Source organism: Lontra canadensis, unplaced genomic scaffold (assembly GCF_010015895.1).
Source record: "Lontra canadensis isolate GAN:19392208 unplaced genomic scaffold, GSC_riverotter_1.0 scaffold1, whole genome shotgun sequence".
NCBI lineage: Eukaryota > Metazoa > Chordata > Mammalia > Carnivora > Mustelidae > Lontra > Lontra canadensis.
This window is the reverse complement of record NW_022630995.1, coordinates 26,717,492-26,779,928: the sequence shown is the minus strand read 5'-3', so window position 1 is coordinate 26,779,928 and position 62,437 is coordinate 26,717,492. Positions and strand designations below refer to the sequence as shown.

The window sequence follows — 62,437 nt, the reverse complement described above, 5'->3', positions numbered from 1 at the left end:
CTAACTGTGGCAGTCAGTGCTCAGGGCAGCGGAGATTTTCTCCACAGATCAGGAATACAGCTTGGCTTTTGGTTTAGCTGTAGGTTAGTCCACGCATGAGCTGGGATTTGAATACAGATTGGGTTCTCTCTGAAGCCCCACTCTTTAGAGTTGTAATATGGTCCCCATTTTTCCGATTCAAAAAGAATGTAATGATCTTCCTGATAACCTTAGTTGAAGACTAAGAGTTACTTAGTAGAAGACTCTGGCAACTGAGGAGATGGGATCCCTGGCTGTACTGATTTCCCTAGAGAGCATTTATTGAGCAAATATTCATGAGGGGCAGCAAAATAACGCCCAGAGAATTAGTTCAAGCATCACACTCACGTTTTATAACCTGACTATTCCTTTTCGTCTCCTTCCTGTACCTAGAAGGGCACAGAATGAGTGCTCAATGGCATCCCCTTTAATTTTTATACCCCCTTAAGCTCCGGGGGAAAAGATGGGTAGGGCCATATTGGTTAGGGCAATCCTAGTTCTATAACGAATACACCCCAGCATTTCAGTGGCTTCATCACATTCACCAGTTCAAGGGCGGTGTTCCCAGTCAACAGGCTAGCTTTCCTCTTTGTAATGAGTCAAAGACCTTGGCTCTCTTCCCCTTGGTGGCTCAGCCTTTCCCTAGGGCCTCATCACCAGCAGAAGAGGAGAGAAGGAGAGAGGCAGCTCCAACCTCCTTAACTGGCAGTGACACGTCCCTTGCTCACACTCCTTTGCTGAGAACCAGCCACCTAAGAACCCACAAAGACACCAGAGAGCTGAGAAGTGCAGCCTCTGGCCGGCAGCTCCTCTCCAGCAACAGCTCTGTTCTCCAGCCAGCACAGGACAGACAGGAATGTTTGGGCAGATAGCTAACCTTCTCTGCCATAGGGAGCTTCCATTTTGTTTCCACTCAAGGAAAGAAACTTAGCTGCCCAGAGTGGAGAGAGGCAGGCGAGGAGCACTCCTCTGTTTCTTCGGAGCCACAAGCTGAAGCCTGCCGATCTCAAGCAAAATCCAGTGCCTTCAAGACTTTGGCTAAAACAAAGCCAACGTTCATCTGTTTCTTGGAGAGAAGGTCATCGCACTTTCATTTTGTTAGAGACATGTAACCTCTCTCTTTTGAACGAACTGTATGGGGGGAAAATGTTCGTGTTTTCTAGGTAGGGAGTCTGTTTATTGAATATTACCATAAACAAAGCAATCTACATGTCCATCAAAAGGGGAATGGTTAAGTAAATGATATATAACCATGCTATGAAATAACAGAAAGCCATTAAAAGTCACATTTCAGAAGATTGTTGATGGCCATGAGAAAAAATTCTTAATGTATTGGGCAAAAAAAAAGAAAATAATCAAAATAATTAAATACCTACGAATCAATTACTAATTAAAATGAAAAGGACTAACAACTATAAATTCTGTGTGTGTGTGTATATATAAGTGTGTATATATATATATATATATATATATATATATATCTCAGATGTAATGAATTGTAATAGATTGCATTATTGTTCAAAATACTTCTTGCTTCTCTTGTATAGCTTTGCCCCACTGAGGTCTGCTTGACCACTCTGTTGGCTGAGGGTGATGTAGTCTTCGATGACACACGCAGGTAGAGGCTGCTTCAGCCTGAGTCCCAGATTCATGATGATGAAAAGCAGCTGCAACCAACCCACCATGGAGATGTCATGTGAGTGAGGAATAAACATCCGCCATCGCAAAACACAAACTCAGCTTATACTAAAGTGGCCCGGATGTTTAAAAAAAAAAAATGGGCATAATTGAGAGCTTGAAGTGACACGAAGGAGTTTCTTCTTATTTTGCCTTTTCAGAGGAAATCATTTCTCTTTTTTGTTAGACCAGAGGATCTTTGTTATTCCCTAAAAAGTATTCTCTCCTTGTAGAAGAGATTCTTGTCTTCTGATAAAAATAGTCTCACTATGTTCTGACTGACCTTGATGTGTTCATGCTCCAAGAAATAGGGAAGGAAGAGAGAAAAGAAGCAGTGGGCACAGCCATAATGAGCTTCATTCATTTCCATGTAAAATAAGAATGCAAATGGCATTTGGAGGTCAGAGAAGAGACACTGACAAAAATGAAAAGACTGTGGCCTTTGAAATTAAATTAAAACCAGGCAGATTGTAAATACAAAAATTAAGGTAGCGGCAGTGAATTACATGTAATGGGCACGTTCACAGAAGAGATCAAACTGATGACACTGATATCATTTGTCTAGTAATTTATATTCTGTAGGAGATGAGTAAAACTTACACAGTAACAATAGTTAAATAGCAACGAAATTAAATGGAGAGCAACGTAATTAAAAGTTCATCTATTTGACTTAGGATATTTGGGAATGAAATTAAAAGCAACTTCCTAATTAGCCTGCTAGAGAAACAATAATTCAAGCTACACTGACAAGCTACATAGGAAGGAATCATGATAGATGTTCCCACGATGTGCCACGGAGGGACAACATGGTCAGTCAGAAAAATTACTGCCAACACAACCGAAATACTATTACTCCTTTGTAGACAGGGAGGGGGAAGAAAAACTCTAATGAAATTTTCCCTGGCATACTGATGCCATTCTTCTCTCTATAGTTGGAAGGAAGTCAGAATGAATTAGGAAATGCCCAGAGAAGGCAATTAAAATGTGCTCAGAATGGAGAGGTTATTGACGTAACGGCCAAGCAAGGACTTAACCTACAATATGCTTAGCATAATGTCAAGTATTATGAAGAGATATACAAATAATGATGCAAGTTACCATTTACTAAATGCTGTAAATACCATAGGCGACATGCTGAATGCCTTAGTACCCAATCTATTTAAACCTCAAAACAACTACGCATAAAGTAGGTGTTTATAGCAGAAACAGACAGCGGCTCACCCCAACTTGGTTTCTTTCCTTTCTGGGCTAGCAGCTAGACTGGATTTTTCCAGACTCCCCTGAAGGTAGTTGTGATCAAATGGTTAAAGAGAAAAAAAAAAAAATACTAAAACTAAAAACCAAGCTTTCAGGAAAAGAGAAAACACAATGCATCCTTAATAGAAGCAAATTTTGCCCTAGAACTTGGCTTGAAAGGGACAAACTTTACAGAGCGCCTACATGGCACTCACAGCACTAAATACGATGCTTTTCATATGGGAGCAAGAAAAATAAATGTATGTGTGAAATGACGAAGGAAAATGCAGGATCTGATGTTTTTATTCACTGAAGTCCTTCACATTTTGAAGGATGGCTGAGAGTAAATGATGAACAGAACCAAAACATTTTTACAAAATGTAACTAGAATGTATTGCATTTTTAAAAAAAAGATTTTATTTGGGGCGCCTGGGTGGCTCAGCGGGTTAAAGCCTCTGCCTTCGGCTCAGGTCATGATCCCAGAGTCCTGGGATCGAGCCCCGCGTCGGGCTCTCTGCTCAGCAGGGAGCCTGCTTCCTCCTCTCTCTCTCTCTCTCTCTCTCTCTCTCTCTCTGCCTGCCTCTCTGCCTACTTGTGATCTCTGCCTGTCAAATAAATAAATAAAATCTTTAAAAAAGAAAAAAAAAGATTTTATTTACTTATTTGACAAACATATATCACAAGTAGGCAGAAAGGCAAGCGGGGGGTGGGGTGGGGAAAGAGGCTCCCTGCTGAGCAGAGAGCCCCTGGAATCATGACCTGAGCCGAAGGCAGAGGCTTTAACCCACTGAGCCACCCAGGCGCCCCTGTATTGTATTTTTAAAACTGTCTTCTTGAGACATAACTCACACACCTATAATTCGTCTATTTACCATGTGTAATGCAATATTTTTAGTATATTCATAGTTGTACAACCATAGCCACAATCTAATTTTAGAATACTTCATTCCACCCCGCCTTGAAAGAAACTGTATACCCATTCATTCCCTTTCTTTTGCCACTTGCCCCCCAGCCCTAAGCAATTGATTCACTCTTGGTCACTATAAATTTGCCTATTTGGAAAGTTTCATTTAAATGGAATTGTACAATATTTGATTTATGTTGTGATTGGTTTCTTATGCTTAGAGTAATTTCTTTCTTTCTTTCTTTCCTTCTTTCTTTCTTTCTTTCTTTCTTTCTTTCTTTCTTTCTTTCTAAAGATTTTATTTATTCATTTGAGAGAGAGACACAGAGCACAGGCAGGGGGAGCGGCAGGCAGAGGGAGAAGCAGACTCTCCACTGAGCAGGGAGCCTGATGTGGGGCTCGATCCCAGGACCCTGAGATCATGACCTGAGCTGAATGAAGGCAGTTGCTTAACCATCTGAGCCAGCCAGGCGCCCCTAGCATTGTTTTCAAGCTTCATCCATGGTGTAGCATATATCAGACCTTCATTCCTTTTTGCTTGCTGAATAATATTCTAGCGTATGGCTATACCACTTCTTGTTTATCTATCCATCATTTTTGCACATTTGGGTTGTTCCCACGTTCTGCCTATTATAAATATTGTTGTATGAACACTTGTGTACAAATTCTGCATGTTTTCATTTCCCTTGGGTATATATACTTATACTTAACCCAGGAATATTGTTTGATCATATAGCAACTTAGTGTTTAATCATTTGAGGAATGACCAGACTATTTTCCAAAGTAGCTGCACCGTTTTACATTCCCACCAACAATGTAGAAGAGTTCTACTTTCTCCAAATCTTTGCCAACACTTGTGATTTTATGATTTTTTTTAATTATAACCATCTTAGTGAGTGTGAAGTGGTATCTCATTGTGCTTTTGATTTGCATTTCCCTAGTGAAATGATTTGAATTTTCCTTGCCTGTGCTTATTGGCTACTTGTATAGGTTCTGTGGAAAAAGGTCTATCAGATCTCTTGTTCATCTTTAAATTGGGTCATTTGTTATTGTTGACTCATATTTTTTAATGCATATTCTGGACAGCCACTCTTTACCAGACATACAATTTGAAAATACTGTCTCACAGTATGTGCATTGTTTTTTGGTTGGTTGGTTTTTGTTTTTTGTTTTTGTTTTTGTTTTTTTTTTTTACCTTCTTGATAGTGTTCTTTAAATCACAGAGCTTTTAATGTTGATGAGGCTCTCTTCTGTCTTTTCTCACTTGGGCTTTGGGTGTCATTTCTAAGAATTCACTGCCCAACCAAAGACCCTGAAGATTTACTCCTATGTTTTCTTCTCGGAGTTTTATAGTTTTATGTCTTACAGTTAGGTCTTTGGTCTATTTAGAATAGTTTTTGCATATTGTGTGAGATAGGGGTCCTACTTTATTCTTTTTCAGAGGGATATCCAATTGTTCTAGAACCATCTGTTGAAGACCATCCTTTAACCTCCAGGAAATTGTCTTGGCAAACTTGTTGAAAATCATCTGACCCCAAAGGAGTTTATTTCAGAACTCTTGGTTCTGTTTCATTGATCTATATGCTACCCTTGTGACAGAGTACTACTAATTAACTAAGTGGTTAGGATCTCTTTGCCCAAAACTGATACAGACTTACAACAACAATTGCTCTTAAAAGATTCTTACACTTTTAGGCGACTCATCATTATTTCCTTTCAGAACAAACTTTCCAAGAGTGATAAGTGATAAAGTCTTCGAAGGAACTAAAGCGAATTGAAATAAACTGCTTTGAGAAGGTTCAAAAAATTTTCCCAAGACATTCTGGGGTGTGGTATTATTTGAGCGAGAAACAACCGGCCTAGTCCTCAGGCTCCATCGTTAATTAGACCTTCTCTGCCTCTCTGCTTAGGGATGGGCGCTCGCAAACGGCGTTAATCATGACGTTGAGGAGGGCAGAGTTTCCGCGCACCACATCAGTTGTCTTCTCTCCCCTGTGCAAGGGTTGCGGCGTCTCTAAAAGCCACAGAAAATGCTGGAGCCTCTAGAATTTTTGGACCACCCTTCTAGAGCGCAATTTGTTCACCACCGGGCTGAGAGGGAGTAGCGCGCTCTGGGGAGCCGCCCGCCTCCCGAGCGTCGCCCAAGCCTTAAGATCGCCGAGGACCTGTCGGCACCTGTCGGCCCAGAGCGCGCGCGCCCGTCCTGCAGGTCCCCTCCCGTCCAGCCGTCCCCTCGTCAGCGCACATCCGTGCGCCTCGGTTTAAACCCGGCACCTCGGGCCCGCCGCTGCGCCGGCTCCCGCCCTCCCGGGGGTCTGCAGCGCTCCCTCCCCGGGCTGCTCCGCGGCCGGGCCGGGAGCCCTGGGTCTTGCCCGACGGCGGGGTACGAGGCCCACGCGAGCCCGCCGGGAGCCGTCGCGGGGCCGGGGGTTAGGGCGCCGGAGCGCGCAGGTGGCGCGGGCCCGGGCAGGCTGGGCTGGGTGTGGTGCGCGGAGGCGGACTCCCGGCGGCCCCACCCTCGCCCGGGCTCGGCTGGCCGCGCGGGCCGGTGCGGGGCGGCCGGCTAGGCGAGGGCGCGGGCGCGCGGACCCAGCTCCAGACCACGCGGCGGCTGGCGCGGGGCGCCGGGTGTGCGCGGGGGGCGGGCGCGTGCTGCTGCTGAGGAAGCGCGGCTCCACGTCGCGGCCATGCCCTGGCTGTGGCGCGAGATCCTCCTGGAGAGCCTGCTGGGTAAGCCGAGGCAGCCCCGGGCGCGCGGTCCGGGCGGCGCGCTCCCTACGCGCCCGGAGCCGCGGTGCTGGGACCCCCGGGGGCTGGGCTCCGGGAGGGGGGAGCGCGCCCCGCGCCCCGCGCCCCAAATAGAGACGTCCGCTGGGAACTCTTGCTACCAAAGTTAAAAAAAAAAAAAAAAAAAAAGACAAGACTCAGACTGCGGCTGGGAAGCCGAGGAGGATTCCTCGGGAATATGGTGCTTCCGAGCTCCCACGCCACCCTGGGATCGCGCCCAGTTCCCCACGTGGAGGCCTTGAACCGGCGCTGCTGGTACAGCCCCCCCCCCCCCCCCCCAACCTTTAATTTAAATGAATAAACTTCAGTACTGGATCTTAACTTTCTGAAGGAAAGGGGCCCCCCGTGTCCCCCGGCGGCGTGAGGTGAGCACAGCTCACGGCTGGGCATCGAACTCGAGTCCTGTGTGCGCGCTTAGCAGCTTTGCAAAAAGTCCCGAGAACAATTATTGGTGTAATTCTGTCCGACTTGTATGATTAAAATAAAAATTCCCAGCCTAACGTTTGGGAGAATGCTATAATCTCGCTGTTCACTATGAAACATTCTTTTGGCTTAGGAGGGGCACCTGCCTAAAAACTTGATTTTCTGGGAGCTGCTAATAATTCAGAAGCGCCCCCCGCCCCAACTTTTCCCTGGCTCCGAATGTATCTTAGTACAGCAATGTGAAATGAATTACATTTAGTTAGTACCTAGGGTGCTAGGTACTCTTAGTACTTGATCTCAGGTAATCCTCACAAGCCTGTGAGGTGGCTAACAGAGCTATTTTGCTGATGAAGAAAGGAAGGCTGGGACGTTCGTGGGGAGGTTAACCACTCCCGATGGTTAGATGGCTGCCTTTGGGACGGGTTTAGGTTCACTCTGCCATGTGCTACCGTTTTGATCTTGGCGATTACTTTCTGAATCTCAGACATTTTTGCTGTTTTTACATTTGTAAGAGGGGAGTAAAAAGAGTCCATTTCATAGGACAGGAGTTGGATGAGGACCTAAAGAGATGATCTCTGGAAATACTTAGCACAGACGCTGGCACATGGGAAGTTCCCATTAGTTAATTATCATTACGAAGATTATGCAGTCAGTAGTGGGCAGAGGTGAGCCTGAGTCAGATCTTGGTATTTCAGTTACCCTGCACTTTCTCCTAAGTTTAGGTTTAAAAAAGTCTACTTACAAGAATATGTTGCCTAACTAACCTGCTTTTGGGTGCACTCTGGAGTGGGAGGAAAGGAGGAGGTCATGCTTCTTTTTCTTTTGTTTGCTCCCCCCCCCCATAATCTCTACACCCAACATGGGGCTTGAAACCACACCCAGAGATCAAGAATGGCATGCTCCCCCAACTGAACCATCCAGGCACCCCTGTTTGTTCCTCTTTTTGATTTTCACGATATTGCTTTTTATAGAAGGGTTGACATAGGTAAAGACATTTTTTTCAACTAGGGTTCTAACAGAACATCCAGTTCAACCCAGATGGTCCAGATGAAGAGGTTTTAAGAAAGGGATGACCTCTGGGAGTGCGAACAAGGTTAAAGGAGTAAATAAGGGGTGTCACGGGACTCACAACATCAGAACCCATTCTTATCCTGGGACATTCTCTTTCTGATGGGGGAGGGGGAGGAATTCTGTAGTGGAACCAGGTTAAGGTCAGAATTGTGAGGGGGGGGGTAGGTCGGCCAGAGCAGTTATGGTGGAGGGGGTGGAGGGGCAGAGCTACTGTGGGAAACAAGAACGCCTTTGCACTTGTCCTTTAAAACATGTGTTTGTTTGTTTGTTTGTTTGCCCCTAGGGTATGTTTCTTGGTCTCTCTGCCATGGCTTGGGACCGATGATCTATTACTTTCCCCTGCAAACTCTGGAACTCACTGGTCTTGAAGGTTTTGGCATAGCGTTTCTTTCTCCAGTATTCCTAGTATTTCCTCCTTTCTGGAAATTGGTTAACAAGAAGTGGATGCTAATCCTGTTGCGGATCATTACTGTGGGTAAGATTTAAAAGCGCTTCTTTAAGATTTTTGTTGTTGTTGTTGTTGTTGTTGATGTCAAAAATCAAGTGAAAATATGTAGACTGTTCTTTGAATGCTAAATAATTAAATGAAACAAGATTCCTCTTTCTCTTACTACTACCTTAAAGAGTTTTAGTGGAATTGGAATGCTAGACCAAGGGTCCATGCCTCTTATATTTCTAACTTTTTCTGTCAGATTGGAAAAGCCTAAAAATCACTGAAATGAAGAGGGAGAACACTTCAGTTCTTGAAAATTTTGTGTTCTTTCTCCAACTACAACACAAAACTCAGAAACCATTACAGATTGTTGAATGCTCCTGCATGAAAATAGGAAAATTATGCATGATGAACACTGTAGTAAGTAAAGTCAAACAACAATTTAGGAAAGATATGTGCAATTCATTTAGTCAAGGGCTAATTTCACTAACATATAGAGTTTTTATAAATCAACAACAAAAAGGACTAGCAACTCAATAGATAACAAAGAATATGACCAGTTTACTGAAAAGGAAGTATAATTGGTTCTTAAAAAATACTAAAACATGTGGCATATGAAACACACACTCACATATGTACGTATTTGTATGTAGTTGCACATACTGGATTGTCAAAGAGGAAAGTTGAGGAACACTGTATTGTAAGGATGGGAAAGTAGGCACTTGGACATTGCTGGTGGGAATATAAATTGGCACAAGTTCTGCAGAGATAATTTAGCAGCATTTAGCCAAATTACAGATATATATGTGTGTGTGTGTATATATATATACATGAATATATATATATATATATATATATATATATATATATATATTCTTTTGCCCAGCAACTCCAATGCTAGGAATATATCCTGCAGATACACTCACATATATGTTAAAATCATAAAAATACAAGATTATTTGATCATTGCAGCAATATTTACAATCACAAGATTAGAAATAACCTAAACGTCATTAAATGGGATAGGTTAAGTAAATTATGGTTTTGAAACTTGGAATACTATAGAATACTGTGCATCTGTGTAAAAGAAGAAAACATCATTTTTGTAAGGAAATGGGATGTTCTTTAAAATATATTAAGTGGGGAAAAAAAGGAAGCACTAAACTGTGCAGAGTACTAACATCTGTGTAAGAAAGTTGAGATGGAAATATATTTAGTATCTAATTGAACATGCATTAAGAAGCTCTAGAAGGATTAATACTTCTAGAAAAAAAAAGCTGATAGCATGTTAGTTGTTTGAATATGGTATCTAGCTAGACATAGGCATGTAAGGGAAACTTTGCAATATATACCTTTTGTGTCTTCGGAATTCTGAATATGAGTATGTTACAGTGCCAAAAAATTAGCAATGAAAAATTGTGAGCTTTTTTAGCAATTAAAAATTTTAAAGATTATTTATTTATTTGAGAGAGAGAAAGTACAAGCAGAGGGGGAGGGGTAGAGGGAGAAGCAGACTCTCTGCTGAGCAGGGAGCCTGCTGTGGGGTTTGATCCCAGGACCCTGAGATCATGACCTGAGCTGAAAGCAGATGGCTAAGCAACTGAGCTACTCAGGTGCCCCCCCTTTTTTTCCTTAAAATTTTTTTTAAAAATTTATTTATTTGAGAGAAAGCCAGGCACACAGCATACATGGAGGGGGAGGGGCAGAGGAAGAGGGAGAAGCAGAACAATGAAAAATTTTAAATGTACACTTACTATCACAAAGACTTGAGAGTATTCATATTAAGGGATGTTGAGAGTCCTTGAAGAAGTACTGGTAGTAAAAATGAAAGAAGGAGGAGTCATGGGAGAGAAGGTTTAGAAAACAAAAACAGCAGACTCCAGTCCACTTGGCTCTGTGGCTGAGAATTCTGGATGTCTTGCGCCTCTGTTATGATGCAGTTGGTTTCTCTGACTTTTCCAAGTGGCATTTGTGCACGAACCATGCTGTATACTCCTTTTCTCCGGAAACAGTCATTTGACTCTTTTTTTACAGAAACAGTGGCAGGAATTACTAGGGAATTGCCTCTGCTTTTCTGTGGGCCATTCACTGAAGAAAGCAGAACAAGGTTAAGTGCAGTGAGTTTCTTTCTTTCTTTCTTTTTTTTTTTTTTAAAGATTTTATTTATTTATTTGACAGAGAGATCACAAGTAGGCAGAGAGGCAGGCAGAGAGATGGGGAAGCAGGCTCCCCGCAGAGCAGAGAGCCCAACGTGGGGCTCAATCCCAGGACCCTGGGATCATGACCAGAGTCGAAGGCAGAGGCTTTAACCCACTGAGCCACCCAGGTACCCCAAGTGCAGTGAGTTTCTATGGGTCCCTACGAGGCTGCAGATCTCTGGCTTTTCAGGATCCCAGGCTCAGAAAGAACAGTGGGTAAGACCACTGAAAGATGCACCCTTTATGAAGATAGTGTCCATAGGAATGGAAGGACCTGTCAAATGACTGTGCAAATTTCAGCTCCAGAAATAATAGAAATGAAATGTTCTACCCCGAATGGAGTGTCTAGTAACTGAGTTAAACTGCCTGGGGGTCACAGTCTCCTTTCATGAGTTACTGTGTTGCAACTTTCATTTTCTCATCACACTCCTCGGTTGGCTTTCTGGGGATGGTCTCCTCAGTGGGCCTTCCTCGGTTGCCTTGGCTCAGTGCTGCCTGTGCCAGCTTCACCCACAAAGCCCACCCCCTGAGAGTTATGGGGGGTCGTTTTTTATTATGTGAGTCCACTTCTGGCCCAGTAACTTCTGGTCGCTGTGAGGGATGTGATATTACTAAGCTTGTAGTAGGTATGGTGTCTGGGGTGCTTTTCCTCTGTGAAGACCCATCACCTTGAACAGAGCTCGAATTAAATTTGAGAAAACAGAGGAGGTAGGAGAGTGATGTAGAGTTGAGGGTAAAGAGACAGGTGCGGCTATGTCCTCTTCTGAGTTGCCCCTGAGCTTTGCCGAGGCTGAACAGAGGCTGCCGTAAGCCACGGTTTACTTTAAAACTCCCTTCACATGCTTCTTAAGGAAATGAAACAACTTTGTTTTTAAAGAGTCCCAAAGTATCTTTGTATAACTACAGAGATGGTACATGCTATCACCTCTGATGCCTCCAATTATTTTAAATGAATTATTGTGTACTTAACTATTAAGTTAGTTTATGCTCACACATGTTTATGGCAACATTATTCTTAGTAGCCAAAGAATGGAAACAATGCAAATGCCCATATCCGACGAATGGATGAACAAAATGCAGTATATCCATGCCGTGGAGTATTATTCAGCTGTGAAAAGGAACAAAACACTGATACACGCTACTGTATCGATAAGCCTTGAAAACCTTATGCTCAGGGAAAGATGCCCTCCACAGAAGGCTACACATTATATGATTCCGTTATCCGAAATGCTCAGAGTGGGAAAAATCCAGACAGACAGGAAGTAGATTAATGATTGCCAGGGGCTGGGACGGTAGGAAGGAGGAGAAAAGAGGGACTGCTAATGGGTATAGATTTCTTTCTGGGGTGGTGACAATATTCTGGAATTAGTGGTCATAGTTGTACAGCTTCGTGAATACATTAGAAACCACTGAATTGTCCACTTTAGCATAGTGGATTTTATGTTACGAATGACATCGCAAAGATTTTTTTTAAAGATGTATACACACAGTTGTTTATTAACTTGATCTTCCCGAGTATAAAGATGGTGCCAGACATGGCAGTTAGCAAATGCAGATCATGGAGTTCCAACGCGCATTTGCCAGAAAGGTTGATCTCCCCTTCGTTTGTCTGTAGGCAGCATCACCTCCTTCCAGGCTCCAAATGCCAGGGTTCGGCTGGTGGTCCTTGCACTTGGCGTGTCTTCCTCGCTGATTGTCCATGCTGTGACATGGTGGACAGGAAGTGGCTTGCAAAGGTATGGCATCTTCTATCTATGGACAGAGGTTCGTCTCTTATGCCTGTAGACAAACATGTGTGATCACTTACCAAGCGGGAAGTTGGGAGCCGGAGACCCAAGTAATAGTATTTACTTTGCATATGGCTTGTAGAAGTCTCTCTCTCTCTCTCTTTCTCTCTTTTTTTTTTTCCTTTTTCACAAAATCAGGATGGGAATGCTTGCTGTCAGTCTCCATCCTGTTTTGAGAATTAAGGAATTATAACAAGCTGCCTATAAAGACCAAGAGCATGTTCCTTACTGCAAATTACCAACTGGACTATTTCATATACTCATGCTCTGAATTATGATGTTCGCTATGAACATAGTACACTGAAACCACAGAAGAAGTTGTTAAATATATTTTTCTATCTACAGGTACCTCAGAATCTGGGGATTCATTTTAGGACAGATTCTTCTTCTTGTTCTCCGCATCTGGTACACTTCACTAAACCCAATCTGGAGTTATCAGATGTCCAACAGAGTGATACTGACATTAAGTACCATAGCCACACTTGACCGCATTTACACAGGTCAGTATACGTTCAGGTTTTTTGTTTTTTTTTTTAAGGAATTTGCTCTCTTGCATAGTTTACTTTTCTTATCTGAATGCAGCACATCTTGAAAAGATAAAAAGTCTTTCTGCACTATATCTCCATTTCAATGTTCTCTTCCTCTGAAACGGTAACCGGCAGGGCCAGTGGGGTGTTACCTAAGCAAAAGGCACCTTTTCCTTGCCGGAACAGAGGGTGAAAATTTCTGGCTCTTATGAGTGTGGAATGGGAGGGTAAACCAGGCCTCAGACTCCCAGCTGGCTTTCAGCTCTGTCTTTCTCCCTTTACTCCCTAGACAGGGCTTTCTAGGATGAGACCCTTCATCTCTCCTCTTCCGTACTGACCCCAGTATATCTCTAACACTATGAGAATTTGGTTGTGAGCAGGGGCTGGGAGAACTATCTGGGTTTTTTGTGTTTTGTGTCTTTTTTTTTTCTGGGAGTCTGAAGATACATATGTATTTTCAGATTTATTTATTTGAGAGAGAGAGAGAGTGCGCAAGCGAGCAGGGGGAGGGGCAGACAAGAGGGAGGGAAGAGGGAGATGAGCAGATTCCCTGCTGAGCAGGGAGCCCAACAAGGAGCTTGATCCCAGGATCCAGAGATCACGATCCAAAATTGAGAGCCAGGCATCCCGGGAGTCTGAAGACGTTTAAGCTCCAAGTCTGAAGTTTGAAAAGAAAAAGAAAGCTTGCTTATTTACACGGCCTTTCAAATCGCTTGTCTCTCTCTGGCACTGACTTTCTCAGACATACCCATAGCCGACTTGGATGTTTGCGGCATATGCTAACTTGAGATCCGCCTCAAGAGAACGGAGAAGTGTTACTAGATTCTGGTTAACCTTCCCCGGGGCTTTTTGGGTCCATCTCAGTGAGTCACTGTTCTTTTGTCAATACAAGGAGAAATCTCACAGATTAATGGAAGTTTAGAGGGTTTTGGCTCACCATGAACAAAGTGCTAGTATAATCCCTCTTTGGCCCCAGTTTGGGCATGAAACCAGGGGGGTATCAGGCAAGCAAATTGGTCAAGTGACATTAATATTAGTTAGAACGTTTAGAACATGGTCTGGCGCCTAATACAAGCTTTACGTTTTATAAAACACTAACATCTAAAGGTGGCAGCTCCAGCAAGCACATTTCACAGGTACAGCCTGATAAGGATCTGAACGCCCGGGTATCGCTTACATTTCCTGACTTGAGTTTTCTTCTTTCTCACCGGTTGTAAATTTATGTGACCCAGTTGTTGGTTTCTTCCTACTCATGTCCTGGGCCTCGTTTACAAAACTCCAAACTCCTCACCTCTTTTCCCCCAGGATCAGCTCAGACCAGGCATTTTTGTAGTTTTATCGAAGATTTGCTGGGTCCCGGGGGAGGAGTCCCGCACCAGAGGACACCGTGGTGACAGACATAGCAAATTGAGTTTAAGTCTCTCCTTTCCTAAAGACTGCTTAGTCTCTAGGTCCTGGCCTCCTGCATCTTCACTGCCCTCCCCATCATCCCTGAGGCTCCCTGCTCTCTTCCCCTTCCTCTGACTCTTTCCTTAGTAGAAGGGCTTGTCTCCTCCTTGTGAAATCCAGCTGCGAGCCCCACAGACAGACCCCGAGGCTTTCTTCTACCATGCGGAGAGCTTCACGGAATCATGAAGCATTTGTCCAACAGGCCGTCCATTCCTGCAGAGAAATTCTTCTGCTGGCATTTTGTCTAGGTCTTACGTTTTTGTACGTGAAGTCATTGGTGCGATGAAATGAGACCTCTTGGTCAAAGAGTCCCATGAAATCTGGTGCAGTTAGGCACAGAGGCCCAGGAACCAGTCTGCCTAAGCTCTCTTTACCAGCAGTACGAGCTCGGACAAGTTGCTTATTCTCTCTGGGCCTCAGTTTTCTAATCTGTAAAATGGGACTAGTAATGAAGCTTACCTCCGGCTGGAATGACTTCCTATCAAAGGCTGGGAACAGTTACTGCTTCGTCAGCAAACTGGCGTTCCTCTGGTCGCACAGCAGATTGGATGAGAGCCCTGTTCTGTGGCGGGACATTCCTGGTATTCCCTGAACATACCAGTCCCTTTTTCTCTTCATATTTTGGCTCATAACTGTTAACTTCGCAGTAAATAACTTGTTGCATTTCTTTCCTTTTTTTTTTTTTTTTTTTTTATTTTTTTTTCTGAGAGAGTGAGAGAGAGAGAGAGAGAGAGAGAGCACGAGTGGCAGGAAAGGGCAGAGGGAGAGGGAGAAGGAGCCTCCCCGCTAAGCAGGGAGTCTGACATGGGGCTCGATTCCAGGTCTCTGGGATCATGACCTGAGCCGAAGGCAGACCCTTCACCGAATGAGCCACCCAGGCCACCCCCGCCCCCGCCTTGTTCTCTCTAAACCATTCCTGATCTAGCCTGCCTGAAATCATCTCTCCCACCAACTAGCTTCTCAGCATGTTCTGCTTCGTATTGTAGTTTCATGTCTCACCCTCCCTTCTGAAATAAGATCCTTGAAGCCAGGTACCGTTTCTTAACTTGCTAAAAGTCTGTGAAAGGTGGAGGGTAAATTTACATGTAATTGACTACCCCCCCTCCCTTTTTTTAAATCCTAGATGGCGACTGCTGTAAACCAGAGGGAAAAAAGCCTGGAGAGGTAGCCAACGGCGTGGCCTCCCGGCCTGCCTGGTGGTTGGCAGGGGCTGCCTTTGGCAGTCTCGTGTTCCTCACCCACTGGATTTTTGGAGAGGTCTCGCTTGTTTCCAGATGGGCAGTGAGTGGGCACCCCCACCCAGGGCCAGATCCTAACCCGTTTGGGTGAGTCTCGGTTTGGCAGCGATCAAGAAATTGGCTATTATGGTTGAAGGAGGAACTACTTCTTCTGTGGAGCTGCTAGATCTGTGCCAGCCAGGTGGTCACATCCCACTCTCCCGACCCAGCAGAAACATTGCCTGACATTACTGCCTACTGCGGGGAAGGAGCCAGAAGGGTGTTTGCCCTGTGCTGAAAGATTGCTAGAAAGCAGAAGATAGAGGGCTGAGGGGTGTGCATGGCTGAGTAAGAGGTTCTGGAAGCTCTTGCTTGGGGAATCTGAGGAATCCCTGCATGGAGGAGCATATCAGGGGCAGGGGAGGTATGGCATTCCCTGCCTGTCTCCTCCATACCCCTCATTTGGCATTTGGTGGGATGAGACCACAGTGCCCTGATGAGAGAGAGCAGGCTGGCAGTCTGGGCACTGATCTGTGTTCTCTGGGAAGGGGGGAAGCCCAGGGGGATCTCTGCATCCTCTGGTTCCTGCTCCAACCATGGGGCACCTGGGGAGGCCTCAGATCTTGATTTAAAGTGTTGGTTCATGTACTTGGTCCTCATTAACCCTTTCTCTAATCTTTGGCATACCTGTTTTCTCCTGGGTTCAGGCCCAGCCTTTCTTGTAAAAAGATTGGAGGATCCTTTAAAACATCGGCCTCAGATAACTGTTTGGGCTTAGGTCATGGTCTCAGGGTCCTGGGTGCGAAAGTCTGCAGCGGGCTCCAAGCTCAGCACAGGGTCTGCGGGGCCCTCTCCCTCCTCCTCGTTCCTCCCTATCTCATGCTGCTCTCTCTCTCAAATAAATACATGAAATCTTTAAAAATACCATAAAATGTCACATGGCCAATATGGACTCGAATTTAACAGTCTGAGAAGACTCAGTTGCTGAGTTTCACCTTGACCATGAAAGATCAAAGATCCCATTTATCTCAAGTCTGGGCGCTATTACTTCTGTGTTCCACATGGATCTTATATTGGTTTGGGCTCTCATGACCTCAGTGATTTTTTTTTCACCCTCATGTTGTCTCTTGGATATACCTAGAAGTAGGAGATGTATTTCCCTTTTCTATTTGGCACAATGAAATGTTCACGAAGGCACGTGCCCCGTAACATGTCCTTTTCTTACAGAGGTGTGGTTCTGCTGGGCTTGGCGAGTGGACTGACGCTCTCAACGTGTCCGTGGTTTCCCAGCTCCGGTTTAATCTGGTGGGCCACAGGTACGTGGAGTTTGCCTGTAGATGTGTCAGGCATTTCGCTCTGGCTGATGATTTCCGTGCAGGCATGTGCGCCCGGAGTGGAAGCCGACGGCCAAGGCGGCCATACCATTCTGTGCTGTTGCCAAGCGGGGCTGCGGTCACCAGCTGAATGCTGTCCCTGTGACCCACATGTCACCAGGGGGCCCAGTGGCTGCTGGCCGCAGGTTCCTGCTTCCTCCTACTCCGTTGCCTCTGTCCTCCTGTAGCTCCCTACTGCTACCTGACGCCTCTATACCTTCCCCCATCTCCCAAACAAGCCACGGGTGTTGGTAACAGCATTCCCACGGGGCTGAGGAGATGGCGCTCAGACATCACCATGCTGCCAGCCCTCCTGTCCTCTCCAAGCGTCCCTGCTTCTCTGGTTTTCAGGAACGCCCTCCTTAGCTCTCACCCCTCTGCCCAGCTTCGGGGTCCACGTTTGCTCATTCGAAGGCTGGGACCCTCTCCTCCCCGTCACACCCAGTAGGATTACAGGATACTGATGGAGACCATCCTATCTGAGGAGCAACTACTTAATTTTTATGACTCTATTTTATTTCTGTGACTGAATCATGCCACCCTTCTCCCTTCCTGTTAAAAGGCAGGAGCGGTTAGAATCAGCTTTAGTGTTGAATAAACAGCTCCCCACTCTGTGACAGGGAAACCAGCATCTTTGGTTTCTGTGAGGAGAGCGGCCCCCATACGTGTTCATTAACCAGGCGATCCCGAGTGTTCCCGGATGCCGCGTGTGGGCTCGAGACTGTGTCGTGGGGACAGAAGGTGCGGGTTGGCTAGCCTTTCTTCACACCCCGAGGACCACTCTGGCATGGAGACATACGTGGAGTCCACACAGATGGCTCCATTCCCAAGCTTAGCTGGGTCCCCATCCTCCTGGAGCTGAAGGAGCAAAGCCTGGCAGGCAGGTTGAGCTGTTTCTACTCGCAGTAAATGCGTATTTTCTGGTAGACATTCTACATGGGGTCTGTGGACGGGTGTAGGAGTAGAACACAGAAGTCGCTTCCTTCTCATCAGAGAGATGCCTCATAAGATTCCTCAAGGAAAGGGCCGGAGACTTTCGTAAATGCGGAATCTGAAGGGAACATGTACAGCCTCTCCATCTACACGCCATCGTGGAAAGGGACGCGAGGCCCACTGGAAGTTTCTCCAGCACGGATCTCGTGCCTTTTCTTCACGGGATATAAGCAACATGCTTCCTGGCAGGGAATTGGCAGTTTCATTTAAAACATGGGAGAACGGAGGTCCCCAGAAATATATAAACTGTTCATAAAAGGACAGAAAAATCGTGACCCTCTCGTGATATGCTGATACTTATATCCCCGGAGAAGTAGAGTCAGACCTACTCTAGTTTTGCTGTCTCTCTGAAGTATTAAATAACAGTTTAAAAAGACCTCAGGGGCAAGCAGATTTGAGGCTTCTAATGGGCTCTTTGCAGTAAAGAGGAAAGCGGGGCCACAATGCACGGGCTTCAGCTCTGCCTCTGCTCACCTGAAATAAGTTGGAGCTCACACAATTATCTAGAAATGGTGCCCCCCTTTCACTGTGACCCACCTCTGGAAACCGTCTCATAAAGCAGTGTAGAAAAATAAATCTTATTGTTTTCATTGTACAGTTAAAATTTGCAATCCAGTGGGTCTCAGCATGAAATAAATGACGGCAGTGACCAATAGAATCTTACAAATGCAAAGATACGGGAGCTTTAAATCTTGGTGGCAAATAAATTATTAAAATCAAAGTCCTATTAAAATAAAAACAGGTGTACCAAATGCATGGAGAGGAGCCCAGTGTACTATATACAGTGGTCCTATGATTTTATTGTATGGAAAATTTGATCTATTGAAAACTAACACATTAGTTATTATAAATATTACTGGAATATTCAGTTACTCTTAATTCTGCTTCGTATCTTAGATATAAAGATTTGGAGGAGATTACTTGGAAGGACTCAGCCTCAAACACAAAACAGCTAAGATATAGAGTTAAATGAAAAAGGCAGAGTGATTAACAGTGTGTGTCAAATGCCACCACTGGTATGAAGAAGGGACGGAAATGCACACACATGCATATTTTTTTTTATCCATCAGCAGATCTCTGGAAATCCAGAGGCAGTGGAAATCCAGAGACAAAGACAGTGCTAACAATGGTTTCCTCCACTAGGGGGGTCTAGTGGGTGACGGGGCCAGAGAGACTCCTCGTCACCTTTTGGAATTTCGGATTTTGAATTTATAACCTATTTAAAAATACAAGTGTAGTGGATTTAAAAATAGATAGCCCATTTAAAAATAGAAATTAAAAATAAAAGCAGTGACAGTCAAGGGAATTTGAAAAGATGTTTTCTTCTCCTCCAGATAATTCTTTGTGGTAAGACAGAAACAACAGTCATTAGAATGTCTTTCGTTGAGGATATCAACTCAGGATTCATTCTTAAAAACAAAAAACAAAAAACAAAACAGCCCTCGTAAGCTGGTAAACAGGAAAAATTCGCTCACACTAATCATCAGAAAAGCGAAACTCACAATGTGATACTGTTTTCATCATTAATTTGGCAAAGATTTTTGGAAAGAAATAATTTTGGCAGTGTTCACAAGGTGAGACTTTTGGCAAGGTTTCTGGAGGAAAGATAGATAGAGGAGGAAAGAGGAGGAAAGAAAGAGCCTCTCATAAGCAGTTGACTATAAATAATGGCTCTTTAAAATGCTTTCATCTCTTGACATGGTACTTGTACTTTTAGTCTCTTTTTAAAAGAGTATTTTAAGGAGATGATAAAAAATGGAGTAAGAGATTAGCTGACAAAAAAAGATGTTCCTCACAGTGTTGGAAGCTTCGTAAATGGCCAACAGTAGGAAAATGGTGGCTTATTCTGTGGAGTATTTGCCCAGAGTATAGTATATATACAGTATATATACACAAAAAATGTTAAAAAAAAAACAATGTTATGAGAAAACGTAAAATATCATCCTCAACATGTGGTTTGATTCCATTATCATAAAAATACTTTTATATATACATAGAACAAGACTTAAGGGAAAAATACATAGGAGCATTGGCTGTGATTGGCTTGGTCTTAAGGCAATCCTTAACTGCTTTAAAGTTCTGTAGTCTAAAAAAATTTTTACAGTAAATCGTCATTACATTTGTTGATTTCAAAAGAAAATAATTTTTTGGTTACTAAAAGAACCATTGTCAGATCTAAGTATTACAAGGTCTTGCTGTGGAGTTAACTTCTGTGGGTTGGAGAGGGCTCTGGGATCTGGTTCTCGCATTCATCGGGGTGATGTTCTTTTTGAAGTGGGGACGGGGAGGGAAAGGCAGTCCCACAGCATTGCCCGGTCGTGTTACAAGTGGGACTCTTGGATGGATGAGCACGGGGTGGGGGTTGGGGGGGTGTCCTGGCGGGAGCCACTTCCTGCTCCCTACTCCTTTTCTGGAGTTTTTGCCCCAGCAGTGACTGGGACATCATGTTAGAGACATCCTGGAAGGATGGGTCACGGTTATACATCGACTGAACCATCTGTAGAATGTCACATTTGACGGAAAGGTGTTACCCTGAGGGATCCCCAGTGGGGTACTGTAAGACCCTGACCTGCTGTTTCAGAACTGATCTCATGGGAACTGGGAGAAATGTTATGCGGTCAGGTCGGGCTTAGCAAACTAGCAGACATTTATGAGTTACCCGCAGGGGACCCAGCAGATGGCATTGCCCTCAACACCGACTAGGCTGTCCGGTCGTGAATGAACCGATAGCAGAATTGCTAATGCCTTGACCCACTCATCCCATCTCGGTCACATCTTCTTTGGGGCACATGTGCTTGGGAAAGCCCACTTACCTATTGCAGGGCAAGCGGTGGCATTTGAGCGGATGGGAAGTCCGTTAGAAAGTTCCTTAACAAAAACATCCTACAAACCGCGCCGACTTGCCATGTTTCCTAATGTCCTGGATCTGGCTGGCTAAATTCAATGGACATATTTTTCGTATTACGGATTATTTCAGGGTGTTTGTTTGTTTTGCTATTAGGATCTTAGCACAACCTAAAAATGCCTTTTTCTCTCCTCCTATACCTCCTGAAGAAATAGCTCTGGACTGAGAATTACTAGACTCACCTTCTGCCTCCAGGTTTGCAAGGAACGAGCCGTGTGACCTTCAGGGAATCACGTAACTGTGTGAGACCGCTGTTGCTCCTCAGTCTGCCAGCTGGACCAGTATGCCCTCGAGGTCCCTTTGGGATCTGAACAGCTGTATATCAGTCATCCTATAACCTCTTTCTTTCTTTCTTTCTTTCTTTCTTTCTTTCTTTCTTTCCTTCTTTCTTTCTTTCTTTCTCTCTTTCTTTTTTTTAGAAAATGGAAGAGATTCTTCTGCCTTTTTGACTGATTCTTTTCCTCTCTCTGTCACCAACAGGAGCAGCGTCAGCTGCGGGCCTCCTGTACCTGCCCACGGGGGCAGCCGCTGTTTCTGGCTGTGTGCTGGCCGTCTTCACAGCGTCTGTATGGCCTCATGTGCTTGGACACCTTCTTAGCTCAGGGGCGAGCCCTGGGAAAGCCATGACCACTGCCATGATATTTTATCTTCTAGAGATATTTTTCTGTGCGTGGTGCACAGCTTTTAAATTTGTCCCAGGAGGTGTCTATGCTAGAGAGAGATCTGATGTGCTTTTGGGTGAGTATATTTGAAAGGTCTGGATTAGAGTAACTACTTGAAAATACCCTTCAGGCTGACTAGGATTTAGCATTTTATGTGCCTGGTGAGCTAACTAGGATGATCTTACCTTTTTTTTTAAATTCAAATAGAGTCTCTTGGTAAAAATAAAACAACTGGAAAAATGTCTAAATTGCTACTTAAAAGATTTAGTTCATCAGTGAGTTTCAGTAATACTTTTTTTTTTAAACTGAGTTTTTTTCTTTTTTTTTTTAAATTAACACATAAGGTATTGTTTGCTTCAGGGGTACAGGTCTGTGATTCATCAGTCTTACACAATTCACAGCACTCATGATAGCACATACCCTCCCCCATGTCCATCACCCAGCCACCCCCATCCCTCCCCCCACACCCCTCAGCAACCCTCAGTTTGTTTCCTGAGATTAAGAGTCTCTATGGTTTGTCTCTCTCCCCAGCCCCCTCTTGTTTTCAGTAATACTTATTATGGCAAAGGCCTTTTAACCAAATTTAATCCATGGTAGGATATAAAGAAATACTATGTAACAGTTGTATTACAAGCTATGTCAGGGAAAGGTACGATCATGGTGTGCTCCTTGCTCTTTTGGTGTTGGCTCATAAATATAAAAAGGAATTGTGACTCTTTTTTGTGATTCCCCCAAATCTTATCTATGATTTTTTTTTAAGGATTCTATTTATTTATTCGACAGAGAGAGAGCACAAGCAGGGGGAACAGCAGGCAGAGGGAGAAGCAGACTCCCTGCTGAGCAGGGAGTCCAATGTAGGACTCGATCCCAGGACTCTGGGATCATGACCTGAGCCGAAGGCAGAGGCTTAACCAACTGATCCACCCAGGTTTCCTATCTATGATTTTTATTTACCATATTTTTTTTGCCAATAAAATATAGCTTAAATGCATGAATCTTAGTATAAATGATAAATTCCCAAATCATAGAATAAATATTTTCCATTTCAGTGGTTAAAAACTGTGTACCAAAATGAAAATTTCATAAACTTAGCTCAGTTGAATATTTCAAAAATCGCCTTCCGTAAAAGATGAAAGTACTGATGAATACAGACATATACAAATCAAATGTCGCCTGTCATTTTAGTTTGAGTAAAACATGTCAAATGCTTCCAGGATAAAAATTGTGAAAAACTGAGGAGACAGAACATGTCCATAGGGGATTCAGTCCTTGTTTGTTAACAAATGCATTTTCCCATTTGTTCATTTATTCATTAAAAAAATTACTGGCTCCTGCATGTGCCAGGCACAGTGCCAGGCGCCAGGGATGGAAGGGACACAGAGTCTGTGCTGTCAGCATAGTGGGGACAACACCATACAGAAAAGTAGACAAATACGGAATTACAGTTGGGGTGAGTGCTACAATTCCACCCGTAGTTCCCCCTTGGGCCCTCGGTATTTTTCCAACAACTGTACATTTTCACGTAAACTTCTCTACATCCTGAGCTAGGCATCTGGCAGGAAAGGCTGACTTGGAAGCTTTTTTTTTTCTTTGAATTATATGAAATGTGTAAAAACAACTGAGAATTTGCTATTTCTGGTAAATACCCGTGCTCTCATCCACTTAGAGACATGCATTGCTGCATTTCCTCTGCAGTAATCTTGGCTTTGCAAACTGTGTATTTCTTCTGGTTTCTTTCAGGTGTGTGTACTCTGTCCTGCTCTGTCTTCTTGTCCAATGCCCTGCTTTTTTCTTACTCCAGCTTGCTTAGGGGTCTGCCATATGGAGAAAACGAACAACAGTAAGAGCCATCCTAAGCCTAAGTTCATTTCTTTGGAATGTTATGAATGACACGCTTTTTCAGTTTTCTTCTCGCTATTTATGGGACTGCAGAAATGGCTTTATTATAGCTGCATACAATGAAACTTTTTTTTTTTTTTTTTTTTTTTTTTTTTTTTTTTTTTAGTAAGAGTGACATATTGATAAAGCCACAAAAACTAAGGCAGGTTGGTAATGTTCAGCATAGCTTTTTTTTTTTTTAAAGATTATATTTTATTTATTTGACACAGAGAGCGAGAGATCACAAGTAGGCAGAGAGAGGAGAAGCAGGGTCCCTGCTGAGCAGAGAGCCCGATGTGGGGCTTGATCCCAGGACCCTGAGATCATGACCTGAGCCAAAGGTTGAGGCTTAACCCACTGAGCCACCCACGTGCCCCTAGCATAGCTTTTAATTGAATTAAAGAGAATCTGTATTAAATCAGAAACTAGTAATACATTTACTGTCAGGCTTACCCTGCCATTTCCTGCAAGTTGCATATAATTTTTTTTGGCCAGCCTTCCACCAAAGTTTAAATTCTATTTGACATTTCCTCATATAGATATTGTTTAGTCATACCTCTGTCTCCATTCTTATTGTATGACTTGAGAAGGATGTAAACTTTACATACAAGTTACATCGTAATGCATCCAAACGGAACTCCACTTCCTTGGCCTGCTCTAACGGGCTCAGCAGGGTTTCTCGGATGTCTGCTCCATGAGGACCAACACCCCAGGCCAGAATTACAGTCACAAACATGGCCGGATTCAGAATCTACCTGTCTTCCTCTTGTACTCCTCAGCCTGATGCATTCGAGGTCTTTTCAGTGCTGAAAACTCAGTCCCCCAAAGCAGTTCAAAAGGCTCCTTTCTCTTGTACTCCACCCTCCCCTGCAAAATCAGCAAAATCCCCAACCTAACAACGGGGAAACCCTCAGGGAGTGGAAAGACATTCCTCATCAAGAATGGGCTGGGGTCTTCTCATTTAAAGCAGGGTTCCTAGAGCCCTAGCTCATTTCTTAGGATCAATCCCAATGATCAAAAGCACTACTAGAATAATTGCTTAGGTACTGAGATAAATGAAGCCGGTTACTGAATTTTCAGGGTACGTCCACTGAAATGCAATCTAGGCTCCTCGAATTTACCACGGGGAGGATTTTTGGCTTAAAATGCAATATGTTCTTGCTTTCTCTTTTAACAGGGACAGTGATGCTAATTATTGGCCTGAATATGCTATTTGGTCCGAAGAAAAGCCTCGACTTTCTTCAAGCCAAAAATAGTCCTAAAGCACTTTTCAGAAAGAGTGAAAAATACATGAAACTCTGTAAGTTTTGCTTTCTTTCTTTTAAAGCACTCAATTATAACAACATTTTCAAACATATATGAAATTAAAGAATATAATGAACCCTCCAGTACCCTTCACCTGGTTCCAAAGATTACTGACATTTTGCCAGTGTTGTCAACAGCTGTCTTCTTACTGGTTTTGGCGACATACTTTGAAGCACATCTCAGACAGCCTCTCATCTCAACCACAAATGCACTGCTTTAGTTTTGTTTCACTTCTCATGTAGATAATATCATTTCACAGGTAGAATTTCCCAAATGCTTTGTTCTTACGAGAACTATTTCTATTTCAGACTATTTCTTTTCATTTCTTGTTCTCCTTTTTGAGGGAGCTTAAATATGGTGACATTCAGACTATTGATGAATTAGAAATTCAGAAGTGAAGTGAGTTTGTTATTTGGTCTAATTTCAAATGAGCTGGATTAAGTAAAAATGTTTATTGCAAGGACAACGTTTGCAGATAGTGTATTAGGATACAGCGCACTCCGTAACTACACAGCACTATGCAGGATACGAAGACGTGTAAAAACAGGTCTCCATCCTCCGTGACTTGATATTCTTATAAAGACGACAAAATATTATAGTGTAAAGAGAAAACAATAAAGCTAAATAAAATTGTAATATATTCCTAAAAGAGATGTCACAAAACAGCAAAACCATTATGTAAACACTTTACATATGTTCCATCATAACTTAAAAAGATTATATTACAACTTTGGGGATATTTTAAAAATTTATAGTTTTGTATTGTGTGTTCTTATGTTTTTGGTATGTCTTTTTTTTTTTTTTTAGTATGTCTCTTAAAACTAAGACTTGGTAGGTTTTGTTTGTTTTTAATCCTGACAGTCTTTGTCTTTATTGTTGCCATTGTTGTTATTAGTAGCAGTAGTAGAATTAAGAACCAGAACTCTCTAGGTCACTCATCAGATTGAAGCATTTGGAACCATTTATTTATGAAGTTGTTTAGACAGTTCTGTGTAATTTTTTTTAAAACAGACTTTATTTCTTAGAATCACTTTTGGTTTGACCAGAAAGTACAGTAATGCCCCAGATACCCTCTGGCCCCACATACAGAAGCTCTTTCTCACTATCAGTAACCCCCCGACCCGGGTTTATTATTACATTTTTAATTATTACTATTTTTTAAAGATTTGTTTATTTATTTATTTATTTAGAGTGGAAGGGACAGAGATAGAGAGAATCTCAAGCAGATTCCGCACTGAGCATAGAGCCTGATGCTGGGCTTGATCTCATGACCCTGAGATCATGACCTGAGCTGAAACCAAGAGTTGGATGCTTAACCGACTGAGCCACCCAGGCACTCCTATTTGTACATTTATTATAACTGAGGAATGTACATTGACATTATCATTATCATGCAGAGTCCGTGGTTTACTTTAGGGCTCGCTCTTACTGTCGTACATGCTGTGGGTTTGGACAGACGTGTAATGATCTGTAGCCATCATTATAGTGTCATACAGAGTAATTTTACTGCCTTAAAAAATCCTCAGTGCTCTGCCTGTCCAATCTTCCCTGCCTCTACCAATGGCAACCACTATCTTTGTCTCTTAGAAAAATGAATAGATTTTATTTTTCAGAGCAGTTTTAGACTTACAGATGTATTGAGCACAAAGTACAGAGTTCCCTCTCATACACCCCATCACACCCGCTCCTCCACAGGGACAGTTTTGCTGTCCCCACTTTCCATCATTATTGACATCTCGCATTAGTGTGGTATGTTTGTTATAACTGATGAGCCAGTCTTGATGCATTATTAAGTCAAGTCCATAGTTTAGAGTCGAGCTCACTCTTTTTGTTGTATGTTCTGTGGGTTTTGACAAACGTCTAATGGCATCTCTCCATCATTATGGTATCATCATACAGAATATTTCCGCTATGTTAAACATCCCCCATACTTTACCTGTTCATCCTTCTGTCCTTCCTCCAAACTCTGGCGACTACTGAATCTTTTCACAGTCTCCACTGTTTTGCCTGTTCTGGACCATCAGTCTCGTCTTTCAGCTTGAAAATGTAATCTAGGGGCACCTGGGTGGCTCAGTGGGTTAAAGCCTCTGCCTTCGGCTCAGGTCATGATCCCAGGGTCCTGGGATGGAGCTCCGCATTGGGCTCTCTGCTCAGCGGGGAGCCTGCTTCCTCCTCTCTCTCTCTCTGCCTGCCTCTCTGCCTACTTGTGATCTCTGTCTGTCAAATAAATAAAAAAAATCTTAAAAAAAAAAGAAAATGTAATCTAGTGTTGTTGTGATTTCTCATGCCTTATTATTTCCTTCTGTCATCTTACTTTGCTTTTGCTTTTTCTACTTTCTCTAGGTATATTTCTCCCTCTTCTTCTTCTTGCTTTCTTTTGCATTGACTTAGTTTTCTTTTTTCTTTTTTTTCTTATCCCCTCCTTCCTACTCCTCTTTCTAGTTTGGAAATTATACCTTCAAGTTCTATTGTTTTAGTAGTTGGTTTTTGTTGTTGTTGTTGTTGTTTTCATTTTTTTCTGTTTTGTTTTTCTTCTCTCAGCTCATTAAAGATACTGTTCTGTTATCTGGCTCCCGTTCTTGCCGCTGAGCTGTAAGCTGTCATGTGATCTCTGCTCCGTTGGAGATCATCTGCCTTTTTTCTCTGGCACCTCTTAGGATTTCTCTGTTTTGGTGTTCTGGAGTTTCACTGTGATATATTTGAATGTGATTTCCGCCTTGCCCATCCATCCCGCCCCCCCCCACACAAAACCACCATCTTGCTTGTTAGTGTTTGGGCTTTCTGAATCTGAAGAATCATGTCTTTTATCGCCTCTGGAAAATTCTCAGTTTTATTTCTGCAAATATTGCCACTTTCTCATTCTTTCCCTTCTTCCTTTTTGACTATAGTTGGATTGTATTGGATCTTTTTAGTATTGTCTCTGTGTCCCTTCACCTCTTTCATAGTTTCCACCTTTTTTTTTTTTAATTTTATCCACTTATTCAACAGAGAGAGATCGTAAGTAGGCAGAGAGGCAGGTAGAGAGAGAGAGGGGGGAAGCAGGCTCCCCGCTGAGCAGAGAGCCCAATGGGGGCTCGATCCCAGGACCCTGAGACCATGACCTGAGCTGAAGGCAGAGGCTTAACCCACTGAGCCACCCAGGTGCCCTACCTTTTTTTTTTTTTAAAGATTTTATTTATTTGACAGAGAGAGACAGTGAGAGAGGGAACACAAGCAGGAGTGGGAGAGGGAAAAGCAGGCTTCCCACTGAACAGGGAGCCTGATGTGGGGCTCGATCCCAGGACCCTGGGATCATGACCTGAGCTGAAAGCAGAGGCTTAACGACTGAGCCACCCAGGTGCCCCTCCACCTTTGTTTTTAAGCTGTCCCTTGCACTAATTCTCTATTCAGCTTTGTCTACAGCTACCTTTCTTGTCCACTGAGTTTCTAATTTCAATGATTCTATTTACTATATAATTTTATTTTTATAAGTCTCTTTTATTTCTTCACACAATTTCCTAATTGTTAATTTAATCTCCTGTTTCTTAGTTGAATACTCTGTTGAATACCCTCTTTTATTTTTTTGACACGTTAAGCATGTCTATTTTGTATTCTGATTCTAAAAGCTGCAATATCTGAAGTATTTGTGAGTTTGATTCTGCAGTTTTTTTTCCCCCTGCTGGTTTCTGCTCATGGAGACTTGTTTTCTTACATACTATTTATTGTATATATTTATGGTTCTTGGAGCATTTTCAGGGAAGATCCCTTAAAACCAGAGCTGCAGAGACGCCTGGGAGGCTCAGCTGGTTAAGCATCTGCCTTCGGCTCAGGTTATGATCTCAGAGTCCTGGGATCGAGTCCTGTATCGGGATCCCTGCTCAGCAGTGAGTCTGCTTCTCCCTCTTCCCCTCGTGCTGTGATCTCTCTTGCTCTCACTGTCTCTCAAATAAATAAAATTAAAAAAAAACCAAAAAAACAGAACAAATGTGATTTGCAAGTGTGGGTAATGCATACATATCACACATGAAAACTAACCCAGGAATTAGACATTTCTCCTTTGCATAAAATCCTTGACTAATAGACTTAATAATTTCATAAAATTATTATTTTTCACTCAAGTATAACATACAGTGTTGTATTGGTTTCGGGTTTACAGTATAAGGATTCAACAACTCTATCCATTATTCAGTGCTCAACACACGAGCATTCTTAATCCCCATCACCTGTTTCATTCACCGCCCCCCACCTCTGGTCTGTTCTTCTATAGTTAAGAGCCCGTTTTTTTGTTTCTCTCTTCTTTCTGTGTTGATTTGTTTTGTTAAATTGCACATATGAGTGAAATCATATAGCATTTGTCTTTCTCTTATTTCACTTAGCATTACTCCCTCTACATCCATCCATGTCATTGCAAATGGCGAGATTTCATTCTTTTTCGACTCAGTTATATTCCATTGTGAATAGACATACCACATCTCCTTTATTCATTCATCTATGCAAGCTGGTGCAGCCACTATGGAAAACAGTATGGGGATTCTTCAAAAAATTAAAAATAGGGGCGCCTGGGTGGTTTAGTCAGTTAAGTGGCTGCCTTTGGCTTGGGTCATGATCCCAGGGTCCTGGGATCGAGCCCGTCCTAGGGCTCCCTGTTCTGTGGGGAGCCTAGTTCTCTGTCTCCCACTCCCCCTACTTGTGTCCCTCTCTCGCTGTCTCTCTCTCTCTGTCAGATAAATAAAATCTTAAAAAAAAAATTAAAAACAGAACTACCAGTAATTCCTTCTCTGGGTATTTACTCAAAGAAAATGAAAACATGATTTTGAAAAGATCTATGCACCCTTATGTTTATTACAGCATTATTTACAAAATATTTTTAAAAAGACAAACCTCATTTCTTTTAAACAATGATTTCTTCTTTCTGTTTAGTTTTGTGGCTGCTTGTTGGTGTGGGGCTATTGGGATTAGGACTACGGCATAAAACCTACGAGAGGAAATTGGGCAAAGGGGTAAGTAATGAAAACTTTTGATACAGAACTTTATATGGTATGAATGCATATACATGCATATATTTGTACACTTTTCATTATGCCTGAACTGTAGATCTGCATCTCATGACTTCAGAGCCCTGTAAACCATCTCTCGAAGCCTTAGGTCATAGGCTGATAACATAATAGAATTATTTCATGAATTTGGGTTCTTGGGATAGACCCATTTATTAAAGGCAAGGTGCTAATAATTTTGTTGAATGAAATTATATTTTCCATATCCCATATATATCCCATATTTCCATATTCCATGATTTAACACATCTAAACTATGAAATAAAGAACTATTTTATAATGGGCTTTTTTGTACTGTTTGGCAGATACTGTTGAAGGCAACAATATGAGAGCCTGATTTAAAAACGATCTTATAGATAATTCTTGAATTTGAAGATTTGGGGTAGCTTGTATATTGATGGGCCATGGAAGTTTTCTGGTCTTCCTTTTCCCTCTTGCTGTCTACAGTTTTAAATGCTTTCTGGTCCCTTTCTCTTCTAGATAGGGGGGCAGAAGGAAGGCTAAGTTGCAGTGTTGTGGTTTCTGCTCTTGTGAAGTCTGATGTGTTTTGTAACAGAGTTACAGTTTTGACTAAAGCAGAATTTGAGGGTTAACTTTGAGTTTTAGTATTCTGTATTACCAGGCATATTTTTTTCATATAAATGAAAAGCTATACCGAGGACAGAGACCAGGCTTCTCTCATTTACCTTTGTGATTCCAGCACTTCACAAAGTGCTTGGCCTGCATTCAGAACTCAGTAGCTGTTTCTTTTTATCTTTCTTTCTTTCTTTTTTTGGTAACTATTTCTTAGTAAGTAAGTAATTCATTATATGGTCTCTCTCTTTTGTCCTTTAATTGTTAGTTGTTGTTATTGGAACATAATGTCAGTCAGAAGAAGACCCCTAATGTCAGCCAGGGACTCTTTTTAAAAGGAGTCATTCATTTCAGTTGGATTTAATACCTGTTCTTTTCATTCATTCATTCATTCATTCGTTCATTTGGTAAACGCTTACTGAATGTCTTTTGTGTGCCTGGTTCCAAGGAAATAGGAGTAAACAGGTTGGACCAGACTCCTACCCTCATGGAACTTATATTCTGGTAGGGGAGAAAGATGGTATTCCGGGGAGCAAATAAAGACCATCACGTTAGGTCAGGATACTCAGAAGCAGACAGGATTAAGGAGTAGAGAGGAAAATGGTCTGGGTAGTTAGAGAAGGCTGCTCTGAGGACGTGATGAGATTTGAGTTGAGACTTATTCACAGAGCCGGGGGAAGAAGATTTGGGCAGAAGGCACGTGTGTACAGGGCTGAGGGGAAAGAAGCGTGGTGTGTCTGAGGCCCACCAGTGTGGCCAGTGTGGCTGGAACTTGGTGAGCAAGGGGAAGAGTGGGAGAAGATGAGGAAGGAGAGGCTGGGCTGGGTCCTATCATAGTGGGCCTCCCAGAGCACAGTGAGGCATGTTCATTTAATTTTTCTTGCAGTGGAAGCCACTGGAGTATTTTGAGCAGGAGCATGAAGAAACATGATATATATGTTTGTATACACACACACACACACACACACACACACACACACACACATTCTGCTCTGTGCAGAATGGATTGTAGAGTAGAAGCAGGGAGAGAAGTTATTAGGCTTTTTCAGCTGTTCAGGAGAGAGACCGTGGGAGTTTGGATGGGTGTGGTGGGCAGTGGAGTTGGAGAGAAGCCGATAGACTTAGAACATATAGTTGACCCTTGGACAACACGAATTTGAACTGCGCCAATAGACTTACATGCAGATTTTTTCCAATGAGTGTGTTGGAACATTTTTTGGAGATTTGTAACAATTTGAAAAAACCTGTAGGCAAAGTGCACTACCTAGAAATAATGAAAATTTTCAGAAAAAGTTGTGTTATGAATGCATAAAATAGCTACTAGTCTATCTTGTCATTTACTAATAAAGTATACACAAATTTATTAGAAAAAGGTAAAAAGTATCAAAACTTGTGTACACAAACCCAGACCTTACATGGCACCATTTGTAGGGGAGAGAAAGGTAAACAAACACAAAGGTGCACTATTAAATCCTAACGGCATAAAATTAGCTGTGGTACATACTGTGCTACCATAACAATTTCATAGCTACCTCCTGTTGCTGCCGCAGTGAGCTCAAGTGTTGTATCAGCTTAAAATGCGGTGTGATGCTAATCTCCAGGTGAGCAGTTCATCTCTCTAGTAAATTTCTTATCACAGTAAAGTGATCTCTTGGGGCACCTGGGTGGCTCAGGCAGTTAAGTGTCCGACTCTAGATTTCAGCTCAGGTCATGGTCTCGGAATCGTGGGATCGAGCCCTACGTCAGGCTCAGACAGAATCTTCTTGTCCCTCTCCCTCTACTCTTCCCCCTTCTCTTTCTCTCTCTCTCTCACTGTCTCTCAAATAAATAAAATCTTTAAAAAAAGTGATTTTTTGTCGTTCTCATGTTTTTGACTATAAACAATACCGTAGACCTTGAATAACACCATGGGACTCATACAAAGTGTCACTAGTGATGCTGGAAGGGCTCCAAGAAGCAGAGGACGGTCATGACAAGGGAAAGTTGAATTGCCGGATATCCTACAGATTGGGGTCTGCCGCTGCGTTCACCAGCATCTTGCGAGAAATGAAGCCAGTGTAAGGGCCACTGCAAAAGAAGAAAAGGGAATTCAGGGGAGAAGCCGTGGAAGTTTGGATGGGTGCGGTGGGCAGTGGAGTTGGAGAGAAGCGGATAGACCACACAGTGTGTACCATAGCCACACCCGCAGGCACGGAAACCTTGCACTTTTGGCAAAATACCTTTTTATCTCATACTGAAAATGCAACTTTTGTGTGGGTGCAGGTTTGCTATAAGAAAGGCATACCTCTGGACTAAGGTGACTCGAGAGAAAGTGAAATCCTTATAGAACAACAAAGCAAAAGGAAAGTGAAAGATCTAAAGCTGGAGAATTTAATTTTAGAAAGGTTTGGCTTAGAAAAATGTCAAGACAACAGGGGAAGCCACTTCTGCCCAGCAAGAGGCAGAGATGAGTTCGCAGACACCATTCAGGAAGTCACTGAGGAGAAAGGATACCTGCCTGAACAGGTTTTTGATGCAGGTGAAGGTGCCCTATTGTGGGGAAAAAAATGCCACAAAGGACATCTGTCAGTATGGAAAAGAAGCGAGCACCAGGATTTAAGACAGGAAGGGCTGCGCTAACGCCCCTGTTCTGTTCACATGCAACTGGGCTTAGTCGAGGGCTCTCTTTTTCCCTAAAGCTGCTCATCCTGAGCCTTGAAGAGAAAAGATAAACACCAGCTACCAGTCTTCTGATTGTACAACAAGGAGGCCTGGGCACGGAGAGCCATTTTTCTGGATTGGTCCCATCGATGCTTGGTTCCCGAAGTCAGAAAGGACCTTGCCAGTATGGACAACCTTTTATAATTCTGTTGATAGGAGACGATGCCCCGGCCATGCAGGACCCCGTGAGTTCAGCACTGAAGTCATCGAAGAGGTCTACTTGCCCCCCACGCACGTCTCTGATTGAGAGATCAGGGAGTCATACGGCCCTTTCAGGCCCATTACACACGGTGTTCTGTGAACAATTGTCAACACTGTGGAGAAGAACCTGACAGGTACGACGTCGTGGAATTCTGGAAGAATTACACCACCGAAGAGGCCATTGTTTAGCAAAAGCCCTGAAAGCCATCAAGCTCAGGACAATACATTCCCACTGGAGAATACTGTGTCCAGATGTCGTACGTGACTTCGCAGGATTTATGACAGAGCCGGTCAAGGGAATCATGAAAGGGACTGTGGGTAACGGCAAAAATGGCGGAGGCTGAAGGGTGTCAAGATATGAATCTTGGAGAAACTCAAGAGCTGACAGGCAGCACACCAGAAGAATGCCCAGGAGATGGCCCGATGGAGATGGGTGCTTCTGCACCAGTGCCAGGTGATGAGAAAGTGCTGGAAGCAGCAGTGACAGAAAACAGACTGACATGAGCCAATCTGGCAGAAGGGGTCTGATTATGCAAGATGGCTTTTGATTTCTTTGACGACAGACATCCTTTGATGACCAGGGCATGGACCCTAAAGCAGATGGTGGAATCCAAGAAGGATTGGACCACACAGAAACATTTTTAGAGAACTGGAAAAGCAAGAAAGTCAGACAAAAATGATGGTATATTTCCAGAAAATTACTCCAAGTGGGCCTGCCTCTCCTTCCTTCTCCTCCACCTCTGGCTCCCCTGAGACGGCAAGACGACCCTGTTCTCTTCCTCCTCCTCCTCCTCAGCCTACTCGACGTGAAGACAAGGAGGATGAAGACCTTTCTGGTGTGTCACTTTCACTTCATCGATTGAAAATAATCATCACGCTGTACACTTAATAAATCTGTTGTGCGTGTGTGTGTCTCTGTGTGACAATCTGATACGTGGACGGCAAGAACTGTATGAGACCTTCGAGCTCGTCATCGGCATTGTCGCCCAAGTATTCATCACGTAGAATGGTGTGTACAAGACTCACATGGAAGTGGACAGCCTGTCCTTTTGTAGGGAGCAGGTGAGTGTATCTAATGTAAAATTAATAACATCTTCATTTTCCTACTGTTCTGTAACTCTGCTTTCAAAGAATTATATTACTGTACAGCATGCCTCTTTCCCTCTCTCTCTCCTAATTGGAGAAACTATGTATCAATCTATCATTACAGGGAAGTGTATTTTTTTAAGTGTAACAGTGTTTCCAATACCGCATTATAATTATGGCTGCAATACTGTGTGCCATAAAAATTTTACAACGATTCATTCTTCAGCATATAGGCTAGGCTACCGTGAAGCAATCATATCGATTACACTAGGTTACCATAAAGCAAACATTGCCGCTTCTTCATTCTCAGTGTATGAACTGTTAGAGCTGCAAGCAAATATGAAGTTGTTTTTCACATTATCTTTTCATTTTTTACGTCTATTGTTAGTAACACGTGTACCATCTGCAGTGATACAGGGACTGATACACGATTCATACTGTAAACAGACGATGTAAACTTACAGTATCAACAACCAGAGTCCAGGACTGTAAATGTTTTCTCCCTTCCCTATGATGTTCTTAATAACATTTTCTTTTCTCTAGCTTACTTTATTATAAGAATACAGTATATAATGTACAAAATATGTGTTACTTGTCTGTTAGGTTATGGGTAAGGCTTCCAGTCAACAGGAGGTGATTAATAGTTAAGTGTAAGATAGTCAAAGGTGACACTCTCCTCAAAGGAGAGTAAAAGGTGACAAAGGTGACAAAGATTCCCAACTGTGCAGGGGCACAGCGCCCCTAACTCCCATGTTCCAGAGTCAGTGATATTCTGAAAGTAGAGTTGATAGGATTTGCTGATGGATTTGATGTTGCTGGATGGGGAAGTCAAGAATGACTTTCATGCTTTGGCTTGAGCGACTGGGTCGAGGGTGGTGGCATTTATTGACAGGGGAAGAATGAGAGAATAATGGGTTTTGGAGTGATGAAATCCAGGGTTAATGGTAGTTAGAGTTCTGCGAAAAGGGATAGCTTGATGAATATAATCACGCCTCTTGAAATTCATGTTGATGGTGCCATTCTCTTTATATGATACTCAACTGAATAATCTTTCCTGCATAAGGATGGAAAGCCCAGCTTACGGGGCCGGTGAACACTGAGCTGTTTATGTTACATAGTGGCCCCTCCACTGCAAAGAGGTTGTTACTTATCTTTCTCCCAGTCCGAAGTTGTATGGTCGACTTTAGGTTGCTTTTCCAGTTGTGATGATGGATTGGTTCTCGCCATACTCTTTCTTAGGATCCCTGTTATAGACCAGTCAGGTACTCTTTTGAGATGGATGGTTTGGGTTGGGCAGTGATTCTCTGACTCAGCCCATGGACCCAAAAGATGAAGTCTCCGAAAGGGCTATACTCCTGAATGTTGGCCTTGTGAGAACAGTAGGGGGATAACATGTGTGACTCGGAACCAGCAGACTGCTTTATAGATCCGTTGAAGGACTCTATGTACCCCCCTTGGATCTCATTCCTCTCCTGTGCAAGGGTAGCCTCTATCTGGAATACAGTGTTTATCATTTTCATACATTTCTTTATATTGTTACTACCTATGATACAGCCCCAGATGATACTGCTTTTCCATGTTTTTGTTGGTTTTTTTTTTTTTAGATTTTATTTATTTATTTGACAGAGATACCAAGTAGGCAGAGAGGCAGGCAGAGAGAGAGGAGGAAGCAGACTCCCCGCTGAGCAGAGAGCCCGATGTGGGGCTCAATCCCAGGACCCTGGGATCATGACCTGAGCCGAAGGCAGAGGCCTTAACCCACTGAGCCACCCAGGCGCCCCTGCTTTTCCATGTTTTTGACTTTACCTAAATGTAAATGACTTTACCTGACATATACATTTTGCAACTTACTGTTTTTAACTTAAAATCACTTGTATAAGACTCACCCATATGGAAATACGCAGCCCTAACTCATTTACTGGGGCTGTGGACTATTCCATTTTACATATGTGACACCACTCACTCACCCATTTTCCTATTTTCCTATTGAAACAACAGCCAGGTTGCTTCTATTTTCTTGCTATTATAAACAATGCTTGTTATAAGTGCTCACTTTCCAAATATTCCTCCTAACTTCTAAGCTCAAGCTAGAAGTGCACAGAAGATTTATTATGAGAATATCATCTAGCAAATAGCTCCCTATTTTTATGAATTAAATGTGGGCAAATTCACTAAGAAAATTCCTTTGCCAAAATATGAATTTTGGAAGAAACTGTCATTGTTCACAGTCCTCTTAAATTTTTTTTTTATTTTTTATTAACATATAATGGATTATTAGCCCCAGGGTTACAAGTCTGTGAATCACCAGGTCTACACACTTCACAGCACTCACCATAGCACAGTCATCCTAAATTCCCCTTAAAACTATTCCTCAGGCACCAACCACAGAGGTCTCAGCCGCCATCTGGCCTCTTAGGTTTGGCTACGACAATGAAGGATGGTCCAGTCTAGAAAGATCGGCTCAAGTACTCAATCAAACAGGTAAGTCTTTCCCTGGAATTAGTTCCAGGTTTTGAGAAACTGCTATTGTTAATTTTTATTTTGAACAAGATCATAAGGGGTGCCTGGGTGGCTCATATGGTGGCTGGGTGGCTCATAGGCAACTGCCTTTGGCTTGGGACATGATCCCGGAGTCCTGGGATCGAGTCCCACGTCAGACTCCCAGCTCCATGGAGAGTCTGCTTCTCCCGAGATCTTCTCCCCTCTCATGTTCTCACTCTCTCTCAAATAAATAAATAAATAGGATCTTAAAAAAAAAATCTATGAACAAGATCATAAGTAATAGGAGGAGGGTTTGCTGGGTTGTAAACTAGTCTCTTAGAAAAGCTTTCCTCTGGGAGACAGCTGCAGAAGGATGACCACATCCATCTTTGAAAGCGATACATTCAGTTGGTTCTGAGCAAAGCCTCCTCCGGAGTATCTGCGGGGAGTTCTTGTCCTGCCTGCGCTCTGAGAGATACTCCTGCTGCTGGCTTCTGCTGCTTAGGAACCCACTGCTGGTGATCAGAAAGCAGCTGGATTAGAAGGCAGACTGGGTCAGAGCGATGCTCATTTGTAAAGCGGATTCTTCTCAAGAGCCGAAGCGCCAGTTTTTAAGTTTCTGTGCTCTGGGGTGTTCATCCGTGTAGGAAGCATCCTCTCCCAGATGCGGGAAGCGGTTCACAGATCAGCTTCTCGGAGCGGGGAGCAAGACACAGAAAGGACTAAACTGTGCTGCTTATTCCTAATGATGACCGCGTCTCTGAGAAATTGCTGGGGGTCTGTTCAATTCTAATGTCACTGAGAAATTTCCATGAACCTTCGTCCTGATTGTGGGCTTCCGTGGCACCTCTGGCCAGGCTCTGAAAAACCCAGGACGAAATGCTGTTGCATACACTCTGGTATTTCTGAGCGTCATTTGGCTATTTGAGAAAGGCATTATGCTTATTTGAAATTTGGGGAAAGAGGTTAGAAATACTTGAAAATTTAGAAACTATGCTTTTATCCTCTCCTGAATGTCTTCAAGGTATCCTATGTTCTAATTACATTCTAAACATGGGGAAATCTCCTTTTATAGCTCAGGTTTGATCAGCTTCACATTAGTGACTCATTAGAAATTACTTTGTGGGTTTTTTTTTTTTTTTACTTAGGAGGAAAGGCAAAGAGTTTAAGAATAAAGTTTTGCTAATTGCTTTTGCACAGCTGTGGTTACTCACTGTGTGCATTTTTTTTTCCTTAATAGGTACAGATTTCATAACAATTTTGGAGAGTGATGCCTCTAAGCCTTACATTGGGAACAATGACTTAACCATGTGGCTAGGGGAGAAGCTGGGTTTCTATACTGACTTTGGCCCAAGCACGCGGGATCACACGTGGGGGTGAGTGTACCTTGGGAACACAGCCCCGAACACCAGGCGGCCCTGGCTTCGAGTGGAACATTGATGTTGTCATACCTTCGTCCTATGAGTATGTCCCAGGAGACTTCCTGGGGGGATGAGGTGTGGAAGATATGCACATTCTGTGATTGTTTGAAAGGTGTCCTGTTGCTGGATATTTTCAGTTCTTCAGCGTTATAAACCGTTCTGTGTAGGAGCTGAGGTTTCAGCACTAAGCCTGTCTGACCCGATGCTGGGTGCATGGGGCTCACGTCCCAGTGTGAAGAAACAGAAAACAAACACGTACACACGGAGATAAATAAGAATTTGGGATGGTGGTGAGTGCTAGGTAGGAAAGGAAAGTGACTGGGGGGGTTGCTGGGGGATGGTCAGAATGGTCACTGGAAAGGCCCTGCCATGAGGAGGACCCAGGATCCAGCCTTGGGAAAAGGCCAGAACTGTCAGTGTAAAGACTGGAGACAGGATCAGGCATGGTGGACCTGAATGTGGGGCCTGAGGGGGAGCTGGTAAGAAATGAGGTCAAGGGCAGGCTCCTGATCTTAGAGAGCCCCGTAGTCCATGCTGTGGACTGAGTAATTCAGTTTTGATGGGGGAACCAGTGGCTGGGTTTTAGATAAGAGCCATTTGATCTGATCTGCGTTTTAAAAAGTTCATTCTGGCTGCTCCTAGAAGAGCCTGCTGAGGGCAAAAGTGGGAGTGTGTGAGGAGACAGGTGAGGAGGTAGAGGCCCTAGGACAAGTGAGAGGTGACAGCGGGAGCCCTGAGCATGCAGAGAAGGGGGCACATTCTGGAACTACTCTGGAACAGAGCTGACAGGACTTACTGGTGGTTTAGGTGTCAGGGGCCAGGAAGGAACAAGGGCAACATCAATGTGTTTTTACCTGAATGCCTGGTAGAGATGACGTTGTGTAATGGGATGGGACCGACTGGGCAGAGCAGCCAGATTGTGCTGAACTTGACATGCCTCTGGGTTAGTTAAGTGACGTCCAATAGTAGACAGCTGTGTGCAGCCTGGAGGGCCCCGTGGGGCAGGGCCAGCTGGACACGTATGTAGATTCGGGTAACTTTGCTGCAGAGATGCTCCTGCTGGAAGGACTCCATCAGGGGCCAGAGCGGGCACATGCAGCCGGGGAAGAGTGCTGGCGGAGGCCAGAGCTCTGCTCGTCCTTTTCATACGTACTTCTTGGTCTTGGAGCGAGGTAGGACATGTTTTCATATCTTTATCAGACAGTTTGGAATTTCTACTTTTGTGAATTGTTACTCTGTCCTTGCTGGCAAGACTGTACATTCCCAAATGTGCCGATCGATATTAGAACGGTTTATGCAAATATGTTGGCAGAGTAACAATGCAAGGAAAACGGATTTTGTGTAGTACTAAGTCTGCCCTTTCTGTGTCTCCGTAGCGTTTATTAAAGCAGAGTTGATGGCGTTGTGCTTAGGGACACAGCGAGACATGCTAAAGAATGGAGATTTATTGCCCTGTCTAGCCGACTGCGCGTTCGTGCTCTAAATGGCCCTCAGTGGTTTGCCTGAAGTGCGACACGTCCCTTTTTAACACCTGAGCTTACTCCTGTCTCCGTGATGTGGTGGGACCCACGGTGATGTGCATGTTTCTCTTCATTCCAACGCAGGATCATGGTTTTGTCCCGGTATCCGATTGTGCGATCGGAGCATCACCTTCTTCCGTCACCAGAGGGCGAGATCGCACCAGCCATCACGCTGACCGCGAACATCTCGGGCAAACTCGTGGATTTTGTGGTGACACACTTCGGGAATCATGAGTGCGTTTCTTCGGTCTTTCTCATAGTACCCGAATCCCAAGAAATAGGATTAACACACTACTTTGATTTCCATGCATTGACTTTTTTTTTTTTTTTTAAATTTACTCCCCAAGCATTTTTCCTTCTGTCGCTGGTTTTAAGAATGAGGCATAGAAACCTTCGAGATGCAGGCAGTCCTTAGTGAGGGTCCATGGCGGTGACCAGGGTCCCATGTGAGCCAATAGTGGCTGAGCAGGTGCTGTGCTAAGTGCATTATTGTACACAGTTAGGACCATTATAGTCCCATTTTACAGATAAAGACTGGGGACTGAGAGAGGGTAGATGACTTGTCAGACAGGATGGTGCAGCAAGGGGTGAGGCAGACCCGGCTCGAGGCCAGCTCGTACTTGGCCACGTGCTAAACCAGACTACAGAAAAAGGAAGTTTCCTTTTCCTACAGGATTACTACTGCTGGGATTTGAGGGTACTAAACAATATCCCCTTTGCCCTCACGTTCTCACAGTCTGCTAAGGGGTAGGCAGGGCAATCTGGCAGGGAGATCAAACTCTCGAATTCTGATAAGCCAATGTGGGCGACACAGTTTAAGTTTGTCCCCATGGGCCTGCTGAAACATCCCCCCAGCATTACAGGAAACTGACTCCCCTAAAGCCGCAGACCTACCGGGAGAGGCAGAGTCTGTCCCGTCAAACTCTCCTCTCGGTAGAGAGAATATGCCAGAAGCACCTTGCCTGCAAGCTGGCAGGTTCCAAGGAGAAGAGAGGGGAAGGATGTGAGGCAGGCGCACATCAAAACTCAACTAGTTAGAAGAGTCCTCCCAAAAAGTGAAAGGTGTGAGAGAGAGAGGCCAGCTGTGGTTTTCTAAGCAAGTCCTTCTGTAAGGAGACATGAGGAATAGGGAGTGAGATTTATCCCCGAAGGATGACACTTACAACCACTGACTTTGTACTGAATAAATCATGAATAATGACAACCATATGTCATAAAAGTAAAGATAAAAGTGTATAATTTATACTCCGCCATGCTAAACATTCTGTAATAACAATTGAAAATACTAACCTGGGGTGCCTGGGTGGCTCAGTGGGTTAAGCCTCTGCCTTCTGCTCAGGTCACGATCTCAGGATCCTGGGATCAAGCCCCGCATCTGGCTCTCTGCTCAGCGGGGAGCCTGCTTTGCTGCGCCCTCTCTCTCTGCCTGCCTCACTGCCTACTTGTGATTTCTCTCTCTGCCAAATAAATAAATAAAATCTTTAAAAAAAATACTAACCTAAAGTGCTATGAGACAGGGCATATAGGTCCTGTCCACATCAATGACAAGAGGCCACAGAGCTTTAAAGTCGCACTAGGACCATCAGAACAACACCGCTGTATTGTAAGCTTCGCCTCAACAAAACCAATGTGTCTGCTCCCCGTATTTTCTGGTTCTCTCCCAGCATTCTGTGGATCTGCGAAGGCATACTTGAATATCTTCTGAGCTAAGTCACAGCTCAGTAACATAAACAAACCATCCAAATGTAATAATGTGAACCATCTGTCACTTGACCCTTGCTTGTCTCTTTAGAAATAGGAAGGGTGTTTAGAGGACAGATGATACTGATGGTCCATATCACTTAAAAAAGCTGTTTGAAGAAGTGCCTTTGTTTCTCTTAATAATTTTCACATCGCAAGAACAGGTATTCAAAAACCCATTCTGCTGACCTTATGTCGCATTGGGTTTGGCTTTTAAAAAATAGGAGCTTTTGTGTTTAAAGTTGCAAGGTCTTCATCTAAGAAACGGCTGGCTATAACCCTTCCCATTTTTCCTTTGCTTTTTTCCTCCTGCCCCATTTAACTCCTTCTAACCTCTAAAATGTAAACAGACTTGAAAGAGAAAAGAGAGCCCTCAGAATGTGCTTGGAAAAGAGGAGGGACGGGTTACTTTTTCTAACTTTCTATCAACCGCATATTTAAAGCTCTCTAATCAACACCACACCTTTTCCCATGTTCTCACTTGTTCACTTGATTTGGTAATACACACATGCACACATATACCCATGCCTGCATGAGGATGTGCACACCTATGTGCACACATGCAGTGACAATGGCAGCAACAACGCTAGCTAACCCTGACGAGCGGTAACTCCAGGGAGGCAATCAGTGTATTTGAGTGGCTAGAAGCATGGAATTCCAGACCATGGAAAGCATGGAAATCAGACACTCTGTTCTGAATCCTAACTGAAGGTGTATCCCTCACCAGGTTATTTAATTGTCTCGGGCCTCCATTGTCACATTTGTAACATACTGATCTCATAGGGTTCTTATGAAAATTAAATGAGATATTATCTCATGCAAAATACATGGATATAGTAAGTGCTTAGTTCATACCCGCGTTGTTATTAAACCAAATCAGAGAACTCTAAATGTAAGGTCTGTTGGATAGTATGAAAAAGAGTGGCCTCATCAAACACAGATCAAGCAGCTGCTGTGTTCCAGGCACAGAACTAGGCATGGTCTTTGCCCCGGGAGTCACCGCTCTGTTGATGCCCTGTCTGTGAGCACTGTAGCTCCCCCCAACAGGTGACGTGAAGACGGTCATCCTTTGAATAAACTGAGAAGCTATCATTACATGTTTCCATTTGCCGTTGTTTTCTACAATACTAGTAAAAAAATCACTAGTGTGAATAAATATTGAGATTTCATTTCCTAGTGATTAGAGCATACAAATAGGAAGTCATATGAGGAGTGAATTATGGAATTTTTATGCATGTTATTAGCTGATTCAACAAAAATTTTTAAATTACCAACTACACAAATACCCCTTTACCACCAATAGATAGGAAATCGCAGCATTCCTTAGAAGCATTCAGGTGTACACCATAACTAAAATTAATGTTATTTTCTGCAATTAATTGAGTCACCAGGTAATCACCACTTTTTTTTTCTTATAACATCGTAAATATACGTAGAAGAAAGAGTGCAGAACTTGTAGTCTGTAGTTACAATTTTGGTCCTGTTGTAAGATAACCTCAGCGAGTTCCAGTTCTCTTGTTCTGAATTGGATAAAATTATTTTTCCCAGCCCACGTTATAGGGTTGTTGGGCTGAATTGGATAAAATTATTTTTCCCAGCCCACATTATTGGGTTATTGGGCTGATCAAACACTAACAGGTTATTGGGTTATTGGGCTGATCAAACACTAACAGGTAAGGAAACAGAAATGTGTTCTCTCTCTCACTCTCTCCTCCTCCCCCTCATGTTCCCTCCCTCCTTTCCTCTCCTTTCTTTATACTCATACATATACTATTTTTAAAAATACATATTTATTTAAGTAATCTCTATATCCAACATGGGGCTCAAACTCATGACCCTGAGATCAAGAGTCACATGTTCCTCCAACTGGGCCAGCCAGCACCCCAGCATATTTTTACTATTATCACTGAATGAAATTAATCTCCTGAGAAAATGTGAAGCCAAATGCATAGATTTTTTTTTCCAATAATATATTGCTAAAATATATTTGCATGAAAACACTCTCTGTGGTACAGTGGCCTTGGAATTCTCTTGGCCAGATCTGAATTCCAGCTGTGTGTTTCAGAAGGAACAGAACTCACCGCAGACCTAGTTAAGGAACTACTCACCAAGACGGCAAGGGTCAGAAGAACAGATAAGAGATACTATAGAAGTCAGGAAGAGAGACCACGAAGCATAACGAATACAGCTCCTGGGGAAGAAATACCCAAAATTCTCCTCCCACCTTTTTATCTCCTGCTGGTGCCTCCAAATGGCCAAACCTAACTGGGTATCAGCAGAAAAGAGAGAGCCCAGGAGATGCTTTTCTGCATGGGTGAGCCTCCCCGGGCACACAGGAGGGCTGAGAACAGAGCAGGACACGGAAATTACAAAATAACCCTAGGCACGGTCCTCAGCCTCATTTAAAAATAGAGCTAATGCCTGCCTCTGCCTCTCATTGTGAATATTCAATATCAAAGATGTTTAACAAATGGCAGTTCTTCTACTCTTCTGTTTCTTGAGACATCTTTTAATAGTACTCAGCTGTCTGTACATTCTTATCTAGGCTTACTTCTGCCTTCAGATCCTACCTCAGTGAGGTTTTTCTGATCTTGACAGTTCTTGGCCATCTCTATCTGCCTTTGTTATTGTTTGCTTGTTTATTTATTTATTTGTGGTTTTGTTTTGTTTTGCTTAAGTCATTATTAGCTACCTGTCTCTCTAGAAGCCTATACGGGTTCTACTGCCTATTCGCTGTTGGATCCATTCCTGGCTTGTCTCCCTCTTGCCTAAACATCGCAGGGAACCACATTTCCCAGAGTCTGTTGCCTTCTTTTTTTTCTTTTTTTAAGATTTTATTTATTTATTTGACACAGAGAGAGAGAGATCACAAGTAGGCAGAGCAGTAGGCAGAGAGAGAGGGGGAAGGCAGGCTCCCCGCTGAGCAGAAAGCCGGATGCGGGGCTCGATTCCAGGACCTTGAGATCATGACCTGAGCCGAAGGCAGAGGCTTAACCCACTGAGCCAACCAGGTGCCCCAAGTCTGTTGCTTTCTGGCTCCTGGATAGGTTTAGCCTATGGAAGGCACTGGTGCAAGGCTGGAGGGCTGGAGGGCTGGAGGAGGACAGAACACAAGGAGTTTCTCATCTCTCTCTCTCTTTTTTTTTTCTCTTTCTTCTTTCCCAGCTGTCTCTGCAGCAGCTGAGTCTCTCCTGTGGCTCTAACTGCTCCTTAGGTGGCCCCAGCAACTTCTGGGCCGCCTGCCCCCTCAGCACCATCTCCCACCAGTCAGGGCTGGCTTGCATACTCTGGGCATATCATTTCCTCCTGTTGTCTCTCTAGTTCGACCAGTGGTACTGGCTTCTCGTTGTTGCTAAACTCTGGTTGCCTCACTGATTCCTGTTCTGCTTCCCATCACTTAGGTCACCAATTTCCTATACTAAATTCTGCCTGTTTGAAACACCTAGAGTGGTTTCAGTTTTCCTGGTTGGATAATGTCAAATATTATATCCCTATTTTTCCCCAGACAGACTGACTTTAGGCCCCTCAAATGATGTTTGAAGTTTCCTGTCAAAGGTCATCTCTAAAATGCAAAAATGTACTTCTTTATTGTATTTGCAAGACAATTCTTAAAAAGCGCTAGGTACGTAAGTTCCTGAAGAATATCTTCCCACAGTATGCAAACCCCAAGTAATTCCTACTTGGATGAATGAATTAACGCTATGCAAATGCAGAAGACAGAGATACCTCGCTTTGGCGGTAATTATCTCAGTGGCACATCTACAGTGCTGAGCCTAATAAAAGCATCATGTTTAGCCAGCATTTGACCAGGAGAGCCAAGGAGGCTTTTAGAAAGTGTTCAGTTGATGGAGCTGAGTAGGTTCCATAAAGCTGGTGTGGTCTGTGAATGTTAGGAATTTTCCTCTTACCAGTACTTCTGGCTCTTTTTCTATTTTTACAATTCTCTAAATTATATTATTATTATTATTATTATTATTATTTGCCTACTAGTCTTTAGCTGTAATACTGGTGGTCAGCTCTTAGATTACTGATGCTATTCCTTCTGATGAAAAAACCGAGCAAAATGCTGTCTTTGAATAGATACTTCAATCAACTTGACTTCAGCTGATATGTGGGGAAAAATCACGTTCTTAGTCCAGAGTCTGTCAGCCTGCCTGGCCAAAGCGCGGTATCTCTGTCTTCTGCATTTGCATAGCGTTAATTCATTCATCCAAGTAGGAATTACTTGGGGTTTGCATACTGTGGGAAGATATTCTTCAGGAACTTACATACCTAGCGCTTTTTAAGAATTATCTTGCAAATACAATAAAGAAGTACATTTTTGCATTTTAGAGATGACCTTGACAGGAAACTTCAGGCAATTGCTGTTTCGAAACTACTGAAAAGGAGCTCCAAGCAAGTGATATTTCTGGGCTACATCACTTCAGCACCTGGTTCCAGAGATTATAGACAGCTCACTGAACACGGCAACGTCAAGGTAACATAATCTTGATAGGATTTCTGATTTCTTTGGTAAAATGTTTCTTCTTCATGTTAAAAAAAACCCCAACAACCCAGTGCAACAATTTAATAGGTATTTTGATTATATACCGCTGCACAGAAAACCAAGAGACATGCTGGTTTTACACAACAGCTATTGTCTGTTTCTCCTGGATCTGCAGTGTGGACAGGGCAGGGGGCAGCGGGGAGCTTCATCTCCGTGTCCCACAGCTGGGAGGCTCAGCTGGGAGCTGGAGGGTCCCCTTTGCAGATGCTTCCCAGGTAGCAAGTTGGTGCTGGTGCTTGGCGCTCCTGGTTTCTCTCCATGGGTTAGCTTGGGCTTCCTCCCTCTAGATGGCCGGGTTCTCAGAGTATGCCCCACAGAGAATCAGGAAAAAGTTGTATTGCCTTATAGGACCCCAGCCTTGTGGGTTACATAGCATGACCTCCGCTCTCATGTGACCCCTGCTCGCATTTAAGTGGGAGAGACAGAAACCCCATCTCTCCATGGGAGGAGTATCAAAGTCAAATTAGAAGAATGCCGTGTGGAAAGTGGGTTATTGTAGCCATGTTAGGAAATAAAATCTGCTACCTTATGCGACTTCATTATGATGCTGAGAGTAAAACATAGAAGGAAATATACAGAGAGGCAGGCTGACTGGCCATACAGGGCCTCAGTAATGGAATCAGTCCCTACCTGTTCGGGTCTAAAACCTCAATTTGTCAGTGTCCCCAGATACAATCACGCTCCAGGGAACTGACACACAAATCAAATCCTTGAGACATATGTGCATGGGAATGTTAAATGCATGAACTGATCATGAAATATAGAATTGTAATATTTCACTAAGCCTTATGTAGATTTCTTGGTCCTTTACCTTTTGTTTTCAACATCATGTCTTGAGCTGTTTGCAGAGAAAAAGGCTTACCCATTTTACCAAGTGCTTGGAAAGACAGATGAGAAGGACCAGGGTGTGATGAGGGTTTCCACTGTGGCTTACATAAGAGAGCAATGTATTTCTTCATGTAAAAGTCTGGGCAGGTGCTCTTAGTACTGGTGCCCTCCAGGGTGTCAGGAATGTGCCCCTTCTGTCCTGTGGCTTCACTTTACAGAGACTGCATTCCCAGGTTTGCCTCGTGGTTCTCAATGGTAGCATCCACATTCTAGCCAGCAAGACAGAGGAGGGGAAAAAGAAGGGGCCAAGAGCATATGCAAGTCGTCTATAAGGCAAATGCCAGGAAACTAACCTCCAAAACGTCTACTTAGATTTCATGGACTGGAATTTAGTCACATGGCCACACCTCGATGTATTGGAGGTCAGGACTTCACTATGAAATCTTGATATACACACAGCTAAAAATACTACAACTTGGGGAGGAAGGCAGTCAGATACCTGGGAGACGAGTGAATCTCGGTGACAGTGGGCAAAGCGGCAAGGGAAGTCAGGATGGACTCCCGATTTGGGCTTCCGTCAGAGGGTTTATGATGGCGATGTTACTACAGAGAACACTGAAGGAAGGAGAGTTCCGCAAGGATGACCATGAGTTCAGCTCTAGCCTGAGTGGAGGCGTCTGTGGGATGTTGATGGAGATGTCCAACAGGCAGCCGGGTACACGGATTTGGAATCGAGGAGGGCAGTCAGGACTAGAAACAGAGATGAAGCTGCTGCCACCGTCTGTGGGGTCATGGGAACCAGGGACGGTTACGAAGTTGGAGAATGTGAGAGGTGGGTCAGAGAAAACCCCCGGGAAGGCTGCATTTAATGTGGCTGTTGGGGGGGGGGGTGCTGGTGAGGGAATTATCTCAGAAGAGAGATTAAGGAGAGGTCAGAAGACTAAAAGGAGGTTGTATCGGTCACCAAGCGCTGTGTAACAAACAGAGATTATGGAGAAGTCAGAAGAATAAAAAGAGGTTGTACTGGTCACCAAATGCCATATAACAAACGACCTCAAACCCCAGTGGCTTAGAAACAACAACGGTTTAAGATTCCCTTGATTCTGTGGGTTGCGTGGTCGTTTTCCCTCCTTGCCTGGGTTCACCCGGGCAGTCAGCTGGTGGCGGTGGCTGGTAGGGGTTTAAGATGGCCCCATTCATATGTCTGGGGCTTTGGTGCTGGTTGTTGGCTGGGCCTCTGTCTCCATGCGGTCTCACTAGCCCAAAAGGGGCTGCACTTAGCAGCAGTGTGATCTGGGGTCAAGTTATTGAAATTCTCCAGGCCTCAGTGGCCGCATCTGTGAGGTGGTGATAATCATACCAGTTGCATCACGGGGTGGTTATGAGGACAAAATAGAAGATAATGTCTCAGAGCCCTCAGTCTTGTACAGATGAGGCACTCGGTAAATGGTCGCTGTGTGTGTGTATTATGTACATGTGGGTGTACACATAAAATCAAATAAGATAATTGTGTAAGTACATGGTCTCTAAAGTGCAAGAGAATGTTAGACAACACAATATTTGGCAAATCTAAGGGAAAAATGCATCCTAATAAGAGAAGGAGTTCTTATACTCTGTGTGTGCAAGGGATGTGGACGGTGTTAAAGAAGAGAGATTTTATTTGATTTTTATTTAATCCTCTGTTGGTTACCACTACCTTGGTCAGAAGCTGTGTCAAGACTGGCAGTGGATTCTTCTATAGCTTTTTCTATTAGGAAGTTTATTAATGCAGAGAGGAGTTTTAATCATAGATGCTCGGATGAACAGATTTTTCTCTTTAAGAAATGAGTATTTGAATCCCGCAGCCTTCAAATTTGACAGCATTGTTAAAAAAAATCTAAAACGTGACCATTAATGTATTCATTGTTTATTATTCCTTGTATATACAAGGGAATGACTAAATTTTTCTTTCTTTCCAAGGCAAACCAGATAGTACTCTTTCAATTTATTTGCTTTTTTCATCCTTAACATTTTTAAAGTTTAATTTAAAAAATGTATTGTCATTTTCCCATGTATGCCAAGGCACGTACATGTGTGTATTTAAGTGTGACATGTACATCCTAATAAAGATGGGCAAGTATCCCTGTGTTCGCCATTAAGCTTACGAAAAAATTAAGAAAGAGATAATAGCGTTTTAGCGATTTAAAAACCTGCTTTAAGTTAAATTTTAACAGCAAAATTGAGAAAAGATCAAGAGTCAGGTCTCTTTTTCATTTATAGGATTCTTTAAAAAGAAGAAAATGGAAATTTGTTCAGTGTAAAAGCTCCATATTTAGAGCTTTCCCAGCACATTACAGAAAAAGAATATGTTTATGTTCTGCTTCTCTGATGAAAAATAACACCGGTCTTCAGCTTTCAACATCAAAAAGACTCATGATTACTCCCCAAATGTGTTTATTTCCAATGATTCAATTTAACAAACCCAGACTGAGCTCCTGCCGAATGCCAGGCTTCATGCTAAGTACCAGGGAGCCAGCGTGATTAAGAGGCCTCTGCTGGGGAAGGGGAGGCTGGAGACGTAGAAACAACTACGCGGAAGGGTGTAGCTGGTGTATACAGAGTACTGTGCAGCATCACCCGGGGTGAGGGGGTGAGCAGTAAATTCTGCTTGGAGTCAAAGACCTGGAAAGCCGGTGGGAGCCAGCTCTCTGGCCCGCCTCTGCAGCCCACCCTCACCTTTGTACCCCCAGCACCCAGTACAGGGCCAAGATGGGCCCCCAGGAGGTGCTCCAGAAATATCTGTAGAATGAATAAATAATTGGGATCCTAACGGATCATTAGGAGTGAGGCAGAGAAAACAGTGTGCACAAAATGCATGTTTATTACTGTCCTTCACACATTTGCTTGGTGATTCAGGATAGGGCATTGTTTTTTATGCTTTAAACGTTCTCTCCTCTGTTCTTTATTTAGGATATTGACAGCACAGATCAAGACAGATGGTGTGAATATATTATGTACCGAGGGCTGATCAGGTGAGCAGAGGTTTTTGGTTGCTGCTGTTTTATTATCTACTATCACTGTGATCTTTTGGGTCTCTCCTGGAAGGAGGAACTTTATAGAAGCAATTAATTTTGTTACTTTTTATAAACATTGGCTAGTTACACAGTTGAACATTTTTTTTTCCAAGGCATGACCTAATCATTTAAGAAAGACTAAATGCTAAATTAAGCTCAATTATATAAAAAGGATACTGTATAAGTTATTAGGCATGATAAGCACATAATTGTGAGCACATGTTAGGAAAGGCACCAGTCTGGACTGGAGGGCATGGCGGAAATACGGATCACAGAGTAAGAAAGCCCTGGGCTGAATTCCAGCTTTGCCAAGTTCTAGTCCTGTAATTTTGGGTAGGCTAACTCACTTGTTGGAATCATTACTATATTATGGTGAGATCTCTAGGTAAATTATATTTTATAAAAAAAATCCCGGATATAAGAAAGTGAATAATATCCATATAATATATGCATTTATTAGTGTGAATATATATATCCATATATAATATATCTAAAGGATCTTAAAATTAAATTTGTAACTGTGTAAATCTGTTTTGTAGGCCCTATTTCCTAAAACAAAGCTAAAGCAGTTTAATACCAAAAAAGGGATCATTCATTTTTTTCAATCATTCATTCATTCAACAAGTATTTATTAAATACCTACTATCATGTGCCAGGCATTGTTCTAAGCAGTGGGGATCTAACAGGATCAAAACGCAATTCTTGACTACCACGGAGCTTACGTTCCAGTGGAAGGAGACAGAAAATAAGCGCAGAATCGAATGACAGGTGGTGATGTGATGGAAAGATGGATGAGGCCAGGGAGGAAGGATGGGGATGCGGAGTGTGGGTTGGGGGGCGGCTGCGCTAGGTCCAGAGGACAGGCAGCGGCCCGAAAGAGATGCGTGCAGTCATTTGCGTCCACCCCAGGAAGAGCGCTGCCCACACGGGAAGGAGCACGTACAGAAGTTGGAGTGGCGCGTGTTTGGTATTTGTTGGTCTAACAGCGAGGAGGCCGGCGTGGCTGGAGTAGAGTGTGATGGGAGCGAGGGGAGGTGAGTGGGGACAGATAATGCAGACAGTGGATTGAGTCACAGGTCCCTCCACTTACAGGGTTCGTCAGTGGAGGGAACACGCTGGAGACAGTCCCTGAAACTCACAGCTCTCGTCCTGCGAGCACACAGTCTTTGGGGGATATTTGACCTGATGCCTCTTAACTACCCTCCTCGGGACTGTGCTGGGAACTCTGGTGTGAGCTTCTAGGACTGGGCCTCTCTGGGCCTTAGTCCCTTCTCCACGCAGACCAGGTCATCACCCGGGGGTGTCTTGGCATCGGCTACCTGAAGTTAGGGGTTGACGTTGAACTCATCACCCCCAAGTAGCCTTAAACTGCAAGATCTGTGGTCTCCGGTTACGAGAGAACACGGTTGGCTTCTAGGGGTGAGACAGAATGACAGGATCAGCCTCTCTCCCCGGAGACCCGGCTTGCTCAGTCCGGAGTCCTAGTCTAGCGAAAGCGCCGTGTGCTGCCCAACTCCTCTTCACCGCATTCGTCAGGCAACAGGCACTGATGGGGCATGACATATGCCAGGCACCAGCAGTAAACAAACCCGAGCTGGATCCCTGCCCTGGCGGAGGGAAGAAAGTCGCACTTCCATGGTGTCGTAGTGTAGGAGGTGGTGAGTATGGTGGGAAACACCTGAGCAAGGGAAGAGCGTCCAGAGCATGGAGGTGGGGTGCCGCTGTAAATGGGGGTTGGGCGGGTCTCACGAGAAGGTAACATTGGAGCTGAGAGTGGAAGGAGTGGGCCCCGTGGCGGAGAGAAGAGCCTTCCAGGGGCTGGCCTGTGCAGAAGCCCGAAGGCAGGAGGGCAGATGTGTCTGATGAAAAGTGAGGTAGGGCTGGCGTGTGTGCAGGGGTAAGGAGGTGGGAGAAGAGGTAAGGGGGAGTATGTGGGCAGGGAAGGGAGGCAGCAGACCCCGTGGACTCTTACTGAGAACTTTGGATCTGACTTAATAAAATGGTGACCCTTATTGGTTACTGGGAGGAGACAGGGAGACCCTTGAGTTGCCAAGATAGTTCCGGTTACACTAATAATTACACTAATGAACTCCAAAAGGCCCAGAACATGCCCATGTGGCTGTAGGACAGATAGCTTGACTATTATTTTGGTGTTTCCAAAGAGTTAAGGTGGGAGGGAGATGCTAAAGTGTTAGTTTTAAAAAGTATATGATACCAGATTGAAAACACTGTTTCTGTTTACATTCCTATTAAACTGGTTGTTTTAATGCAGATATTAGAACTTCTAATTAGAACTTCTAAAAAACTGTGATATATACTGAAGTAGGTATAAAATGAAGTTGGAAATACTGTGAGTTGCTAAGGAACAGTGATATTTATAGTACCAGTGCCCATAATAGCTGATCATTTGGCTCTGTATACTTGTGGCCCAAGACCTTTATCACTTCCCCTTGGAAGAGTGAGGTGGCAGATTTTTAATATATAAATATTTACATATATATGCTAAATATGGCTGGGTAGCTTGCACAACAGAGATTTATTTTCTCACTGTTCTGGAGACAGAGACAGAGAAAGAGAGTGTGTGTGCGCACATATGCTGTATGGTGTCTCTTCTTTAAAAAAATTTTTTTTTTAATTTAAATTTGATTAGTTGGGGTGCCTGGGTGGCTCAGGCATTAAGTGTCTGCCTTCAGCTCTGGTCAGGATCCCAGGGTCCTGGAATTGAGCCCCACATCAGGCTCCCGACTAGGTGGGAAGCCTGCTTCACCCTCTCCCCCTCCCCCTTCTTGTGTTCCCTCTCTTGCTGTGTCTCTCTGTCAAATACATAAATAAAATCTTTTTTAAAAAACTCAATTAGTTAACATGTAATGTATTATTAGTTTTAAAGGAGAGGTCAGTGATTCATCAGTCTTCTATAATATCCAGTGCTCATTACATCAAATGCCCTCCTTAATGTCCATCACCCAGTTCCGCCATCCTTCCACCCTCCAGCAACCCTCAGTTTGTTTCCAATGATTATGAGTCTCTTATGGTTTTTCTCTTTCTCCGAATTCATCTTGTTTCATTTTTTCCTCTCTTCCCTTATGATCCTCTGTTTTGTTTCTTAAATTCCACATATCAGGGAGGTCATACAGTAATTGTCTTTCTCTGATTGACTTATTTTGCTTAGCATAATACCCTCTAGTTCCATCCATGTCATCGCAAATGGCAAGATATTTTTTTGGATGGCTGAGTAATACTCCACTGTGTATATATACCATCTCTTTATCCATTCATCTGTCGATGGACATCTGGGCTCTTTCCATAGTTTGGCTATTGTGGACACTGCTGCTATAAACATCGGGAAGCAGGTGCCCCTTTCAATCACAACATTTGTAACTTTGGGGGTAAATACCTGGTAGTGTAACTGCTGGGTCATAGGGTAGCTCTATTTTCATCTTTTTGAGGAACCTCCACACTGTTTTCCACAGTGGCTACAGTACTGATCAGGGTCCCAGCCCTATGACCTCATTTAACTTAATGACTTCCTTGGAGGTCCCATCTCCAAATATGGCCCACTAGGGTTATAGCTTGACTTGGGAATTTGGGGGATGATACAAACACTTAGTTTACAACAGATGGAAAAGGTAGCAGAACTAGAACAAAAAAAAAATCCCAAAATTTATATGGAACCACAAAACACCCCAAATTGCCAAAGTGGTCTTGAAAAAGAGCGAAATGGGAGGCATCACAATTCCAGACTTCAAGCTCTATTAATTGAATCTTGATGTCTTCAAGTCATCAAGACAGTATGGGACTGGCACAAAAATAGACACATAGATCAATGGAACAGAATCAAGAACCCAGAAATGGACCCTTAACTCTATGGTCAACTAGTCTTTGACAAAGCAGAACAGAAAATCCTGAAAAAAGACAGTCTTTTCAACAAATGGTGCTGGGAAAACTGGACAGCCACATGCAAAAGAATGAAATTAGACCACTTTCTTTCACCAAACACAAAAATAAATTCAAAAGGATGAAAGAACTAAATGTGAGACAGGAAACCATGAAAATCCTAGAGGAGAACATAGGCAGTAACTGCTTGGAGATCGGCCGTACGAACTTCTTTCTAGATATATATCTTGAGGCAAGGGAAATAAAAGCAGAAATACACTATGGGGACTACATCAAAATAAAAAGCTCCTGCACAGCAAAGGAAACAGCGAAACTAGAAGGCAACCTATGGAATGGGAGAAGATATAGAAGGTATTTGCAAATGACATATCTAATAAAGGGTTAGTATCCAAAATTCATAAAACTCAACACTCCACAAATGAATAATCCAACTAAAAATGGGCAGAAGAAATGAACAGACATTTCTCCAAAGAAGACATCCAGATGGCCCAACAGACACACCAAAAATTGCTCAATATCAGTCATCAACAGAGAAACGCAAATCAAAACTACAATGAGATCGCCTCACACCTGCAGAATGGCTCCAGTCAAAAACACAAGAATGACAAGTGTTGGCGAGGCTATAGATAAAAAGGAATTCTCTTGCACCCTCGACGGGAATGCAAACTAGTGCAGCCACTGTGGAAAAAACAGTACAGAGGTTCCCATATGATCTAGGAATCGTACTACTGGGTATATACACCCCAAATGCAAAAACACTAATTCAGAAGGATACATGCATCCCTGTGTTTATAGAAGCATAATTTACAATAGCCAAATTATTATCAGCTGAACTATCCATCAATAGATGAATGGGTAAAGAAGAAGTGGTACACACATGCGTGTGCACACACACACACACACACACGCAGAGTGGAATATTTTTCGGCCATAAAAAGAATGAAATCTTGCCATTTTCAATGTCATGGATGGAACTAGAGATTATAACACTAAGCGAAATAAGTCAGAGAAAGGCAAATACTATATAATTTCACTCATGTGGAATTTAAGAAACAAAGCAAATGAGCAAAGGGGAAAAGAAAGAGAGGGGCAGGCAAACCAAGAAACTCTTAGCTAAACTGATGGTTACCAGAGGGGGTGTAGGGGCATGAGTGAAATAGGTGGTGGGGATTAAGGAGGGCACTTGTCATGAGCACTGTGTGATGTATGGAAGTGTGGAATCACTATATTGAAACTGATATTACACTGTATATTACATAACTGGAATTTAAAGTTTAAAAAAACAAATTAATTAAGTTAGGGATTATTGTTTTTGATTTCTGTCTATAAAACCAATTCTATAACCTTGATTTCAGCCACCTAATTTAAGGTCGTGTACTACATAAGCACTTAATAAATACTTACTGGACAATAAGAGGTTCTTTGTTTTAGCAGACCATTTGGATTGTCTGGTTCCTTAACTTCAAGGACTTTTAGAAGGACCTGGAAGGCAGCATCTATGAAATGAGTTGGAACTTTGATCTTAGAGATTTGATAAACAACAAAAGTTAGATTTACTAAGACAGTGACCTAGAATGACAGGGAATGGCACAGATTTGGGACCTGAGCTTAGACAAATAGCTCAGCCTGTCAGACACCTTATTCTGATGCTGTCACAGATCTCTTTCCCTTCATGGTGGGCAGACCTGCTACCTCCATGCACCCCAGCTCTGGGTTTCTGTCTGTCTCTATTTTGTACCTAGCTACAGCTTTTGTTTTGAATCTTTCTCCTACTACTTGTCTGGCTCAAGTCCCCACCGCCTGTCACCCAAATCACTGCTGTGGCCTCAAATGGTCTCCCTTCTCCCACCCTTTCCCTGGAGTCTGTTCTCTACACAGCCGCCACTGCATTTCTGCACAGAACCGCTTGGATTTCCATCTCACTGTCTGAAGAATATCGGAAGTCCTTCGAGCGGTCGGTACGGAAATCTTTGCGTCATCCGCCATCCCTGACATGCGTGCAAACTCATCTCCCCCAGTGTTTGCCCTTGTGCACTCCGCTCGCGTCACTGGCCCTCAGAAAAGTCCAGCCCCGTCTCCCGGGACGTTTGCATTTGCTGTTCCCTTTCCCTAGAGCACCTTTCCGCCGACATCTGTCTGGTTTGTTTCTTTACTCCGTTCAGTCTTTTGCTGTCACTGCTCCAACCATCTGCTATAAACTAGCAACCTCTGCCACTTAGTGTTCCCTGTCCTTTCTACCCGCTTCCTCCGGGATCCTTGGGTACTTTTCCCCACCTGATAGATTTCATACGTACGCACGTACTTGATTTGTTCTCCCCAACTGGCCTGGAAGCTCTCTGAGGACGAGGGTTTTGCTCTGTTCTCTGTTTATCCCCCCATCTGGAACGATGCCTCTGCGTGTTGTAGAAACTTGATATGTTTCTCTGTTCACTGAATAAGTGAATGAATGACACAGCTACGTTTTTTTGTTTTTTTTTTTTTTTTGAAGAGGCAAAATATAAATAAAATAAAATGAATTCTTGGTTGCCCATGGTTCCCCCGTTTTCCCATCTGGGCCTCTTATAAAATGCTCTGATTTCGTGGAGAACTGAATGCTCTAAGCAAAAACAGGATGTGCAATTTATTTTTCAGACATACAGAATCTTTTATTTTAGACTTGTAAATGTGGAGGAAAATAGGTGGTATTTGAAAGGTAAGAAAGCATTTAGGCATCTCCTCCTGTCATTCTGGAGAACTCCTGTTCCTGATGCAGAACGTAATTGTGTGATAGATGATTTGTCGAGACCAGAATATTCATTAGTGTGCGTTTTGTTGATTAAATGTGTGCATGTTTCTTATTCATTCATATAATAAGAGCAGTATTTAGATAAATATTTGGGGTAATAAATCTAGCTAATTCTAGCGATGTACCCAGTAGAGTCATAAATGGGGAAATTGGCCTAATAACGCGGGTGATGTCTATTAGGTCTTATCAGATTTCTGTACGGTGATAAAACCTTTACAGACTGTTTCTATTTCTGCCACAGACTGGGTTATGCAAGAATCTCCCGTGCTCAACTGAGTGACTCTGAAATTCAGATGGCCAAATTCAGGATCCCTGATGACCCCATTAATTACAGAGACAACCAGAAAGTAGTCACAGACCCGAGGGAAGTTCCGAAGGAAATTCATTTCAATCCTAGGTGAGTACAGTTCTCCCTGAGGCACCTGCCTCCCCTCTATGGACCTAAATATATTATCATCCCGTGGCGAGTTCCGAAGTAAATATGGTTCTAGAGGTTTGTTCAGGGAAGGCTGCTCACGGTCAGAATGATAAGATCCTGGCTGGGTTGAAGTTAGGTCCCTGCGTTCTGGGATAGAGTAAAAGGTTACGGTCCCAGGGTCAGGCGAGAAAGATCACGTGGGCATCATCTTCGTCACTATCGGCACCAAAGTGATAGCAGATATTTGAGGATTCTGTGTCCCGGATCTGTTCTGGGTGTTTCGGGACGACCATTGGGTTGGTACGCTCATTATCCTCATTTTATAGCTAAGAAGTTCAGGCTGAGGAAAACGAAATAACTACACTAGGGTTACACGGCTAGTGAGTGGCAGAGCTCTGAAGTGGAAGCTGTCAGCAGGGCTGGGTTGCTGAGAGTCTCAGCTCTCACTGTACAAGGACTCACCTGGAGAGCCCCACCTCTGGCTCTGAGTCTTAAAAAAATCATTCCCGGGGCACCTGTGTGGCTCAGTGGGTTAAAGCCTCTGCCTTTGGCTCAGGTTATGATCCCAGGGTCCTGGAATCGAGCCCCACATCGGGCTCTCTGCTCAGTGGGGAGCCTGCTTCCTCCTCTCCGCCTACGTCTCTGCCTACTTGTGATCTCTGTCAAATAAATAAAATCTAAAAAAAAAAAAAAAATCATTCCCAGTTACTCTAATGTGGGATTAGGACAGAGGCTACGTAGAGTGGATAAAACTCATTTCCACTGCTGAGATTCTAGCATGTGAAATATATTGGATTTTGTTTAGTTCTAAATAGAGGTTATCTGAGAAGCCTATTTGCAGCAAATTATGTACTTTGGAGGAGGTGCTCTTTTTTCTTCCCATGACTAGATAATGAGAAGAAATGTCTGCATAAAACCAAGCCCAGAACATATCATGTACATTACTATTATCTGACATTTCTATTACTTTTACTAGCTTACTTCTCTAGAAGCTTTTCAGACTTCATTTGATTTGCTCCCCGGGGTGTGGAGGCATGGGGGGAGGGATGGTGGAATGTATCTGTTTTCTTTTTCTTCCTTGTCTTTCCTTACAACACGAAAAAGCTGTGCCAAAGTGTGGGGAATGAATGCATGAAGAGCTACACCGAGCCTTGACTGCTTGAATCACTGTGTTTGATCTCACCCCTTGCGTGTGTGATACGCTAGTAAAGAACATGCACTCTGAGAGCCGCAGGGGACAGGGTTCCAGTCCTCACGCCTGCCAGCAAACAGCTGGGGAACTGCGGGCAACTTGGCTAATCTCTCTAAGCCTCAAGTCTCTCACCTGCAAAATGGGAAAAGCAGTAGTGCTCCCCACCTAAGATAATTTAAGGTTTAAACGAAACCTAGTGCTCCTAGAATAGCCCATGGTGATACATGTGATTTTTTTCACCCCGTTCATTACCTTTGTGCTGCACATGTACTCTTGACACATTTCAATAAAGTTGTTTGGGAAAAAAAAAAAAGAAGTGCATGGTGAATGCTGAGTAGGCGGTAGATACAAGAGCAACAGTAACACTGTAGTAGTCACTGAAGTGAAATCCAGAGTTTTCTTCCTTTGGTTGACGGAGGTGACTTCTTACACAGAAGCTTGAAAATCTGGAAAGATAAAGGTTCCCCCATTTCCTTATTCTCATACATAAAGAGTGTGGAAGGGGCACTTGGGTGGCTGAGTTGTTAAGCATCTGCCTTCGGCTCAGGTCATGATCCTTGGGTCCTGGGATCGAGCCCCGCATCGGGCTCCCTGCTCAGCGGGAAGCCTGCTTCTCCCTCTCCCACCCCACCTGCTTGGGTACCCTCTCTCCCTGTCTCTCTCTCTGTCAAATAAGTAAATAAAATCTTAAAAAAAAAAGAGTGTGGAGAAGTCCAAATAAAATATTTTTAGCTAATCACAACTGCAGATTGATCCAAACCACCTGTGAAGGGAGCTAGATCTGCTTTCCCACTCAGGGTAATTATGAAAATAGCAGAAGCATAAGTAGAAACCTTGTCTTAATTTTAAAATTCCATATATATATATGTATTGAACATATATGTATATATATATATGTATTGAACATTTATATATATGTATATATACGTATATATATGTATTGAACATATATATGTGTATATATATATGTATTGAACATTTATCAGATAAAAATAGTCAAAGAATACTAAGTTCATCAAAAATTCCATTCCTTAATTCAACAGGTTCTCAATGAGTACCATGATGTCATCCCTACGCTAGGCCTTGTGCTAGATACTGAGGACAAAATGGTGAATAAAACCAAGTCTTTGTCCTACGGAGCTTATGTTCTAGTGGGGAGCTAAGCAATTCAAAGTTATCACTGGTAACAGTTTTGGATGCATCTTTGCTTCTTATGTGCGCATATATCTATATATCACACAGTCATCTCAACTTTAGAATTGTGTGAAACTTATATGTACAAGGGATTCTGTATAGTCACTCTATTTATAATCTCATTTTTTTCATCCAAAAAGCATATGATGAGCCTCTTTCCATAATAATGTATTTTTCTGAAAATTTATTTAAATGATTGCATAATATTCTATGGATATACCAAATATAGCTAACCAAGTTAGTTGTTTTTACACATTTATTCTTTCATTATTATAAGAAGTGTTCTGAGGACTCCTTATTATATCTTTGGGCATATCCTTGATTACTTCCCTAGGACTCAGTTCTAGTCAGATAATAGCAGATCAGAGGTGTTATTTTTAATATTTCTTACTGTTTTGAGATGACAAAAAACCCCAGACCTCCTATCTGCATTTTGGAGGTTATGTGGATATTGCAATTGCTGATGAAGAAAAGGAAGTCAGTGGCTTCATTTATTCAGGTCTTAGTTTCCTTTCTAGTGCCTTTTGTATTTCATCATCCCAACCAGAGCTGTATAATTAATTAATTATTCATCAGCAAAGTGAGTGGTTCATCTGTAGCACCTATAGAAGATTTAGAAGTTGAAATTGTGCCAAAGTAGATTACATATGCATTAATGTGACATAAATAACATTTCAGGTTTCATGATCCCTTCATCCATAAAATGGATATTATTCAAACTGAAGACTAGAGAAAAATCCAGACTTATTTTCCACCAATGTTATCAGCCAGTAATTCTTAAACATTTGTGCTTTTGGAATGATTCATAACCACGGAAAGAGGACTCTGAAGGTTAAATGTGTAGTCTGCCTTTCCCATGTGCATGAATCCCTTTTTATTTCTGCATTTGCTGTTTTATAAATTGATCATCTCTCTTCTGGTTTTATAATAGATAAGTTAAAACCATAATAGATTATGGTTGAAATTTTATGTAGGAATGTACCTTTCTGAATGGCTTTTACATGTCAATTACTTTTTTTTTTTAGATTTGGATCCTACAAAGAAGGACACCATTATGAGAATAATCATCATTTTCATATGAGTACTCCCAAATACTTTTTATAGGCTATTTAAAACAGGATTCATTGACTGAGCAAGTCTAAGGAAAACAAAAGTAGAAGAAGAAGAAGAAGAAGAGACGAATGAAAGTGGGGAACTACACACAAAGAACCTCAATTTGGAAAAAAAATATGGCATTTATGCAGTGGGAAATTCTATCAATTTATAAAATATATTGCCAAGTAAAAGCATTTCACCAAATTGTTTTTCTTAAATTTCTGGTAAAATACAGAATATGGGGTAATAGAAGAAAGTTTTACTGCTAATTTATTTTGTTGTTTTGGATGGAATGTTCTCTATATATCTGTTATGTCCATCTGGTCTAGAGTATCATTCAAAGACACTGTTTCCTTATTGATTTTCTGCCTGGATGATCTATACATTGATGTAAGTGAGATGTTAAACTCCCCTACTATTATTGTTTTACCATCAGTTTCTCTCTTTATGCCTGTTAGAATTTGCTTTATGCATTTAGGTACTCCATTGTTGGTTGCATATATATTTATCACTGTTATACTCTATTGTTGGATTGATCCCTTTATCATGTAAATGGCCTTGCTACAGTTTTTGTTTTGTTTGATTCTGTCTGTTTTGTTTGATATAAGTATTGCTACTCTCTATTTTTTTATTTGCTTACATTTGCATGGTAAATGTGTTTCCTTCCCTTCACTTTCAGTTTGTGTCTTTATGTCTGAAGTGAGTCTTTATGTTTGATGTGAGGCAGCATACTGTTTCCTTTGCTGTGCAGAAGCTTTTTATCTTGATGAAGTCCCAGTAGTTCATTTTTGCCTTTGTTTCCCTTGCTTTTGGTGATATGTCTAGTAAGAAGTTGCTGTGGCCGAGGTTGAAGAGGTTGCTGCCTGTGTTCTCCTCTAGGATTTTGATGGATTCCTGCCTCGCATTGAAGTCTTTCATCAATTTTGAGTCTATTTTTATGTATGGAGTAAGAAAATGTCTGGTTTCATTTTTCGACATGTGGCTATCCAGTTTTCCCAACACCATTTGTTGAAGAAACTGTCCCTTTCCTGCTTTGTTGAAGATTAGTTTACTGCAGACTTCAGAGTCCATTTCTGGGCTCGCTATTGTGTTCCATTGATTTATGGGTATGTTTTTGTGTCAGTACCATACTGTCTTGATGATTACAACTTTGTAATAGAGCTTGAAGCCTGGCATTGTGATGCCACCAGCTTTGCTTTTCTTTTCAACATTCTTCTGGTTACTGAGGGTCTTTTCTGGTTCCATACAAAATTTAGGATTATTTGTTCCAGCTCTTGTGAAAAATGTTGATGGTATTTGGATAGGGACTGTACTGAATGTCTAGGTTGTTCTGGGTAGCATAGACATTTTAACAATTTTGTTCTTCCAATCCATGAGCATGGAATGTTCTTCCATTTCTTTGTATCTTCCTTCATTTCTTTCATAAGTGTTCTGTAGTTTTTGGAGTATAGATCCTGTACCTCTTTGGTTAGGTTTAGTCCTAGGTATCTTATGGTTTTTAGTACAACTGTAAATGGGATCAATTCCTTAATTTCTCTTTATTCCGTCTCATTGTTAGTATATAGAAATGCAACTGATTTCTGAGCATTGATTTTATATCCTGCCACATTGCTGAATTCCTATATGAGTTCTAGCAATTTTGGGGTGGAGTCTTTTGGGTTTCCCACATAAAGTATCATGTCATCTGAAAAAATGCTCCACATGACTTGGCATCAGTGAAATACAAATCAAAACCACAATGAGATACCACCTCACACCAATCAGAATGGCTAACATTAGCAAGACAGGAAACAACAAATGTTGGCGAGGATGTGGAGAAAGGGAAACCCTCTTA

At 42.9% G+C, this 62,437-nt stretch overlaps 1 protein-coding gene across 3 annotated transcripts; it reads left to right on the top strand.

Annotated features, from left to right (window-relative positions):
* The first annotated feature begins 6,483 nt into the window (after positions 1 to 6,483).
* CWH43 (cell wall biogenesis 43 C-terminal homolog) lies at positions 6,484 to 60,797 on the top strand. Of its 3 annotated transcripts, none has more exons than XM_032851983.1 (16): positions 6,484 to 6,565; positions 8,400 to 8,591; positions 12,363 to 12,483; positions 12,880 to 13,034; positions 15,634 to 15,835; positions 16,955 to 17,043; positions 21,479 to 21,736; positions 24,716 to 24,838; positions 29,743 to 29,822; positions 36,812 to 36,917; positions 38,158 to 38,293; positions 39,943 to 40,092; positions 45,931 to 46,075; positions 49,922 to 49,983; positions 56,946 to 57,101; positions 60,534 to 60,797. In XM_032851983.1, exons 1-16 carry the CDS (start codon positions 6,523 to 6,525, stop codon positions 60,610 to 60,612), a joined length of 2,097 nt encoding a protein of 698 aa, XP_032707874.1. In that variant the 5' UTR covers positions 6,484 to 6,522; the 3' UTR covers positions 60,613 to 60,797. The 3 variants fall into 3 exon arrangements, with proteins under 3 accessions (XP_032707874.1, XP_032707877.1, XP_032707881.1); XM_032851986.1 differs by having other exon boundaries at positions 39,943 to 40,117; positions 45,956 to 46,075; XM_032851990.1 differs by lacking the exon at positions 24,716 to 24,838.
* The last annotated feature ends 1,640 nt before the right edge of the window (positions 60,798 to 62,437 follow it).

Bases quoted from the DNA above. Each gene is read 5' to 3' on its own strand.
- CWH43 (XM_032851983.1), top strand. From the start codon at position 6,523: ATGCCCTGGCTGTGGCGCGAGATCCTCCTGGAGAGCCTGCTGG. The intron at 15,836-16,954 runs GTGAGTCTCGGT...CTTTTCTTACAG, and splicing joins CCAGATCCTAACCCGTTTGG to AGGTGTGGTTCTGCTGGGCT. The intron at 38,294-39,942 runs GTGAGTGTACCT...ATTCCAACGCAG, and splicing joins ACGCGGGATCACACGTGGGG to GATCATGGTTTTGTCCCGGT.